This window comes from Gastrolobium bilobum, unplaced genomic scaffold, assembly GCF_033153095.1.
Source record: "Gastrolobium bilobum isolate Gb01-03AN ecotype WA unplaced genomic scaffold, APGP_CSIRO_Gbil_v1 utg13041, whole genome shotgun sequence".
NCBI lineage: Eukaryota > Viridiplantae > Streptophyta > Magnoliopsida > Fabales > Fabaceae > Gastrolobium > Gastrolobium bilobum.
This window is the reverse complement of record NW_026897636.1, coordinates 166,531-238,619: the sequence shown is the minus strand read 5'-3', so window position 1 is coordinate 238,619 and position 72,089 is coordinate 166,531. Positions and strand designations below refer to the sequence as shown.

General features: G+C 34.6%; 4 protein-coding genes across 4 annotated transcripts; 2 read left to right on the top strand and 2 right to left on the bottom strand.

Annotated features, from left to right (window-relative positions):
• Positions 1-13,411: 13,411 nt before the first annotated feature.
• On the top strand, positions 13,412-15,485 carry LOC133308889 (uncharacterized). The gene is made up of 3 exons (XM_061509623.1): positions 13,412-14,273; positions 14,381-14,573; positions 14,697-15,485. The coding sequence occupies exons 1-3, from the start codon at positions 13,893-13,895 to the stop codon at positions 15,272-15,274; spliced, it is 1,152 nt and encodes a 383-aa protein (XP_061365607.1). The 5' UTR covers positions 13,412-13,892; the 3' UTR covers positions 15,275-15,485.
• Positions 15,486-41,428: 25,943 nt separating this feature from the next.
• On the top strand, positions 41,429-46,060 carry LOC133308890 (armadillo repeat-containing protein LFR). Its single transcript, XM_061509625.1, has 8 exons — positions 41,429-41,637; positions 41,979-42,148; positions 42,302-42,444; positions 42,575-42,831; positions 44,758-44,863; positions 44,947-45,085; positions 45,171-45,298; positions 45,501-46,060. Exons 1-8 carry the CDS (start codon positions 41,460-41,462, stop codon positions 45,754-45,756), a joined length of 1,377 nt encoding a protein of 458 aa, XP_061365609.1. The 5' UTR covers positions 41,429-41,459; the 3' UTR covers positions 45,757-46,060.
• A 2,505-nt stretch (positions 46,061-48,565) lies between these two features.
• LOC133308884 (serine/threonine-protein phosphatase 7 long form homolog) lies at positions 48,566-49,415 on the bottom strand. Its single transcript, XM_061509616.1, has 3 exons — positions 48,883-49,415; positions 48,680-48,765; positions 48,566-48,594 (listed from the first exon to the last, which is right to left on the bottom strand). Exons 1-3 carry the CDS (start codon positions 49,413-49,415, stop codon positions 48,566-48,568), a joined length of 648 nt encoding a protein of 215 aa, XP_061365600.1.
• Positions 49,416-68,742: 19,327 nt separating this feature from the next.
• Positions 68,743-72,043, bottom strand: LOC133308876 (3-ketoacyl-CoA synthase 11-like). Its single transcript, XM_061509609.1, has 2 exons — positions 71,046-72,043; positions 68,743-69,810 (listed from the first exon to the last, which is right to left on the bottom strand). Exons 1-2 carry the CDS (start codon positions 71,823-71,825, stop codon positions 69,028-69,030), a joined length of 1,563 nt encoding a protein of 520 aa, XP_061365593.1. The 5' UTR covers positions 71,826-72,043; the 3' UTR covers positions 68,743-69,027.
• Positions 72,044-72,089: the final 46 nt, after the last annotated feature.

Sequence of the window (72,089 nt, the reverse complement as noted above, 5' to 3'; positions counted from 1 at the left end):
TTATACTACACTTTGTGCCAACAAACATAAGTTCAAGTACATAAGCCATGTTATATACATTGCATGAACAACATTTCATTATATTTCAACACTGGTCCTTCCATTACAAATCTTTACATTCCAAAATTCTTACAATATGTAATCGTACATACACCAGCAAATCTCAACAGAACCACACTTTTTATTTGCTTCCAGCCTACATGCAAGATATATAAATATTACAAACATAACAATAATGGATCCAGCAAACACCCTAACACACCTACACACATGCTTAATTTCTTTCTCCACCCTTTCAAACTCTGCATGTATCTTCATTGATAATTCATTAATCTTTATAAGATGCTCATTAATCTTCTTTTCATGGTCATTCACCTCTAGCTGCAGTTCATCATTCAGCTTCATGTCAACATAGTTCAACTTGAATTCTATTTCACCTACATTCAGCTCCAGCTTATTAATTCTCCAATCTTCCAGCTCCAAGGTATCAGATGTAGCATCATTCACCCATGTAAAAAAGTTGCAGCGTGGCTTCTTTTCCTAACACCAAATGAAACCAAACTCTTAATAACATTCAACTTAGACAAATAACGCATACAAAAAAAACCTCACCTTGAAATTGGGACACCCAAAAAATGCTCTATTTGGGCTTCTATCCATTTTGGAGGTGTAAACAACACCGTGCCTCCCACATTTACACATTAGAACAGCCCTCCTTCTTTGACTTCTGGACCCAAATGAACTACAATGGCTTGAGCTCCCCCTTCCAGAAGAAATATTCATCTCCTAAACACTAAGTTTCAAAAAACGAACAAAATCGAGGATAATCCCTAAATCAGTAAACCCTAAATAAGTAATCCTCAAATTGAAACGTTCTATCTTCGATTCAATCCCAACCTAATGTGTTTCTGTAACCCCTACACTATACGACGACATTCTTGTGAAGAAATTGAGGGGGAAGGACAACTTCACATTCAATTAGGTTTCTTCAAACGATTCTGACCAACATAGACTCAGGTCTCCAAACGACCTTGTTTCCACTCCAACGTGGCAGTTGAGCATGGCCATTAGCATTACACATCAGCTCCGTCAGTGACGCCGTCTGTTAGGGACTAACAGAAGGACTAACTTGGGACCTATTTGTCTTTGTTGGGGACTTCCAAGCCAATTTATTTTTGCTAGGGACTAGAACGGGTACCGATTTTTTTGTCAGGGACCAAAATAGGTATTTACTCTTATTTTAAATCTAAATCCAACATTATTCTCATCAAATAATATCTAATTATATTATTTTATAATTTTAGGGTTACAGTAATTCTCAAATTACCATTTTACCCTTCGAGTGTATTTTCACCCGAAATTCAGGATTTTCAGCAATTAATCATGTAATCCATAGTTTAATCATTAATAATACATTTTCGAATATGTGAGGTGTTATATTCACCCCACATTTTAGGAATTTTGTCTGCAAAATTAGAATCATACATGTCCGCTAACTCATGATACAGCCGGAGAATCTCATACTCCCGCTCCCAAGTAACTTCCTCATGTGTACGTCCTTCCCACTACACTTTTACCATGGGAATTATCTTGCTTCTAAGCTTCTTTTCACTACGATCCAGAATATTCATAGGACCAACATGAGTCTTCAAATTCTCTCGTATCTCAATGTCATCCGGAATCACCACGTGTGATTTATCCGGAACATAACGTCGTAACTGTGAAACATTAAAATACGTCATATAGATTAGATAACTGGGGAGGCAAGGCAAGCTGATAGGCAACAAGTCCCACACATTTAATAATTTGATATAGTCCAATGAACCTGGAACTCAGCTTCCTTACTCTCAAAGCATGACCAACACTAGTAACAAGAGACAATCTCACAAACACGTGCTTTCCTTCTTCAAATTCCAACAGTCGATGCTTATTATCATAGTAACTTTTCTAATGACTTTGTTCCAATTTCAATTTATCCCTTATCATTTCTATCTTCTAAGTAATTTCCTGCACAAAATCAGGTCCAAATCTTTCCTTATCACCTACCTCAGTGCAACACGTAAGAGTTTGACACATCCGTCCATACAATGCCTCATAAGGTGCATACCCAAATTGGAGCGAGAACTATTATTATACGAAAATTCCACTAATGACAGGTACCTATCGCAAGCAGTACCCTACTCTAATGTACAAGTTCTCAGTATATCCTCTAGTGTCTGAATAGTCCTCTCAGTCTGACCATCAGTCTGTGGATGGTATGCAATGCTCAGTCTAAGCTGAGTGCCAAAAACCTATAGTAAAGCTCCCCAAAAATGTGAAGTGAACTTCGGGTCCCGGTAGCTCACAATGCTAACAGGAATCCAACGAAATCACACAATCTCATTCACATAGAGCTTCGCCAATCTCTCAATAGAAAAATCAACCTGCACCGGTAGAAAATGTGCAGACTTAGTAAGTCTATCCACAACCACCCAAATCAAATCATAACCAGCCTTAGTCCTAGGAAAACCAACAACAAAATCCATAGAGATGTCCTCCCATTTCCATTTCAAAATTTCAAGAAGTTGTAGTAGACCAGCAGGTTTCTGATACTCAATTTTGACTTTCTGGTATATTAAACACCTAGATACATAATCAGCAACATCTTCCTGCATACCAGGCTTCCAGAAATTTGTCTTTAAGTCCTGATACATTTTTGTAGCACCTGGATGAATAATAAATTGACCCTTGTGGGCCTCAGTCATAACTTTATCTGCTAACACCCTAGGCACAACGATTCCACCTTGATACAACAATATATCCTGATCATTCCAAGATATGCCATTCTGTCCTTTCAAATATTTGACACTTTCATTTTGTATTTGAGTTCCCTTAATCCTTGCAAGTAGCTTATTTTCAATCCTTGTAGTCTCAATATCAGACAATCTACCTGCAAATATATCAGCTATCCTCAAGTCTCTAAACTTTTCAAAAACCTCATTATCCCACATCATCATACTAGACAAACTAACAAATTTTCTACTCAACGCATCTGCCACCATATTAGCTTTACCCGGGTGGTATTTCAATTCAAAATCATAATCTTTCAATAATTCCACCCATCTTCACTGTCTCATGTTCAGTTCTTTATATTCAAACAAATATTTAAAACTCTTGAGGTCACTGAACACAATAAATTTCATCCCATACAAGAAATGCCTCCAAATTTCCAGTGCAAACACAATTGCAGCTAACTCCAAATCATGTGTCAGATAGTTTCCTTCATGAGGCTTTAACACTCTTATTCTGCCTAGATGCATGAGCAACAACACTCTTATTCTGCATCAGTACCCAACTCAATCCTTTCTTTGAAGCATCTCAATACAATTCAAATTCACCTTCAGGATATGAAAGAGTCAGCACAAGAGGTGTAGTCAATCTTTCTTTTAGAGTAAGGAAACATATTTCGCATTCCTGAGTCCACACCAAAAGAGTATCCTTTCGTGTCAAACGGGTCAATGGCAACACCATTATGAAAAACCCTCAATAAATTTACGGTAATAACTGGCTAAACCTAAAAAGCTTCTAATTTCAGTCACAATATTAGGTCGTTCCCAGTCACTCACCGTTTCTATTTTAATTGGGTCGACGGCAACTCCATCAGCAAAAATCACATGACCAAAAAATGGCACCTCAGATAACCACAATTAACACTTAGACGGTTTGGCATATAACTCTTTCTCTCCTAACACTTGCAATATAGTCTTCAGATGATCTGTATGCTCTTCTTTACTCTTAGAATAGATCAAGATGTCGTAAATAAACACAATAATAAACTAATCCAGATAGGGTTTAAATATACGATTCATGTAATCTATAAACACTGCCGGAGTATTATTGAGTCCAAATGGAATTACCTGGTACTCAAAATGTCTGTGTCTAGATTGAAACGCCGTTTTAGGAACATCCTAAGACTTTATTCGAATCTGATGATAACAGACCGAAGGTCAATCTTAAAGAAAACCAAAGCACCTCTAAGTTGATCCAAGAGATCATCAATTCGTGGCAAAGGATACCTGTTCTTGAGATTAACCTTATTAAGTTGTTGGTAGTCCATGCCCAGTCGCATGCTACCATCCTTCTTCTTTACAAAAATTACAGGTGCTCACCACGAAGACACACTAGGTCTATTGAAATTCTTCACAGAAAATTCTTCAATGCGTTTCTTTAGCTCAACCAATTCCAATGGTGACATCTGGTATGAGCCAAAGAGATAAGCCCCACACTACGTAACAGATCAATGGAGAATTCAATCTCCCTCTCAGGTGAAAATTCTAGTATGTCATCAGGAAACACCTCCACAAACTCCCTCACCACCGGAATATTTAGAATATCTTCCCTTTTTTCACCAACAAGACCACCCACAAATACATATATTAGAGCCCCAACCTTTAAATCCTTAATAGTCTGACACACAAATAAGTAAGGAGAAGGACTAACAATGGGCTCCTTAGGAGACAATATCAATTTCTTTCCGCAACAATCAATCATTGCACAGTTTTTAAATAACCAGTCCATACCCAAATCAAATTAACAATGGCTAGGGGTAAAACAATAAGATCCACAGTATAACCCCTGTCGTCATACTTAAACTCTACTTCGTTACAGATGAATAAAGAATCACGCACTTCCCCAGTAGCATATAGGGGAAATTATCTTCGTCACGGTTAAGTTAAACCCTTTAGCAACATAGTCCGCGACAAAAGAATGTGTCGTTCTAGAATCAAACAATACAGACAAATCATGATTAGCAATAAAAATTATACCTTTAACCAAATTCAGAGCTTTATCAGATTGTTAAATGTTCGTAGTATAAACCCGTCCAATAGTAGGAACAGATGGCAAGGCCTGCAGATTCACAGCCTGCCCAACATTGAAGTACACTCTCTAGCAAAGTGGCAAGTCTTTCCATACCTAAAACAAGCATTTTGAGCCATCCAACAATTACCCTTATGAAACTTTCCACACTTATCACACTTATGAGCATAGTATCTGTTAGTAGATCCGCCTCCAGGGGCTCCACTCCTCTTAAATTGACCAAAAGGTTGCCTCACTTGCAAACCTTTACCCTTATTATTATTTTTCCATTTAGAACCAGAAGGATTGTTTCTCCAATTAGAACCAAATGGACCAACATTCTTCTTGACCTCGTTATACAAGCGTGTTCCAATACTCCAAAAAGGTTACCTAATTGATCAAAAAGGTGGCATCCAAAGGAGAAACATACCTTGATGCTTTTACAACCCACAATATACATTAATTCATATTATGTCTCTTTACTCAATTTACCATTTCTCTCATTGTGTTTTCATACCCAATGTCCCAATTATCATCCATTATAATTATACATCATCAATATCTAAAGTAGGCCTAAAGCTTTTCCATCACATACATCAATATTTACATATACAATGTTCTCCAATGATATCTGGTTATATTATGATTATTAAGATATATTATTGGATAAGCGTTATTCTGTGCAATTGCTATATGTATATGCATGTGGGGCTACCACACCGGGCGGTAATCCCTGAGTATGGTAGAGGCCATACAAGATGGTAATTTCATGTGTGGGGGTATAAGGAGATCTACTTATACTCTGTGAAGGTTGTAGACGTGCGTAATGCCTACTTTGTTCTCTGGCCAGTAGGATATTTGCATATACACATGACATGAATATATGTTGCATTGCACAGTTATCTTTATATATTGCCCATATTATTTTTATACTTATATTATACCAGTAAGTGAACTTGGGGTGGAGAAATCCTTGAAGACCCATAGTTTGCTGAGATTTGTCAAAATCTCACCCCATCTGAGGCACATTTTTCAGGTACAAATATTCATGAGAAGAATGCTTCTAAAGGCAAGAGGCCGGAGTAGACATTTTATTTTGACATGCATGGATTATATGTGTGTGTGTGTGTGTGTGTGTGTGTGTGCCAGTAGTACTTGGATGTGATTATTGTGCTTCAAATTATGTATGTTTTATTTGATGTGAGTATAGGGGTTGTCTATGACACTATTTAATAATCTTGTTATATTTTGGAGGATATGTATTTGTAAACACCATGGTATATGGATGTTGTCATGCTTACTTGATGTAAGTACATGACTAGTATTTGATTATGTTTATGAGACAGGACATGTATTCATTTTCATAATGTGATTATGTTGTTATTGCAATACATATGGTTAATAAAGAAAAAAAGGAAAAAGTTAAGTCGCATAATGAATTAAGGACTTTTAGTAATATGCGTAATTAGCTTCCATATTTAATTAAGTTGCGCTTAATACCATTATATGTTTAATACATCGGGTACACACGGGGTGTTACACATCATACTTTTATCCTCCTGAATTTATATCAAGATGGAGAGGAGTCGCTCAAAATGATGATGGCAGTGATATGAGTTGTCAAATTTTAATATTTAATTATCCAGACCAAGTCGAGGGAAGACAAAGTAAGTCAATTATGGAAGGAAAGGATAAGCAAGTAGTGGAGTGGTATATTTAAACAACTGTCCAGAGGCTGCTCCGTACATAAAGTGAGATTTCATTTGATTTTAGTACGAATTTGCAGGTTGCAATTGTGCATGGTTTAGGGGCTGTCATCATACTTTTTTTGTTACAGTTACTTGTACAAGGAGGTATGATCAAGAAATCTTTCATAGTCAAATTTCAAATTGACCAATTAATTTTCTCTCAGTTTTGTCAATGGTTACACGAGTCCTTTGTGCACAACCCATTAACTGCACATGATGTTCCATGGAGTTTATCTTCGGGAGGTGCAAGATCTGTCACCCAGTTCAAAAAATATGTCATCATCAGGTATAGGTTTGCAACTGCAAAAACGAATTAAAATACGTCATGTTGCAATTATTGTGTATGTGTTCGAGGTAGCCAGGTCAAAGTTGCTGAGGGTGACTACTACAGGAAGTTAGTTGACATAATTCAACTGGATTACAAGTGGGAAAAGAATGTGACTATGTTTAAATGTGATTGGTTTGATAACACCCCACGTGGGGCAAGAGTGGATAAATATAGCAATATTGAGGTCCATCAGTCAAGGAGATATCATTGGGTTATGATCCATTTATATTTGCTCAATAAGGTGGATAACATGTTTATGATACATCATACCCTACTTCCTAACAAGAGTGGATAGCAATATCAAAACCAAAGCCGAAATATTATCCTAGAGTCCAAAGAGTCAAAATCAAATGAAATATTTGAACCATTCCAAGGTGATATGAAAGATCTACTGCCCATAAATGTTGTAGAGGATAATATGCCAAGCATTCTCTTTGATTCTACAGCGGAGTTAGAGATGATTCCTATCTAAGTGGAGAATGAGGAATTAGATAATGAGGAATAAGAGATTTATTTAAATAGTGAGTCTGAACTAGATGAGTATGAGACTGAAGACAAAGGTGTGCCAGAAGTAGAAGAACATGATTCATCTGGCTGATTTGAGTTATTCTTTATTTATTGTGATTTGTTGTGCTAAATACATTCCTATTTTCTTTGACATGTAACTTATCTTGAGATTATATTTTGTTCATTTCATTGCACTTAAATTCTATGTGATATTGCATATTAGTGATGTAGGAAGTGGTATTGTATATTTTCTTATATTTATACATATTTTTACATTCTGTTTATAAGTTTTCACATATAGATCCGCCACATAGTGGTAGTGGTAGTAGAGGGCAATGACGTTGTACCATAGGAGGTAGGACATCATATACCCCAACTGGTAGAAGACGTAGGCCATCCCCTGAGTTACCTCCATTGCGCTTATCATTCTCACCCAACATCATAAACTCTGTTATGGGTGCGGCGGAGTAGGTTAAACCTTACACTCATTCAATTAGATATATACTAACATTTTGTCTATAAATCTCGGTACTAACTTTTTCAATGGATAACTTGTTTTCCTTCTGCAAGATGCATCCTCTGTGAACCGTGGGGGAAATGTTGCTCCGGCTGAGGAGACACGGAGGGGATCAGTTGATCCCATGACAGAGAGGATCTAGATCCGTCCATTGGGCACCACCGAGTAAGTTTTTTTTGTTACAATGAGGTACTAATTTCTTTCTTTTTTACCCTCTTGTTTGTATGCTAATATTTTGATTTAATGTTGTTATCTGGTTCGAGCCATGGAACCCATCAAAGGATTTCATTCACGAACCATTTTCTGCAATTGTAACCAACTATGGGGTTCTTGGAAGGAGATTCCAATAGACACCAGGAATGGTTGGTGTGCATAATTCTTGGTAAGTTATGCCCATTGTTTTTTGTTACTAATTCATTATTATCAAGATGCATACTAATTAATCACTTGTGTGATAATGTGCACTAATCGCTTACATTTTAGCAATTTGCAAGACCACTTTAGGTGGCTACCTAAGCTTCGCACCAGTTTGGCTGCCTAACATTTTCACTCCCTATCCCACTTAAATTGAGTACACAAAATTTACTTTATAATGATATATTTGCATATTAAATAAATAGAATGCAAGAGTTGATGAGACAAATGAATGAGAAACATCAGGAGAGGTAATCTCAATAGGAGGCTGAACTAAAGGATACAAAGAATTTAGTGACTGATATGAAGAAATTGCTAGACAAGGTCATGAAGAAGGAGAAGAAGAAGAATGCAGAGCCTTCAGTACTTGCAGATAACTCCTTCTCTTCCTCTTCCCCTACTGATGACTAGGCGTCACTTTTTTATACATTATTTTTTATTATTATTATTATTTTTGATACATTGATGTATTGTTACGAAATTTTTATTTCATTTTATTGATACACATTGGTATTTTTGTTATTCAGACCGGGATATTAAATATGATGTTTATCTTACTTCTTGTTTTTTATTCTCTTGTTCTTATTATTATACTATTTATAAGAAGGAAAATAAACGAAGTTTTTTTTTTTGATTCGTTAATTTGCGACGAAATTTATTGATAATTTCGTTGCAAATTTGACAGTCAATTTGTAACGGACCTATTTATATTTCCGTCACAAATAATCAAATATATTGTGACGAAATTTGTAAAAAAAAAGAAACTGTTGCAATATTTTGCGATCGATTGATCATCATCATTCCATCGCAAATTTGCGACAAAACATTCATGACGAATTCACAATTTGAGACCAAATACAATGCAAACTCTATGTTTGCATGCCTTCGTTTTGCATCGGAAGTGGACGAGTTTGCTTTGAAAAATAACCATCGCAATTTGAGACGTAAATTGGCTTGCACCAATGCCGTCGTAAATTTCGTTTGAGATGAGGACGTCATCGACAACTGCCTACCCATTGCAAATTTCGTTGCAAAATGTATTTGCAATGAATCTAGGTAGTTTGCAACTGAATCTGTCTATCGTAAATACCCTATTGTTTAGTAGTGATACTAATTATCTCTAAAACATAAATATTGTTGGAGCGTGATATAATTTTATGAATTCCAATGAAGTCTCTCGTTAGAATAATATATTATTATTTTTTGATACATCGAAGTATCATTAGAAATATTTTTTTGTTTTGATACATTGAAGTAAAAAGACAGAAAGCTAAGAAAAAGAAAACGGAGAAAAATTAAAGCTCCTAGCGAGTTTGCGCACGTCTAGCAATAATTACACCGCTACTATCATCATGAAGATGACACCATAGTCTTGGAGGGATCAGAGAAGTGAGCCTCATCAGGTAACTCCATAGTTTGCCGACCAATATGCACACTTGTTACCCTCCTAATGAACATGCGTAAACCAAATATTCCATTGACGACTAACAAATGTTCGTATTCGAGTCACTAGGTGTGATTCACGAGCTTCATTACCTTCCTTAGAAAATAATGCAATAATTGTTTGACAATCAACTTCAACCAAAATATTTCTCCATCTTCTTCCCAAGCTAACTCCAGCTCTTTTAACACACCCAACAATTTCGCTTGTAAAGCTGCACAATGTTCAATTCTTATAGCAAACCCCCTAGCCAAACTCCTCTACGGTCACGAAGAAGTCCTCTATAAGCTGCTGCAGTAGATTGACCCTTTGAGGCACCATCTGTATTTAACTTAACATACGGATTCAAAGGAGGCTGTCAGCTTACATCTCTGGAGAAATAGAGTCGCAGCCTTGGCTTTGTGTCTGTAAAGGCAAGTTGTTTCTCCTTCAAGTAGTTAAGGATTGGCCGAGCAAGGTAGTGATCCCTATTGGGAGAGCTATCCTGGGTCACTTTGTTTCTCCAACGCCAAATATACCAACAACAAACAATATATCATGAGCTCCAAACAAACCCTCCCACATTCATGACATTGCAACTCCAATTATCAATCACCAAATCATGCCAATTGGCATAAAAAACTGAGCTAGTCTATCATATGGCAAGATATCATACCAGATATCATAAATAACGAGCAATCTCGAAAAATATGCAACAAAGAATCCCTCTCATTCTGACAGATCGGGCAAAGAGGGTTTGCCATTAACTAAAAGCTAATCCAATTTTTTGTAGGAAAATTTTTGAGAAGTAATCTTCAGAAAAACATTTGAATCCGTTGAGGCCATTTCTATTTCCATAGCTTGTTTCAAACATCCTTAGAGAAATTGTTATGCTGAAAGGATTATTTTGCTAGATAAAGATAGCAATGATTGACTTGTACTATTGTTGTACCACCCAGTAACCAGAAGCTTCTATTCATGCCATCAAGCATATAGGGAGGAAGTATACTTATGATCTTTTCAACTAGCTCCGAATCAAAATGTTGTAGCAGCATGTTGTAGTTCCACTTACCATTCTGACCAATCACTTGATTGAGGCGACAGTCTCTCAAATCTTCGGGTGCTTTGAACATGATCCAAGAGGCAGATAGAAGAGTCAACCCACTTGTCCTTCTAAAAGGATATTGTCTCCCCGTCTCCAATTTCCCAAACTATGCTATCTTGCATATTGAGCATGATATTGCACATTGCCTTCCATAAAGGAGAGCATCCAGCTTTAGGAATTGAAACTTGATCAACCTGCACCTTGTATTTGCCACGCAGCACACAGGACCAAATAGAATTAATTTCATTTTGAAAACGCCAAGCACATTTAATTAGAAAAGCATCATTCATCAAAGTTGCTTTCCTCAGGCCAAGACCATCCATCTCTTTCGGGCTAGTCAGGATATCCTAGTTCATCGTGTGGTATGACCTATTATGATGAGTATCCCGCCAGATAAAGTTTTGTTAGATAATGTCCAGCTCATAGCATACTCCTTGTGGCAATCACGCGTATTGGATATGGAAATAGCGGATGGAAGACATAACGGACTTCATTAGAGTTACTCTCCCCGCCTGAGATAGACATATTTGTTGTTAGCCACCCAGTCTACTACGGACCTTTTCCACAATATATTGACAATAATGTTTCGTGGCCCTGCCATACACCATCCAAGCACCTAAATATCGCCCTATATTATGAACCCTTTTAAATCCACTTTTAACTTTCAACAAAGATTCCAACTCCTCAGGGGTATTAGGTGAAAAATAAATACTCATCTTCGCAATGCTCAACCTCAAGCCCAAAGTCTCCTCAAACAACAAGAGGCATTTTAGAACAATATCCATCTGATCCTCCCTCGCCTCAGTAAATAACAATAGATCATCAACAAACATTAAATGAGATATTGGGGGGGGAGGTGTCATCTTTCCCTACCTTGATAGACTTCCAAAGACCTTCTAAAATAGTTGTGCATATGATATGAGATAGCTTGTCCATGACCAAAGTGAACAAATACGGGGATAAAGGATCTCCTTGCCTTAGAAAACGGGCAGGTTTAAATGGATTCATCTTTCCTCTGTTCCAAAGAATTTTATAGACGAAAAAGATACAGCCTCCATTATTAAACCAATTAGCAGAATCGACAGGCCTACCTCAAATAAGACATTTTTCAGAAAATTCCAATTCAATCTGTCGTAAGCCTTTTTCAAATCAACTTTGATAGCCATAAATTTTCTCCCTTTCATTCTATGCATACTATGTACTAACTCTTTCGCAATAACTATGTTATCATGAATCTGCCAATTAGGAACAAAACTAGCCTGATATGGAAAAATTACATTTTTCATAATGGATTCCTGTCGTTTGACAATGATTTTAGATATTTGCTTGTACATGATAGAACATAGAGATATTGGTTGGAATTGAGATATTATTTTTATTTTTATTTTTTTTGGTAAACTGAGATATTATTATTTAACTATATATATGTGTGCGGAGTGTGATATAATTTTATGATTTCAATATAGTTTCTTGTTAGAATAATATTATTATTTAACTATGTTTGTGTGAGTACATTATTAAAAGTTAAAATTTTCAAATTATAAAAATAAAAATTAATCTTGTAATTATTTTTCTAGTATATAATTAGGATAACTATCGATTAAACATTCATCATTCTTTTTATATGTTATCAATTTCTCATCCATATTTTTATATAATAATAAAGAGTAGGGCTATATTGATAAAAAAAAAATTACAAACTACAATATGTCTGACCAGTAATACTCTACTCAAGAATGTATTACCGATCAGACATATTGTAGTTTGTAAACAAAAAGTTTATAAATAACTTACCAAAAAAAAAAGTTTATAAATATAACTTTCTCCAATAATATATATACTCACAATATATGTTAAACCGATTTTAAATAATTCCAAAATACTATGACGACATTAAGCAGCGAAACAAAACCAGAATGAAAATTTTCTGTTTAGAAGAGGGGGATTTTATTTATTATTAATTAATTTTTTGCTTATTTTTTTTTCAATAAAGAATATATTTTATCAGATGCAGAGTATTAGTAGTTCTAAGTTTTAACCAAACTTTTTTTTTAATGAATATATATTATCCGAGTAACATGATTGATTTTTGGATAGGTTCAAGATATTATATATAAAAAAATTGATTAGTCGTTGGGCATAGATCTACCTACACGTGTCCAAAACTTTAGGCGCACACATCTTTAACAGCATGGACCTCGAACACACGCCATTAAGGTCTCCATCTCCCCTCTCCTACGCATCATTTTCTTTTTTCTCTTTTTGTTTCATTCCAAACTTAAAACTTCAAATAATTGATAAAAATTAAAAAATATTAAGCGATATAATATTCCATCAATCGTAGCTAAAAGCAATCATTTTGGACACGCGTCACCAAGTAAATGCCAAGTTGAAGAGCCTTTGGTGCAAGCCAGGTGAGGATAGGAAAGCTATGATGTCCAAATGTTTGATGCCACGTGGCATGGAGTCCCAGTCAGCAGCTACTTCCCTTTATAAAACTCAAACTCACCCAGCAACCTAATCCAGAACGCTCCCTTGGACAGAAAAACCGAAGAAACAAAAATCACAAAAACCTCTTTTTCTTTTTATTTTTCTCCACCGCCGGAGAAATGAAACCTCCGGCGACCCTAACTTCCCCGTTGATGAAGAATGCTCGTATCTCCGATCACCGCCGACACTTTTTCCACGAAAACCTTCAATTAGAAATCTTCACTCCCTTAGCCTAGAAGAAATTCGTACACATGAACTTTACATATTATTAATTTTGTTTTTTCGTTTTTTCATATTTCTTCGCTTTTCGGTGGAGAACATGCCAAATCTGTGAGTTATTATCTGGTGTAGCGTAGGGAAACGATGAATGTGTGTTGTCAGTGTTTGACTGCGTTGTGATATTGACTTGTGACTGTGTTGAGTGAGTGAAATTCGAAGCTCTGAAAATGGAGCAGAACTGAGAGAGAGAGAGAGAGAGAGAGAGAGAGAGAGAGAGAGAGAAATTTGAATTAGTTGTTGCCAAAGGTATGGCTCCGATGAAGATCCAACCTATTGATATTGATTCAGAGAGAGTGAAGGAAGCGGCGGCGGCGGTGGTGGTTCGAAACGAGTCGGTGTTGAAGTCGCGGTTAAGAAGGTTGTTCGTGTTCGAACGGCAGTTTCCGAGAAACAACAAAGACGGAGGAGGAGGAGGAGGAGGAGGAGGAGGAGGAACGGAGTTCGAGCCAAGCTCTGTTTGCTTGGCGAAAATGGTGCAGAATTTCATGGAGGAGCAGCCACCGGCACCGCCGCAAAAATGCGGTCGCAACCGCTGCAATTGCTTCAACGCCAACAGCTCCGACGAGGACGATTTCGACCTCTTCGGAAATGGAGCTGAATCAATCACCGATTCCACCGACTTGCTCAAGGTAAATGCCGCAAACACAAACAAATGCTAACTTCATCATAAAAATTAATTGATTAACTAATTAATTTATAATTTGTGTTTTTTTTTTTTTTTTTTTTTTTTTTGCAGAGCTTGATTCCTTGCGCGAGTGTTGGAGAGAGGAACCTCTTAGCTGAAGCATCGAAGATTGTTGAGAAGAACGGTAAAGTGTATAAGCGAAAAGAAGATCTGAGAAAGATTGTCGCTGATGGTCTTTCATCTCTCGGCTACGATTCTACTCTCTACAAATCCAAATGGGAGAAAACCTCTTCTTACCCCGCTGGTACACACCAATTTTCACTTTTCGCTCGAGATTTTTAGTTTCGATTTTCGACTGGAACATGGAAAATTGAAAATGGAAATTGACTGAATCGAAAATCTTCGTGTTTGGATTTGGATTGTTTAGGTGAATATGAATTCATCGATGCGATTGTGGAAGGGGAGAGAGTGATAATAGACATCGATTTTCGATCCGAGTTTGATATCGCACGATCCACGGGGACCTACAAGGCGATCCTTCAATCGCTGCCGTTCATCTTCGTCGGGAAATCAGAGCGGTTAGTGCAAATCGTGTCGATCGTGTCGGAGGCGGCGAAGCAGAGCTTGAAGAAGAAAGGGATGCCGGTTCCGCCGTGGAGGAAGGTCGATTACATGCTCGCAAAGTGGCTCTCACCTTCTGCCGCTGCCGCTAGGGAAAAGCCTAAGCAACCCCCGTCCTACTCCGTCAAAGTCTCCGTCCAGCCGGAAACCCTGTCCTCGACGGGGGACGGCGATGCGACTACGGATAGCGATTGTGGTGAGTTGGAGCTGATTTTCGGCGAGAAAATGTCGCTGCCGGAGCCAGAGGTTGATTCCGCCGGAAAGAAGGCGGAGTCGGCGGTGGTGACACCAGCGTGGCAGCCGCCGGCGGTGAAACCGAAGAGTGTTGAGAGAGGGGCCAAGGTCGTGACCGGATTAGCCTCTCTCCTCAAGGATAAACCATAGAACAAAATTTTGTTTTTTATTTTCCTTTTTTAAAAATGTGAATTAAAAATTAAAAATATAAAGAGAAAATTTCGGATATAGTTCTCTCTTTTTTTCTTTCAAGTATTTTTGTTTTCCCTCCTTTGTTTTTTTGTTCGTAAGGGGAACTCTGTAAGAAGCTTTTTTTTTTGTTTTTCTTTTTTTGGGGGACAATGTAAGAAGCAACTATATATTCCCTGTATTAAAATAAAATAAAATATTCAGAATATTGTAATAATAATATGTCGAAACTCTAAAGTTGATAAAAACTGGAAAAAAAAAAAACACCTGAGGTTACATTACATGCATCATGCATGGCTGAGAGATTCTTTTGCTTCGATTTCCCAACTGTCAGTACTCTGATTCTGCCATGATCAGGATTTTCTTTTTTATGATTTTGAATGGTAATTTACCTTTTTTCTTAATTTACTATTATTATTTTCGTGAGGGTTGGTTTGATTGATAATTGAGAAAGTGCATTGATAAGTTACACCTCGCAACTTACATTTTTTTTAGGAGTTGAGGAGTTACAACTTACAACGACATGGTCCCTTGAAAGGAGACAAAGTAGGATGGAACTTTTCTTTCATAATTTTTCTCATCTTTTCATGTACATCACATTAATCACTTGAAACTAATAATTCTCTTTTTATTTTTCTATTTCCATTTTAATATCATACTGTGGAGTACTCAAATATAAAGAAGGATAGCACCTTTTAAGTATGCAAATTTAATAAATTTTATTTTTTATGGAAAAAACTTAATATGATTATACAAAATAAATTTGGATAAAAAAGATTATGTAATACGGTATGGTGAGGACTGAGGAGTGATCAAAACGCAGAATATGAAGCTGAAGAGGAAGGAAGAGAATTGAGGAAGAAACCGCTTGATAAAGAAAGAAGAGAAAAAGGAAAAGCTATTATTGGCATAAAAAATAGATTTCTTTTGTTCTTATTTTATCTTAAAAACTTTTGGAATGCTGCAAAAGTAAAAGATAAAAAGTGAAAAAGTGAAAATCTCTTTTTTTTTTTTGTAAACAAAAGTGAAAATCTCTAATCCTACTTTCACTCACCAAACCCTAAGCCCCAGAAAATGAACCTGACAGAATATGCCTAATTTTATTAGTTTATGGTACTGTATTGTTGATTTTTCGAATATATAATAATGGAACAATTTTTAACCTCGATAGTAAAAATAAACACGTGGCAGTATATCATGGAATTCACAGACTCCAGTAAAAAAATAAATCAGATCAGGAGAACAGTTAATTTGACTGATTAGAAAATTGACTGGGTTGGTCAGGGTTTTCACGTGGTTACTTGGGCTTGGTAAAATGGCACAAAATCACAAATGGTTATAACCAGTGTTTGACCCGGTTTGAACGCACCAAATCGGATTCATGTTAAATTATGTAAAACATATACAATTTGAGAATAAGAAAGGCTTACTACTAGGCTTAATTGTAAAACATTGATTATAATAATGAGATTAATATTTCAGAAAATAATTTTATCTATTATACAAACATAAAAATGTCTAAGACTTTTTTTTTCTCTTTTTTCCATATGGGTTCCACGTACTTTAATATATATAGAAAATAAAATTATCTCTTACAACATAAGAAACATTAATTTTTATAACAATATTTTATATTTTTTCAACCTTTTTTTTGGCTCCAGCTCTATGCCCAATCTGGTGCTGTATAATTTTTTCATGCCAAATATTCTTATATGTGTGCTTAGAGGAGTTGTCCATAGCTTAGACTAGACAATGACTTATTAATATTTTTCTGAGTGATGTGCTCTATATCACTTTTGAAAAATATATCATTTTATGGAAATTTTCTATATATAATAAAGTTATACAAAGAGAAAAATGAATACAAAAATTAGATAATATCTCATAAATGTTAATAAGATTTCAATTTTTATTTTATAACTTCTACATCTATTTTTTTTTCTTTAAGAGAGTTTATTACATAAAAGTTTCTTGGATTATAAATAATTTGCTTCTTAATAGGAATATGGAAACCTAAATAGTTCACAATCATTGTAGTGGGGCCCTTTAATCTATTTTGATGTTATGCAACATTGCAACGTATAGGACAATATTCTTGGAAGTAAACATTTTAAAAAATTACTAATTTTGCAACTCATTTATAAAAGGAGTAGGGTCCATCACCAGAACAAAAAATATAGGTCTCTCTCCTCTTAAATAAATTTAAACATACTTAAGAAAAAGAAGTTATTTGTATTAAACTTTGTAATAATAAATAATGAAAAATAATAATAGCCTCATGAAAGCAACCCCACGCCTAACCTTTAATTATAGTAAAGTTCTGTTTTTTAAGTTTAATGTTGTTTATTGCCCTATTGATAGGGAGATATTGCTTAGGCTGTGCATATTTGGTTTTCACGGATCTTGTCCAATCCACACGAAAACTAACATGTGCTTCATGAGCTCATCCCCATGGTAAACACTAGTGGGGCTATTCATATTGGCCCTTCGATATTGTTCTTTGTTCTTTTGATGAACATGATCTAGATTGTGATATATTTACGTGTGTAATAATTTTCTCATGTAATAAGAGATAAGTTTTTTTATGTTGAGAGATAAATAAAATAGAATTTATCAATTTTTTAAATAAGAAAAAAAAAAAGAGACATATTTTTTATTATGTGTGTAACATAAGAAAATAATATCATATAACATGAGAATGTAAATTTTCTTCTTATATTGTTGAATGTAAATTTATTTATTATATATATAAAAATATGTGATATTTATATTTTTTCTTTCTCTTATTTTTTTATGTGTAATATTTCTATTATGTTGCATAAGAGAAGTATTATCTCATACTCAAACAATAGTTACGAAAAAGGAAAAAGTTGAAGGAGAGAGAAAAAAGTTGAAGGTGAGAAAAAAAAAATCTTATAAGACCCATTTGAAAAATATGAGTGTAGGAGATAATAATTTTTTTATGTAACATAAGAAAAGTAATTTCCTTTTTTTATATAAACTTATATGAGCCATATAAATTTTTGGAATTTACTAATCTCCTTTAATAAAAGATAGCTTGTATCATGCGTAGAAATAAATTATGTGGGTCTCATTATTTTTTAAAATAAAAAAAGAATGGCACAATTTTGTATGCCTCAGTAGCATAAGATAAGTATCTTCTATAAAAAGAGACAATTTAAACCCTAAATTTTTATATTTATAAAAAGTAAATTTATTTTTTATAAAACGAGGTTTAAATCGCTTATTTATTAATAAAATATGAAAAAAAAAAAAAAAACAATCATGATGAAGTGTGCACCTTTATGTGGAGTGTGGCACAAATGTTGAGGAATGTACCAAATCGAGAGAGAGAAAGAGTGGGAGTTTCAGGAAAAGGAAAACAAAGTGTACAGCCTTTATCCAATGGTGATTTGACATGTCTGTTTTGTTTGGAGGAGTCAGTCAGAACTTTAACTGAGGAGTGAGAGTATTTTCATTGTGTATTGCTATTTGATATGATAATGATCCACTCTGACATGGACCCTATGTAATTATGTTTTAGCTGACATGTCTTCCTCTTCTCGTAGGTTTTTTAACCCTTCCAGTTGAAAAAACTTGAAACATACCACAGTTTTAATTCTTTTAACATATTATTTACGTGAAATGTATTTATTATATAACAATAATAAAATTTGTTTTTATGCACAAATAAAAAGATGTGGGATTCATAATTTTTTCTTTTATCTTTTCTCAACTCATTTTTTTTCTTTTTTTTTATGTCTCTGCACAATCGAACAGTATTTTTCATGTAACATTATACATGTATAACTCATTATTTATTCATGTAATGTAAGTAAAATATGCAAGAGAAATATGCATAATTTGTATAAAATCCAAAAAATATTTATCATGTATTATCCCCTACAAGACACATATTAGAGTTGTGCGTGACTTGAACACATATAATTAGTATGTACATCTTCTATTGCGTGGATTGTTTCACAAGTTATGGGTAAGGATAATACACAACTTAAATGTATACGTTCTTATACACGTTTTACTTCTATTAAATGATTAAATAATTTGCCAAGATAATTAAAGTGATCATATGTTTCATTTTTTGCAACGAGGTGATCAAAAAGCCCTTCCAGCCACACATTTTTTTTTTTACTTTCTTTTATTTTTGAAGAATTTAGGGATGTGAAAAAGATTCAAATAAATAGAAGGATATTATAAATCTGAATTGCATTAAAATAATTATTTTTTTAAAATTGGTTTAATTTTTTACCCAAATCACTTTATCTATTTCCTTCGAGTTAAAAATTAAATTAAACCAATTAAAAGTGTAAAAAAAAAACCAAATAAATCAAACCAAAGTGAAAACCAAACAAACTTGCATTGTATTTTTTGAAACTAATTAAAAATTCAAATTATTTTCTCCAAATGAGCTCATGAATCGAATCAATTTTTAAAGTTAAAATAGGTTGCCTAAATCAAAACATTTTCTAGTTCGATTTAATGTGGTATAGAAAATCGAACAAATTATGTACACCCCTACAGAAAACTACCATTAATTAATTAAAGTTATCAACTCCATTGTTAAATGTTAACATAAAATGGAGAATTAATTTTAGCTTTTTAGCTTCCCTTTAATATTAGTTTAATGAAATACGCGTTACTGTGGCAAATGTCAATGAATTTTGGTCATATAATTAATGACTCTTTCAAGGTCAAATCCGCAATGTCTATGTTGACGGGGTTATCTTTAAGTTGCTTGCAATTTGTGGTTTATCCAAAGTATAAAGCAAAATAAAGGAAGAAAGCGGTATTTTAAATTCTTAAAGAAGAATGACCATTTTCATTATGTATAACACAAGCACAGAATGTGTCCTTCATATAGTTCATAATCTAGAGCCTAATTTTGGAGCTACCTTTTATTATCGCAAATCTTAGATATATAATATTGGATCATCGAGGAATCCAAACAAAATTGAAGTATACGTGATTCCATCGCAACTAGGGGTGGTAAACAATTCAGGGGCCTTTCAGGGGTTTTTGATTTAACTTGTGAAGGTCTGAGCTTATATGTCTAAAATTGGTTGTTGGAACCAAACTTAGATTTGTATAAAAGGTCGTTTAATAAAAAGGCCTCAGGATCCAATTCAAAAGTTCGGCTTTAAAACGTCTCAGACTGGCCTAGTATATTAATTTTTATTTTAATTTTTTATACTACTTCTAATAACTCTCTCTCTCTCTCTCCTCAATCCATTTCACCTCATTTTATTAGTTAAACAGACTTTTTGAATGATTTTGTTCTATATTATGCTGTTTGGATATACATTGAATTTATGAATATTTATGGAATTACTAGTGTTGTTGATTGTATATTTTATTTGAATAAATTTTTGTTGTCTTATTTTTTTAAAACGAGCTAAACAAGGCTTTTATTTTATGTAAATAAGCCAGGCCACAGGCTGATAATTATATTCATAACAAGTAACAGGCTTGGTTAGGCTGACACATTTAAACACAGGCTTAGTCTTTTAAGACCAAAGCTCGGCTCGGCTCGGCCCGTTAACACCCCTAATCACAACGATTGTGGCTTTTTTGATGCATTTGAATTTTGGGATTGAAGATCTTTCGGTCAAATCACCAAAGCGTCAAATCCTTATACGAAAGATTTCTCTTTACGCGGAGAGAAACACTGTTTTGCTCATTTGACATATTCGAAACTATGAACTTTTTTTTATTCTTTATTATTGGGCCCATCGGTATCCCGTTATATCATTTTGAGTCAATGTGGGTATTACTTATTTAACTCGTACTTATTTTGAAATCTAATTGAATTCTTTAATAGATCACTTAATTTATCCAATAATTAAATAACATGATATAATTGCTGATTAAATATGTAGCCTACAATAACGTAGAAAATAAAATTCATAAATAAACTAAGGGTTCGTTTTTTCTACAATAAATGCAGATAAGTTACTTGCATTGAGCCCAAAATGATGGCGTTTTGGAATGGAAATTGTAACAGCCTGTTACGTACCGGTATTGTTAACATTGATTATGATATTAAGCGCAGTTACAATCACAGCAATTCATTTATAAAAATGCGAGTAAACTTTTTCTGTTTTATTACGCGAGCATTTAAAACAATAATAAAACGTAATAATTAAAAGCTGTGACCGTAACTGAAAACTCTTTGCGGAATACTTATTTAAACTACTTAAATATCATACAACATTTCTCTCCTGGCACTAAGGGGTTCCCATAAAATCACTTAGCCTAAATCTCACTTTTACGTTTTCTACCTATCTGAACATGGTTCGGTCTTTTAATTACTGCGGATAAACCGCATACCGCGAACCTCCCATATTTTAGTATGTTATTCTAGACTTATTTACCTTTCTAACAAGCTATCACGTGAGTTATAAAGTTCTCGTTTGCTCTGGATATCGCCGTTTGAAGTTAGACAAGAAAATCTGCCAGCCAACCCCAAACAACACCCAAAACAACCTTCGCTCTAAAAATTATTTTGGACAAACCACTCCACCAATTGCTCTCAAATTTTTATACAGAAAACTAGACACCTCAAGCTTAAATTTGACATATCATACACTTAATTTGACCAAGAAAAGAAGCGGGAATAAATTTCCCAAAAACTGTCAGAGACAGCGCCATGTGCAGGGGCATTCTGGACAGTCAGTGTTCACAGGCTCTATGCCTAAGCTCAACCTATGGGCCTCTTGCCCGCCGCTCCAACTCCACTGGCACTACCTGAAATAAAGTCTCCAAAGCGGGATGAGATATACGGATATATCTCAGTAACCTAGAGGTTCTGGAGAATACTCTGTCCAATGGCTCACTTCGATGCATATCAATAACATAATATAACATTCAAAACGGGATAAAGTAAGAGATTTAGTGAAGTAGGGAAGCATAGAGAAATCAAAATACGACAAAGCTGGAATGGTCAATGCCAAAATCACGCAACGTCCGGCCTATTGGCCTCGGCACATAGCCTACGGGTTTCAAACCAAGGAGTGTTCCCAGAACATCAACCAAGGCACCCTCCATCCATATACACCCGAGACTTCCTAGTGTGCTCCTCTACGGATGACACACCACGACCCCAGGTCAACTGAAACTCCCTTATGGAGACCTATCCAGTGGAAGTCCGTAACGCCCGAAGGAAACTGTCCACTGGCCAGAGACTCGGTACATCCTATGTATCACTAAACATACACAATGCATGAACATGTTATACTACATTATTCACATACACCTCCAACCACTACCCTCAACGGGCATGGTGGAGCACACACGGGGATCAAACCCCATTACCAAGGGATTACCTGAATAATCTCCTCCGCTTGATAGCTCTTAACCACAGTCTCAATAAGCTTGGTTCGCCAGAAATGCCTACACATAGGCCATTTCCATTTCAATATCAACCGACCAATGAATATGCAAGTTTATACAGTATACATGCATAGGTTCAAGACCACTTACCAAAATCCCTTTGGTCCGGGACCAAAGGCAACCCACCAAGCTCACGGTTCAGAGTTCAATTTCGCGGAAGGCAACCTACAATGATCACACAAGGATCATCAATACAAGGTGAAATCAACAAGATTTCAAAACACCAAAAATCCTCCCTCCCACTAGGTAGGTTTGGCCAAACAAGGCCATTTTTACAAAATATTTTTCTAAATTTTATTTTAATTTTTCTTTAGCATCACAAGGTTATCACAACACCATTTTAGGTCCCACTTTCCATCCTACACCATCACAACACCATTTTTCCATTTCTTCCACTCTAGGTCCAATTGCAAACTCCACATAATCCAAGTATTTTTCTTTGATTTTCTATGCATCCACTCATCACACAACACCTCTAAATATCATTTAACAACACAATACATCCATTGCATGATTTTACAACATCACACCCCATAATTAGCTCTCTTGGCCGAAATATTCATGGCCCTACACCAAGAGTTATTCAATCCAATTCAACATTCTCACACATCATACAATCCCATTATTAACTCATACAACCATTTCACAACTTAATTACACAATCATTCAACCAATCAAAATCACAAAGTCATAAAACCTTAACAAAAAATTACTAAGTTAAAATCCTAATTTCATCACTAATTTTTATGACATTTATCACTCTAAAACATCATTTTAAGCCACAACTGTCTAATACACAATTTTCATTTGAGCTCTCTAACTACATCAATCACACAATTTAGCTCTAGGTTTTCAAAATTTAGATTCATGAATCAAGCCATAAAGAGTGTTGAAATATACTCACAAGCTTGGCCTAGGACCCCTCCAAGAGATCCCCAAGCAATGACTTGAACAAACAACTCCAAAAACCTCCAATTTCCTCCAATTTTTGTGGCTGGTTTTGGCCCTTTTTCTCTCAAATGAGAGGGTTTCAAGGAAAACTAATCGGTGGGATGTGTTCGGATGATAATTTCCAACAACTTTGCTCACAAACTTTACTTGATTTGAGGTAGTATTGAAGGAGTTATGATGGAAATAAGAAATGGAAGAGAAATGGCAATGGTGGGGGGTTTCTCCTTGGTTTTGAGGAGAGAGAGGGAGGAAAAGGATGATGAATAGTGGACTTGGTCCATGTGTCATGACTTAACTTAAGTGGGGTGGGTCCCATTGCCACCTCACGCAATTCAAATTAATTCAAATCTCTCTCCTATTCTACTAAACGTCCATAATTTCATAACCTATTTAGAAACTCTAGTTTTTAACATTAACCATTGTCCTTTAATTTCCCTTGATCAGATGAATCCGGAGTTTTTTGGTCGTTCGGAGAAATTGCAGTTTTAAGCTGTTATGCGCGTCGTGGGCACGCTTCCCCAAACACATTAATTTCCATCAATTTTTGCCAGAAATCATATTTCTTAGTCCTATGTTCCATTTATAACTTATATCCAAACCTAGAGCTCAAAATTCAATCGACACGTTTTACGGTGCAACTATATCGTGGTATTTTTACCCGATAAAAATACTATTCACTGAATTTTCAGAAACTTGTCTAACCACTCAATTTTTCATTCTGAATCTATTTCTAGGGTTATTTTTATCATCTGAGACCTCATACTCAATTTTTCCTTCCTAGGTTTACGTGTTTGGCTAATTACCGTTTTACCATTCCTTTGTATTTTGACCTAATTTTCAGGATTTTCACTAATCCTTCCCTTTAATCCATATTTAATATATTAATATATGTTTTTGAAATGCAAGGTGGTATAGAAATCAATGTGTTTTTGTAATTTTAATTTATTTCAGGGTTATAATTGTCTTTATAATTATAATTTTTTAATATTTCAACATCAAAACGACGTCGTTTTGAGAGTAAATGCAAATAACTTATCTGCAGTAACTGTAAAAATATTTTTTTGATAAACTAAAAGACATTATCCAAATAAAGATAACATTTAGCGCGTCAAGTAAATACATGTTTATTATATCAAACCACGCACTACGATCTAAGCTTATAAAATTGATAGGTTGTTCTCTCAAAGATAATAAACTTAATTAATGGTTTCTCAAATCTTCGATTGTACAATATATATATATATATATATATATATATATATAGGTAAAATCATTTCTGCAGCCGCTTTACTTACAGTAACAACAGGTGTATGGTTATGATTCCTCACTTTTAATGCTTTCATCCTTTGTATGGTTATGATTCCCTGCATTTAATGCTTTCAAGTATATATATGGCAAGTATTTGATTGCTCCACGTACAGCAGCTGCAGAAATGTAAACCCCATATATATATATATATATATATATATATATATATATATATATACAGGAGATGGATCATTTGACTCTAGAGTAAGATTTAAAAATCTTACTCCTCATCTTAGCTTTCTCAAGTCACTTGACATAACATTATCCTTGGCCATTAAATCATAACCGTACAAAAATGGATCAATGGTGATAAAGGAAGAGAAAAAAAAATCATAACCATTCAAAGGTGAATAAATTAATATAAGAAAATAAATAAATAAAATGATGTAATTTTGGGGTGACCGGAAATAAATATATCTCAAGTGACTTGAATTTTTTTTCTCATATATATATGGGTTTTACTATTCTTCTGTCAAAGATGACAACATTCTTTTCCTGCAGACTGAAATATGATGTGGGGTCCATTTAATTTATTTTTCTCTTTCTTGTTTTGGTTGGTCCCATTGCTGGTTTGTGAGTGCAGTTGGAGAGAAAAAACTTCATATAAAAGGAGACTAATAAACCCATATATATATATATATATATATATATATATATATATATATATATATATAGAGGTAATATGAATAATATGTCTGAGACAATCCACAATTATACTTATTACATATTTAGACTAATATATATATATATATATATATATATATATATATATATATATATATATATATAGTCTAAATATGTAATAAGTATAATTGTGGATTGTCTCAGACATATTATTCATATTACCTCTTTGATTATTGTTAAATCATATTTGATCGACTTCTTTTCTCTTCAATTTCACCTGTTGATCTAAATCTGATCTAACGATAAACGAAGAGGTAATAAGAATAGTAAATCTAAATATGTGGTAAGTATATATATATATATATATATATATATATATATATATATATAGGGGAGAGATTTTTTTATTCTAGAGTAAGATTTATAAGTCTTACTCATTATATCAACCGTTGATTTCTTTAATAAATAAATAATAATCGTTAGATGGACGAAAATCAATGGTTGAGATGGAGAATAAGACTTATAAGTCTTATTATATATATATAAATATATATATATATATATATTATATAATAAGCATAAACTTATTCTTTAATAAAATAATATGTATGTCCATGTGAATATACTTCCACAAAATTACAACATGCATAGTCAAAGCAGGTTCTTTCATCCATGTTCCTCTTAGACCGATCTAAGGGAATTCTGTAAAATTCAATAATAATAATAATAAAGGCATCTTTGATAATATCTTCGAAAATAGCATAAAAAATGACATCTTTGAAATAATAATAATATTATATTAAAAACCCAAAGTTCTATATAAAGGCCCTCTCTAAGTTGGTCACTCCATTTAGAAAAGAGAGAAAGAAAGGAAAAAAAGAAAAAAGAGAAAGAGAAAGAAATGGAAATGTAATATTAAGTAGGAGAGAACCTCATTCTTCTAGTTTTATTTTTCTTCATCTATTTCTATATTTAAAGTTAGTATTTTGGAAGTTATTTCTTTAAAAGCTTTGAAGGTGTCGTTACTTTGGCAAACCATTTTCTTATGGATTTCTTCTACTCTTTTGATTTATCTTCTATCTTTGGTTTTATCTTCTACCCTCTTATTTTGTCTTCCAAACTTTGGTTATGTGGATTTGATGGATATGCTCATATTGTTATAAGAATGATATTGAATGAAGACTTTGGAACTAATTAATCCCTTTGGTATCAGATAAATATTAACAGAATATGTAATCTTTAACTGAATGTTTTGATGTGAACGAACCCACAAAGGTTTGAGTTCAGATGGTAATATTGTACGAGGCACCTTACGTTGCTTTGAGCCCAGTCGATCATAACCTTTCACATGCAGAAACCCACAGAGTTTTAGGCTTTAGTAGTTTCAGTTAAAAGTTACATATTATTTTCATATTATGAACATGCTTTGAGAGAATGATATTTTTCGTTAAAGCGGTTGGACTAGTTATAGTTTAAAAACCTAAAAATTACTGTGATTTATTTCACGTGTGTTTATGTTTATGCTAACCTTTCTAGAAAGAAAACATGCCTAGTCTATGTTTGACGGGTGAAGGGTAGGGAATAACAATCTACTTTTATGAGGATCGTGCGATTCGTACATTATGGTTGGTGAAGAAGGAATGGGTACTATTTTCTACCCTAACATAATAGAAATTTTTGTAAACAGAGCGGGTGAGATGGGACTTAACTAATACACTACGGGTCCTATATAGTTTAGATGCTTATTACCTCTGCTAATGTAATATAATCTAATTTAGATGTATTATTGTACTAGTGAACTTGACTTCTTGTCTGTTGTATAATTAAATTTTAAGGGTGTTTTGTCATATGCCTTCTTTTATAACTGTCACTTTAGAATCTTATATCCCTTTATTCCTTTATAATTCTTCTTATTTCATTTAAGATATAATTTAAGAAGTAACATGATATTCTCTATGCTAGCTAGATATAGAGGGTATTATATTTTACGGTATCAGAGCACAACGATTTAGGTAAACAAAAGACTTAAACGATATGTTGCTTGGTATTTTGTCATAGATCATGCATATTTTGGATTATTTAGTAATGAGCCTGATCAACTCACTACCATGAAACAACATATGTAGATCTATAGCAAATGCAAGGCAAACATCTTCAACTTCTGAACCAAAAGTTAACCCAGTAACGATGCATTTATCCTGGTGGTAGAAGCTTTTAGGGAACAAATTATGACAAATCAACAAATTATTCAGGAGCTAAAGGAGGACTGTGCAACTAGAAACTACACCCATAACTCTGAAAGTGAGAATGAACCTAGATCTGCAAGTGTTCATGGAGTATCTAATCTTGATTACGAATGAGTAACATAATTCCGTAAACATAAACCTTCTACTTTTCGTGGAGATTATAACCCTGAGGCATTTGTTGAATGGTTACAAGAACTTGATAAAATATTCCTGGTAATGGACTATCCTAATATTCACCATGTAAATTTTGCCACATATATGCTAAATGGAGAAGCAGACCATTGGTGGACAAGTACCAAAAGATATTTCTTAAGCCAAGGAATAAAGATTACTTGGATGACATTTAAAGATGCCTTTTTGAAAAAATATTTTCCTCAAAGTATAAGAAACAGGAAGGAGATTGAATTTCTTGAACTAAATAAGGAATAATGACTGTTGGTGAATATGTGGCAAACTTTGAGGAACTATCCAAATATTTCAATTATGTACAGAACCAACGTAAAGAAAAATGGTTGACAACCAAGTTTGAATTTGGATTAAAACCTGAACTTAAAGTATGATAATAGGACATCAAATAAGAAACTTTTTATTACTAATAAACAGGTGCAAAGACATAGAGGTAAGTATGATGGAAGTTGAGGAGGCAAAGGAGAAAACCAGATAGGAAAATCGAAGGAAGAATGGTAACAACAATGAAGGGAGGTTTCCACGAGCATAGAACTCAGGAAATAACTTTGCTAGCAATGAAGGAAGAGGAAATGAAATACAGATAAATTCTTAGATTCAGGTATGTCCAAGTACAAGAAAAATTATTTTGGAGAGTGCCTAGCAGGAATAGGCGTGTGTTTTAAGTGTGGGAAGTTAGGACACCTGATAAGGACTACTCTTAGTGGCCAAGAAGTGGCACAAGCTTCAAACTTGGTTCAAGGTACGAGTCTAATACAAGATTATCTTATAACTGTATTTTATGATTCTAGGGTTACTCATTCTCTCATCTCCCTATCTTCTGCTCAAAAATTAAAGTTAACAATTTCCATTCTACCTTTTTATCTAAAAGTCTTCATTCCTACTGAAGAGAAGTTAAACACATTCCAAGTTTGTAAGAATTGTCCTCTTCAAATCAAAGATAAGTTATTTGAGATAGATTTAGTTTTTTTTTGCCTATAATTGACATATATATGGTTCTATGCATGAATTGGTTATCTACCAATTATGTGGTCATGTCATAATAAAAAAGTTAACTTTTATAAAAAAAAATCAGAGCTTCCCAACGAATCCTTACTTTTGTCAACCTCCCAACTTAGGAAGAGTTTATTAGAAAGGTCACAAGGATATAACCTGATGCACCCGAGCTGACTGACTTGGATTGGGCTCAAATTTGGATGGGAAACTCGAAATGGACTTCTGAGCATGACTTGTCGCTTTGCCATAGGTATAAAAAATTGTGTTTTTTTAGGGCTTTACAATAATTTTAGTTATTTTTCTTTTTGTTTTATCTTTGATTATGTTTGAGTGTGCATTGATTGTGTGTTATCTCCTTTGATTGCGCATGATTCCTTTTGATTATATTTGATTTTATTTTTGTTTTGTTTTATTTTTCTTATTTAAGGCTTGGAGAACCCTATTGTTATTTGGTTAAATAAAATTCAGAAAAGAGAAATAGACTTTTCTTGCAATCCTTGTGTTCAATCTTTCTTTATGTTTAGCCAATGAGGTTCTTCTTCGGTAGTATTCGGTTTTCAGAGCTCTAGTTGTCACATAAATGGCTAAACATAACAATGGAAATGAAGGTCTAGGTTGTGGACGATGAGGTTGAGGCGGCGGCGGCAAAGGGCATGGTAATACCCTTAACGGTGACAACGAACAACCACACATCGACATGTGAGACGCTACAACTGTAGCTGCAATGGCAGAACAATATAGATGAATTCAGGAGCTCGAACAACTGCTTGCCCTAAAATAGGCGGACGAGTCAGATGAAGGAAAGGAGTCTAAAAGATCATCTTATATGGTGAAAAGGAGCGAAAACCTGTTACGGAACCAGCAGCCACAAGGACGAATTCAACATGGCGATCAATCCTTTTTTGCTAATATTGGGGTGAAGATTGAGATCTTAGAATTCGAGGGAGCCACTTATCTAGATGAGTTTAATAATTGGTTACACACCATCGAAAGTGTCTTTGAGATTAAAGACTTGACAGAAGACCAGAAGTAATCAAATTAGTTGCTATTAAACTGAGGAAGCATGGCTCAATTTGGTGAAAACATATTAAGAAGCAACTAATCAGAGAAGGAAAGTCAAAGATCAAAAGTTGGAATAAGATGAAGAGACTGTTACAATAGAAATTCTCACCTATTTGCTACTGGCATAAGGCATTTATTAAGTACCACAATCTTAAGTAACGAGACCTATCAGTTGAACAATATATTGCTGAATTTGACCATCTGCGGATGCGCTGTGATATCGCAGAGGAGGACGAGAAATTGATTGCTCGTTACCTAGGAGGACTACGAATTGAGATTTCATGTCGTATACTTGCAACAGTATTGGTCATATGTGGATGTATGTCTACTGACTATGAAGGTAGAGGAACCATGTAAGAGAAATGAAGATACTTTAAAATTCCAACCTAGATTTTCTGATAGCGAGGAGTTATTGGGCTCAGAAACTGACACTGGTGCGGGGGAAAATCTTTCTAACCCTAAACTAGCAAGCAAAGAAGGATCAACTAGCAGTGAAGCAGAAAAGATAAGTGTTGCGGCACAAAGGTGCTTTAAGTGTCAGGGGATTGAACATTTCGCTACAGATTGTCCAAATCAGCAGATTATGATGCTTATTGAAGCTCCAATCTATGATGAGATCCCTGTCTATTATGAATTCAAAGAAGAGTAAATCTATTAGTATCCCCTCTATAATGGAGTCTCTATCTATGATGAATCCGACGAAGAGCAAGATGATAAGAATCAAATTATGGATGCTCCGGTTCATGACGAGTTCCCTGTCTATGATAAGTATGATAGGGAGAAAAATGATAAGAATCCAGAGGTGGAAGAAATCCTTTATAGTGATTTCAGTGTAAAGTCAATTATTAGAAATTCTAATATCTCTAACAAAGCTGAAGTCCTATCCAAAGATGCCATTGGGAATGATCATTCATTTAAGAAGTCTTTAATTTGCAAGCAAAATTATGAACTTGGGCACAATTGATATAGCAACCTTGTGCTCCATCGAGATAATGATTTAGCTTTTGGTAGAAGTTTAATTAGAGATCGTCATGGACATTTGGACTTGATGTTACCTCGGGCATATTTTCCTATGACGGATCATAGACGTGATCAATGAACCAAACTACATGCAATAGTCCTTTTAGGATAGTCTATAGGTTTTGTCCAATTACTCCCTTAGAACTCGCATCATTTCTAGTTCACAAGCAATTTAATTCAAATGTAGATGAACATACCAATCATATCAAAGAATTGCATTCGAGAGTTCTACCTTTAATTAGGGAATTTGGTGATATTGTACCAGAAGAGTTTCCACCTAGATTACCACCTAAAAAAGTTGATATTAATGAAGACAAAGCAGATTCGAGGGTGAATCTTTTCCTAGCAGGGGAGGATGATGTACCCGGGCTGACCGACTTGGGTTAGGCTTAAATTTGGATAAGAAGCTCAAAATAGGCTTCTGAGCAAGACTCATCGCTTTGCCCTGGGTATCAACATTTTTGTGCTTTTAGGGGTTTACAATAGTAGTAGTAGTAGTAATAATAATAATAATAATAATAAGAATAATAAAGGCATCTTTGAAAAATGGCATCTTTGACCAAAATGACATCTTTGAAATAAATATTATATTAAAAAAAATCCAAAGTTCTATGTAAAGCCCCCCCTAAATTGGTCACGCCATTTAGAAAAGAGAAAAAGAGAGAGAGATAAATGGAAATGTAATATTAAGAGAGAACCTTATTCTTCTAGTTTCACTTTTTTTCATTTATTTCTATATTTAAAGTTGGTATTTCGAAAGTTATTTCTTTAAAAGATGTGCAGGTGTCGTTACTATATCGAACCATTTTCTTATGGATTTCTTCTACCTTTTTTATTTATCTTCTATCTTTGGTTTTATATTCCACTCTCTTATTTTGTCTTCTAAACTTTAGTTTTATGGATTTGATGGATATGCTCATATTTGTTAAAAGAATGATATTGAATCGAGACTATAAAACTAATGAATTCTGTTGGGATCAAATGAATATTAACAGAATATGTAATCTTGAACTGAATGATTCTGATGTGAACCGACCCACAAAGGTTTGGGTTCAGATGGTAATATAGTAAGGGATGCCTTACGTGGCTTAGAGCTCGGCCAATCAGAACTTTTCACATATAGAAACCCACAAAATTTTGGGCTTTAGTAGTTTTAATTAAAAGTTACATATTATTTTCTATGTTTATTATTCCAGTTATTATTTTCATATTATAAACATGCTTTAAGAGAATGATATTTTTCGTTAAAACGGTTGGACCGGTTATAATTTGAAAACCTCTAAATTATTGTGATTTATTTCACGTGTGTTTATGTTTATGCTAACCTTTACAGAAAGAAAATATGCCTAGTCTATGTTTGACGGGTGAAGGGTGGGGAGTAACAACTTACTCCATATATTGTTTGTCCCTACAATAAGTATGTTGCCAACATATAACATCAAAATTAGAAATCTTCGTCCTTATACCTCTTCACAAATACACAATTGTTGGCCTCTGTCTTCACAAACTTGTGATTAATCATGGAAGATTCAAACTTCTTGTACCACTGCCGAGGAGCTTGCTTCAAGCCATATAGACTTTTCTTCAACCGACATACCAAGTCTTTTTGTTCCGGAGCTCGGAACCCTTTAGGTTGCTCCATATAAATTTCTTCTTCTAGGTCACCGTGAAGAAACGCCATCTTTACATCCATTTGCTCTACTTCGAGGTCCATAGAAGCAGCCATGGCTAACATTGTTCGGGCCAAAGTCATTTTCACAACAGGAGAGAATATCTCCTCAAAGTCTACTCTCTTCTTCTGATTGCAGCCTTTCACCACAATTCGGGTCTTGTATCTCGATTTCTGTTCGTTCTCTTCATTCTTAATTTTGTAAATCCACTTGTTCTTCAGAGCTCGTCTTCCTTCAGGCAGCTTAGTTAGCTCATATGTCTGATTCTCGTGCAAAAATTTCATCTCGTCTTGCATTGTCTTTTTTCATTTTCTTATCTGAGCTCGTCATAGCCTCATCATAACTCTGATGTTCACCATCTTCTATAATTTTTTTCGTCCATCATCTATAATTTACAATTTTCAAATAAACTGTTTTATATTTATGATTTAAAAAACACGTTAAGAAGTTAACTTCTAGAAAACAAACTTTCCCATTCATAAAAAATATTATATTCAGAAGTCGATTTGGCTATAATATTACTTCCCAATGCAAAAGAAAAATTAACCATTTTGAGAAAACTAAATAGAGAAATTTTGGGAAATAAAAAAAATGAATATTTCCCAAAAAAAAAAGAAAAAGGTCATGTTATGTGTATATAATGTCTATGAAAGGACTTCCATTCATAGAATCACACGTGTCCAAAAAAACATATCAATCACATATGGGAGCCTAGTTCACAAGTTTCCATATCCCGAAAGAAAAGTAGAAATACGGCGCTCTCAATCAAGTTCAAAAATCAACGTTTAATGACCCCACGCGCACGAAATGTTTAATCAATGTCTAATATATGACATATAAATTTAACTGCTCTTATTTGTTATTATTATACATTTTGATTCTTATGGCCGGTGAATAGTTCATGATTGGTCCACTTTTCTGTTGTTTATGAAAACCCATTTTACTAATTAATGTTACTGGGGAGCCATGACTGAATCATTGAGTCATATGTGACAAAATTGATGGCAAATCGGAGAAAGAGACTGCATCGTTGAATTGAATATCAATTATGAAGTACGATCAAATTAATGTGATTCCATCCCACCCCAAACGTAAATCAATTGTAACCTCTCATATTACCTTTTTTTTTTTCTTTTTCTTTTTTCCCTATCTTTGGATATATAGTTATTCCACCGTTTGTCAAGCTAAATCACCACCCGAAATGGCAAAAAGAAACTGTTTTATGCGGAAAACCACAGTTGAGAAACTGTAAACCAATGAGCTTTATTTGGTAAAATGTTGCATTCTAAATGTACACAATGACTGAGACAAAATAAAGAGCGAGAAAAAAAAAAAGTGAGATGTTGTTTTCATTTTAAATTATTAATTTGATGAAATGGGCCTCTTTGAGTTTTCAGATATTACTTGTTGTTGTTACCCTCTGAGGAAATTTAATGCTTATGTTTATCTTTCTGCCATTGGGTCATCAATTATTCTTATGTGCAGTTAGTGTGGTGAAGCAATACTTATCAACATCATGAAGGAAATAGCACAATATTCATTAACTTGTTGAGTAGAGGACAGCTTGCATTACTGCTTCAGGAAAGTATATCACAGGAATCAGAAACAACCCAGAAAAAAAAAAAAAGCATTTAACGTTAGGATCACTTGGATCATGAGGTTCTGCATAATAATTCTTGCCTTTCATGTTATGCTGCTCCATCTGAAGGAATCCTAGAAACCAGTGGCATGATCCTAATACAGTAAATGACATTTTGAGATAGCCAGTGAGAAAATAAAGGGTCTTAACAAATAAAGTTTTTTACTCCTTTCAATTGTTAACTTTATACATATTTGTACAAGAGCCTTTGTCTGTGGAATATTGCTAGTGCTTCCATTGTGGTTTCTGTTTGCACTGTCTTTAACATTTTTGCCATAATGAATTGACCATTATCAATGTTATCACTTTCATAGTTTAGGTCCATATCCTTTTTTTTTGGTGGGGTACCTTTAGTTCATAGAATCTATTTTCTGTTACTGGGAATATGCCAAAGCAGCAGTTTTGTCACATTGATACAGACCATAATTACTCTCCAGCTCCTATTATGTTATGTTATGTGGTTACCTTTTTGGGTATTGGCAGTGTGCAGTGTTACTGAGATTTTGTAAGATAACAAAGGTTGGAATGTCCCACTTACAGAATTAAACCATATCTAATCCACAATTGGCTAAGCTTCTAATTTGTCACTAGTTGCACATCAACCAATAGTGGGTGTGCTTTATTTTCCTACCAACATCATCCAATTAAATTTTAAGATTTGATTTGTCCAAAGGATAGTAAAATTGAATCCTGATAGTCACGGTTCTTAACGACGAGGTGGAAAGACACAAATTCAAAATAAGATAAGTCATGTCTATGAGAATTTCGGACACGGCCGGTTGATATGTAAAACAAATGACATTATGCAACCCTTGAAATTAAAAAAATAAATAGGAAAAATGACTCTGGTATATGATCTTAAACTGAGTAACTGAGAGAAGGTAGGGTTGAAGCTCTGATTAGCTAATTTTAAGAATTGGTATTGGTTCATTTGTCCTTATCGGATAAAGCTATGTTGTGTGAGTTGGTTGAGCCAATTATTCAACATTAAACTGACATTGAAGAAAGGTTCTAGATTGGTTGAATTTCTTTTAGAATGACCAGTTGAGAGAGATTCAATTTCAAACTTGAAAATAAAAGTCATTATTTTTTATTTATTTGATTGAAAGTGATTTGACAAAGTTAGTTGAATCTACTTCATATAATATGTTCTCGTCGTTGTTGAGCTTGGAGTTTTTTCTCTTTTTTTTTTTTTTTTTTTGTGGTACATATTCATGAGCTCGAAGTTTAATCTAAATTATTTTATTCCTCCATGCGTTTGTGGTTGGACCTCCTTATTTTTATTCACTAAATTAAAAATTAAGCCCCACTAATGTTTCATTTCCCAGCACTAATTAACTGTGTAACAATGGGATTACAACCAAAAAGCTATTGTTAAAATCTTGGGATGTAGAAAGAGAAGCTTATTCAAACATTATAGTTTCATGGGAAAATAATGAAAATTGGAAATAAGGAAAAATTCCCATGTTTCAGTTCCAACCAATTCAAGATGAATTTTGTAGAGAGAATTTGAAATCGAATTAGGGGACGGAAAATATACACTTTTCACTAAATAGGCAAACTCCCAAACTAACCAATTCAAGTATATGGATATGGAGAATAAAGTTAGTGTTTTAACCAACTAAATGCAAGTGATTAGAAGAATACATGTTTTGATGAGAAGAATACATGTTTTGATTAGCATTTTAAAAGTGAGTTATCCAATATATATATATATATATATATATATATATATATATATATATATATATATATATATATTATATAGGGAAAACATTTCTGCAGCCACTTTAGATAAGGTTGTCTACAGCTACTTTTTTTTTACTAAGTATGACTGGTTGTACATTAAAATTGCATTTTCTCTCTCCGCCATCTCAGCCGATAATGTCTGAGGAAAGAGAAAAAAAGAACAGTTTTATTGTTATAACTAAGTACGACCAGTCGTACTTAATGAAAAAGGGATAGCTGTAGACAACCTTATCTAAAGTGGTTGTAGAAATACTTTTTCATATATATATATATATATATATATATATATATATATATATATATATATAGAGAGAGAGAGAGATTTACATTCCTGCAACTGTTGTATGTGCAGCAATCAAATATTTGCCATATATATACGTGAAAGTATTAAATGCGGGGAATCATAACTATACAAAGGATAAAAGCATTAAATGTGAAGAATCATAATCATACACCTGTCGTTGTTGTATGTAAAGCGGCTGCAGAAATGATTTTATCATATAGGTGTTTACATTTCTGCTGCTGTTGTACGTGCAACAATCAAATATTTGCTATATATATATATATACATGAAAGTATTAAATGCAGAGAATCATAACCATACAAAAGATGAAAACATTAAATATGCGGAATCATAACCATACACTTGTCTTTACTGTACGTAAAGCGGCTGCAGATAAGTGGTATATATATACACACACCATAATTATATTTATAATTATGCAACAAAACCTTAAATATCCGAAAGATTGTTCTCCCAACTAGTACTATTTGCAAATTATATTACCTTTAATTTTAACTTTTAAAATTTTAGATCAAAGATTATTACTAGAATATTCCTCCCATCATACTAAAAGTATAAAACAGATCTAGATAAGATAAGAACAGGGAAGATATGAACTCCCCTTATAATATTTGGTTTAATATGAAGCTCATTATTGTGAATTATTAGCATTAAAAGTGTAGGGATATGTATGAAGTAATATATTGGAACCGCTAAAAGCACAAAAAAAAAAAGGGAGGGTCCAAGAAAAGTACCTTTTGCAAAAACAGTAATCAACATTAGATGCAACCGAAAGCACAAGTCATACTAGTATACCAGCTGGCCCATTTAACAGCTCACTGGGGAATATCTTATTCCTAATTTGGCTATTTTTGATTAATAACATAGCAACAATGTATGAATGTCATTGTATTTGGCTATTTCATGATTAAAAAACAAATAAGTGGTCCATATAATTGCAAAAAATACCATCTTCTTTTATTTCCTTCATTTACTCCCGTAGTTAGTAGCTGACTGGCCAATGCTCCTAAGAAAATGATGGAAAGAAACTTAATCAATTTTGCCAATTCCAGTTCATAAAAAAATATGCATTAATAAGGTTAACAACTTAACGAGCAAGCCTTGAAGCAGCGATAAAATTATTTCATATGACCGGAATGTCACGGATTCAAGTATGAGAAATAATCTCTTTATAAAAAATATAAAAATTAGATTGTATATAATCGACTCTCATCTCTAGTCTCGTAAGTCGAGAAGCCTTGTGGACCCACTAGTTAAATTTGGAGAAATAATTAAGCAGAAGCCTACGGAGCCAAAGAGCTAGTATATTGTGCTACTTTGGACTCAGAACTATAGCTTACACCCTCACCTTGCAACCTAGTTGACTTTAATACTGTCTACGTATTTTGTCATTTCTGAGTAACCAAAGGCAGAGTGTCCAAAACCAGCTATCAGTGTCTGCTTTAATCTCAATCATACCAGAGAATATTGCAGAATGCATAGTCCTCAACAAAACCGGTTGATATCAAATTACCAACCCTTGAATCAAAGGTATTAAAGTAAAGAACAACATTAAACAAAGTTTGCCAGAATAAAATACTAAATGAAGCAACTAGAGACTAAATTAATGGGCAGAGCAGTAACTTTATTCTTTCATAATATCAATCATGCTAGAGAACATCACGTAATGCCAAAATTCCCTTAAACCAATAATTTCCTTCAGTATTTTGTAGGTCTCAACTTCTAACCGAAACATCAAATGTTTGCAACTTTAAGGATCCAAACTGATACCAAAAACAAACCCAAAAGTAGGTCCTCTTGATCAAATACCTCAGCAAGACATTACATTATCTAGTTGAGGAGTCCTTGATTGGTTGAACCACCTGTTTGTTCGTCATCCTTGTAACCATAAGCTACAAGTGTCATTTTCCTCCTCCTTGTATCTAAATTCAAACCAAACCACTCACTAGAGCTAACAACATTCTTTATTTTACTCTCTCGTTTTGTTCTAAATAACCTTGTAGAATATTTCATTTTATCATTTAAAAATTACTTTTGGCATTCCTCTTGATATTTAAAGTTTTTCATGACATTATATCCAAAGATTTTTTTTTGGATAAACCACAGGTATCCTTCTCGGGAGGCAATCCTGTTCGGGACGATTCTAGAATTAAGACTTTAAACTTCTCCCAAAGATGATACTAGGAGGATCGAAAACATGATCTCACCCTCACATGCTCAGCTCTCATACGCAAACTGAGCTACTATCATTTGATTGATATCTAAACATTTTAACAAATATTGAGTAACATCTAGAGGACTCTCATATATTATGCTTATATATTTATAAAGAGATTGTGTCTTAAATTTGAAACAGTAACTTTTCGGTCATAAAAAAATAATTTTATCACTGTTCCAATCTCGCCCTTTTAAAAACATACTTGCAACCAATTTGGTCATGAAATTATAAATTGGATGCTGACCAGCATTGTCACAACAAATAACTATAGGGCTACAATTTGTGGAGGGTCAGTGTATGGACCTTGTGCAATTACAACTTAAGTTGGAAAAAATATGATATCCTGTTCAATTATAATCAGAGAGATGAGGCATCCTAAGGTCCACATGCATGATCCTACTTCATTATTAGTCCGGTGGTATTAATGTCCTGAGGGTCCTATTCATTCATGTAATATTAAACTTGTTGGTGAGGGAGGGCGGTGATTATGTTTTCTTTCTCAGGATTAATGTGTTGACCTAAGAAAATCACCAAAAGAGACTCAAATATCCACTAAAGTTGGATATTTGAGTTAGCCCACTATTACAACAGTAGTAATGTATGGGTTGCCAAGATATAGCCCACAGATAATTAACGGCTTCTACAGGCCTCTTTGAGATAGAGTTTTGGGCTTGTAACTTGTATATATGGTTGAAGCTTGTAAATATTATACTGAACCTTTTTTGTCCTTGCCTTTTGCTATTGTTTTTGATAAATAAAAAAATAATTCTGTTTGAACCGAAAACAATTCTGTTCAAAGAATTTTTTTTTGCATTTACAAGTATTTAAACTCAAGATTTTATTTAAGCAGAATCAAGTATGTACTACTTGAACCAACTTTTTTTAATTTTCTTAGCTGTTGTTGAACTTGTGACACCTCTCACAAAAAAAAAAATCTTTAAAATTATGTACGAATAATGTAAAATATATTTAATATATTATAAATAATTTTTTTTAAATTATATAATTACATTGCTTAAGTGTATAATATATTGTTAACGTGTTTTATTTTAAAAAAAAAAATCATTAAACTCAAAATAATGGAAAATGTATCAGTAGTTCAAATAGTGAGTTTTCTTTCTGGTTATTTATTTATTTACTCATTTATTATAACTGAATTGGCTAAAGGAAAATTTAAGGCTCCATTTAGATTGAAATTTAACTTTTTTTTATAAACAAAATGACATATAATCAAGATTTTATACATATTAATTTACTTATTTCGTTTTGTATAGAATGTATGTTACCTTATCTAAATACAGCATTATAATTGAAAAATTAAATGTAAAAAAATATTAAAAGTCAATCGTAGTATAAATATGAAAACAATGATAGTATATATATATAAACAATGATAGTGAGAAAATAAAAATATAATACTAATATGAAAATGAAAAATAGATGGAGTAAACACAACATTGAACTTGAATAATGAAAGTTCCAAGAAAAAATGCAACAATGTACAAATTACAAGAGTTCATAATTAGTAGCTAATTTAACATTGTCATGTATAAAGTTTCAACAGACCTCGTATTTGGCATTATTGGTTCAAATATATGAATACAATTATACAACATCAAAATAAGGAAATAGTCAGGTAAGGCTTACATTAACTGAAATCCAATTAAGCCCTAGAATTTGTATAAAATGTTTATAAACTCCAAATAAAATATGGAAAAAATATTTGACTTTTTAAAATGATATAACTTTGTGTCATTTTAGATGAAACAATGTCATTTTGGTGTATAATTGATGATTTTTTTATATTCTCTCTCTTCCATAAAATTAGGAAGAGAGAGAATATAAAAAATCACCAATTATACACCAAACGATGTCTTTTAATCTAAAATGAAACAAAATTATATTTTTTAAAAGGATAAATATGTTTTCATAAAATATTATGCCTATGTTTTATGCCTATTTTACTACCTTTCTCATTTTTTTGGATACCTTTACTACTTTTCTATAACACCATTAGACCACAATCTTCACCTTCTCTTTCTCCTCTTGATATTGTGATTTAATAGTGTTAGAGAGGAGTAGATACATTAGGAATGAAAAAAAGTAGGTGTTTCCACCAATGTCATTTTGGAGAGGGGCCTTAATCCTCGACTCACCCTGCACTCGAGATTAATATCATAGCCATTAAAGATTAAAGCTTGTGGGGATACCCGATAAAATTACTCGTCTCGAAGATGTAATAAGGGTTGATACAAAAAAATAAATAAAGTAGGTGTTTAGTTGAAAATTTTAACTACAACAATCAACAAAGATTTGATAAACAGAAAAACATATTATTTTCTTTCTTCTCTTCAGATGTTATATTTTCTCTTCGTGTGATCTAATGATGTTGAAGAAAAATAGATAAAACATGTATGAAAAAATATAGATATAATGTCCTTTCCCTTCTTTCTTAAATAAAATAGCAATATATGATGATATTTTAAAATAATTTTTTTAAATGTTTTTTTATCACATCATATACAGAATAAGATCAATTTAGAAGTGTACTAAAAAAAAATAATAAAGTTATACAAAAAAAAAAAAATAATAAATAAATTTAGAAGGGTATAATAATATTTTACAAGATTGAATTTAACGCATATATATCTTAACTTAGTTATGGTCACGGGCCCTAAAAAGAAGCCCAGCTAAGACCCCAAACAAATCGAAATCGCATCGCAAACTCGAAAATCCCCGAGAGAGAGAGAGAGAGAGAGAGAGATGCAGAAGAGGGAACAGGGCAAGTCCGGTGGAGCCAGCGGTGGTGGGGCGGCGCCAGCGGCAAAGAGAGGCCGTCCATTCGGAAGCAGTAACAACAGTGCCGCAGCCGCCGCAGCTGATTCGGCGGCTCCGTCAACACTTCTTGGTCCTTCCCTTCACGTTCATAGCTCCTTCGCCGGTTAGTTCGTACATAACTTGTTCTCCTTCATCATTGTGTCTTTAATGTAATTGTTTAATGTTATCTTTTGGTCTGAATTAAATTTCCTCTTTAACAAAGGCTTTTTGTTAGAAATGAGCCAAAATTTAACACACAAACACAAACAACTTAAACCTACACTGCAAATAAAGGAATAAGAAGACCAATTTTAACCACCCGAGTTATTTGAAGTAATATTAATTATGTGGCTAGTGTATGCTATTTGATTTTGTTGGTCTCTTGTGGCACTTTTTTTTTTTTTTTTAACAATAAATTATTAATTTCAATGTTCTTTTGTCATTTAATTTTTCATTCTTTTGCAGATCAAAACAACAAAAGAATTGTTTTGGCTCTTCAAAGTGGTTTGAAGAGTGAGCTTACGTGGGCATTGAATACTCTTACACTGCTTTCTTTTAAAGAAAAGGATGACATGCGCAAGGATGCAACACCCCTTGCGAAAATTCCCGGTTTGCTTGATGCACTTCTTCAAGTTGTATGTGCTACCACTCTTGTTTCACTCTTACTGCTTTCATTTTTTCTTTGTTGTGTATAAGAAACAAAATTGTTTAAAGAATATATCTTCCTTTATTTATTATCAAAAATTGTTACCCTTTTTAGTAATCTGTGGTGTTATAAATTGAAACAGATAGATGACTGGCGTGACATAGCACTCCCAAAGGAACTAGTTAAGACATCAAGGGTCAGGTCATTAGGTGCAAATTCTGTTGTAACTGGATTTGGGAATGAGTATCAGGCATTGGGCTCTACTGGTCCTCTTCACCGTCCTGGGTAAACCTGTTGTTCTCGAATGTCATCATTGTTTTTGAGTTTCTAATTTTCAATGGATTATATGTTTTCTTTTCGGGGATGGGGTGGTAGAGAAAATGAATCTCATTTTAGGATAATGCTCTTAATGCAGCCTAGGATCTGGCTCTGCTGGTACAGAATCAACACAGCAGAATGGTTTGACGAAAACTCGTTTTTCAGAGTTGTGGTTTGATGAAGATAGTCTGTTTAATTTAGATGATGAAGGGCGAGCGGAGAAACAGCAATGTGCTGTTGCTGCTTCAAATATCATCAGGAACTTCTCTTTCATGCCAGATAACGAAGTTATAATGGCTCAACACCGTCATTGTTTGGAAACAGCTTTCCAATGCATAGAAGATCATATCATAGGTGAGAATTGTTGCTGGTTGAATCTAAACTGTTTGTATCTACTTTTCCACATATGGTTCTAATGATAATAAGTAATAACCCCTACAATGTATAAGCTAAAATCTTTTTTTTGTTTTTTTTTGTTTTAAAGTATATTTTAGTCCCTACAAGTTCCATTTATTTGGATTTTGATCCCAACAATGTTTTGGGTTTTAGTACTTATATTTTTACTTATTTGGTTATTGGTTTTGGTCCTTAATATTGAGTACCTGTCTTTATATTTTTGGTTATTTAGGTTTTAGACCCTATAGTTTTTAACTTTTTATTCATCAAAGTAGTCCCTCTATTCCATGAAGGACTCGTCCCTATAGTTTTATGGACCAAAACCTTAAAAGTATGTTATTATATGGACCTATACCAAAAAAGAAAAAAATATCTAGAAGATATGGTTCTAATGATAATAACACCTACAATGTATAAGCTAAAATCTTTTTTTGTTTTTGTTTTAAAGTATATTTTAGTCTCTACAAGTTCCATTTATTTGGATTTTGATCCCAATAATTTTTTGGGTTATAGTTCTTATATTTTTACTTATTTGGTTATTGGTTTTGGTCCTTAATATTGAGTACCTTTCTTTATATTTTTGGTTATTTAGGTTTTAGACCCTATAGTTTTTAAATTTTTATTCATCAAAAGTAGTCCCTCTATTCCATGAATGACTCGTCCCTATAGTTTTATGGACCAAAACCTTAAAAGTATGTTATTATATGGACCTATACCAAAAAAGAAAAAAAATATTTGGACCAACACATAAATGAGTGACTACTATAGGGACTGAAATTTTCCTTAAACCATGGGACCAAAACATTAATAGTATAAAAGTATAGGGACCTGTACCAAAGAAAAAAAAATTTATTGGGACCAAAACTTAAATGAGTGACAACTACAGGTACCAAAATTTACCTTAAACCATCTTTTTTTGTTGAAATCTAACATTATTTAGAAAATTCTTATACCCTAATCTGGACTTGGTTTGGTAAAATATGTACGTGATTATGATATTGATGGCTAAGTCAACAAATTCATTATATTATTATTTTAGATCTGTCATGATACAGTGTGTTTGCATGGTTTTTGCATTGTCATGGCTGATATAAATAGGATCTTCTTTAATTGCTTAGCTTTTCTTTTGAGACAGCTAAGTAGACCTAATATCTGAGGATCTTTTCTGGGAGATAAGTTTCTTCCCTGCACTAGTTAAATGCAGATGGACCTATTTAGTATGGGGGCTCTAATTTTTTTAATCAACAGCAGAAGTGTTTGGTTATTAAGTGCTTGAAGTTTAAATCCTCGATGAATAAAAATTATTTGGAATATATAATTATTAATTGGATGTGGGCTTGTATATGGTTAACAGTCATATGTCTGAGATTTCCAGAGTGAGTTCTGTTATGCCGGCTTATGGTTTTAAGTTTGAGGAATAATTATCATTTATATTTCGTGTTGCATTTAATGGTTGGAGAAAAACAATACTACCAATATCTCCCCTCTTAATCTTCTGGATCTTTTCTAAACCTGAACAAATCCATTTGACCCTAAAACGGAGCAAAACTCATTGGATTTGTTCGGTGTTTCAGAGTTTAATAGGATCTGTAATTTCCTTTCCTTGCAACATATATCCTAGAGGTAATTTGGTGTCTAACAAAAACCAACTTTGAGTTGGACTTTTTAAAATCAGTTTTATTTCAAATATTCTGTTCAGCGTAATACACAGCCCCATTATACAATATATCTTATTTTTAAAGGTTGCCAAACACTCCCTAGATATTTGATTTAAGTCTGAAGTTTGTATTACACCATCATCCAATCATGTATTGCCATATCATTAAAAGAGTTTGTACAGTGTTTTGTTATAAATTGTCTCTAAAATTTTCATTATGTTGATAGAGGATGAAGAACTTGTCACAAATGCTTTAGAGACAATTGTTAACTTAGCTCCACTACTGGATCTTCGAATATTTAGCTCCTCAAAGCCATCATTTATTAAAATAACGTAAGTGATTGATTTACTTTTAATGTTCTTTCTGCATGCTATTATAATATCCTGTTACTGATTGATGAATTGTTGTATTACAGAGAGAAACGTGCAGTTCAGGCCATCATGGGGATGTTGGAATCTACAGTCAAAGCCTGGCATTGTGCTGCTGCTGAATTACTTGGGCGTTTGATCATTAATCCTGATAATGAACCTTTCTTGCTTCCATTCTTTCCACAGGTCAAAATTTTTAGGCATGTAACCTTTCTTGTTAATTTGATGCATGTTCCAAAAAAAAATATTCATCACTGATTGATTACTGCAGATACACAAGCGTTTAATTGATCTTATCAGTTTACCAGTAATGGATGCACAGGCAGCTGCTATAGGTGCACTGTATAACCTTGCTGAAGTTAACATGGACTGCAGGTTGAAGATTGCCAGCGAGAGATGGTGATTTCCTTGTTCCATTTTTTAAATTTTTTTAAATTATTTGTGGTTTAGGGTTTCATGGGGACTTTTTTTTTTTTTTTTTTTTAAATATTTGTAATTCTGTGAAAAGATAAAATCATAGCAGGGTAATTTTCTTTAAACTTTCACAAAGAAACTTGACAATAAATAATAGCACTAACTGGTCAGAATTCCTCAAACTCAGGGCAATAGATAGATTGCTTAAAGTGATAAAGACGCCACATCCTGTTCCAGAAGTTTGCCGCAAAGCTGCCATGATATTGGAGAGTCTTGTTTCTGAACCGCAAAACAGAACATTGTTGCTAGCCTATGAGAATGCTTTTGCGGAGATAATTTTCACAGATGGCAGATATTCTGATACGTTTGCAAGGATATTGTATGAACTAACATCTAGACCAAGTAACAAAGTGGCATCAGCTCGTGGCATCTGGGGTATGTAACTCCAAACTGTGTCAATTGTTGATCTGTGATATGGCTTCAATTAGTCATCAGTGACATAGCTCTTGCTTCTGCAACTTGGATAGCTTTTGGACGACTGGTTCATTTGAAGATTCAAAATGTACATGTCTTCTGTCTACTATTGTAAAATACCTTGAGTGTACTCTAAGTTGTATGATGACAAATGTTTTTCTTTTACATCTTTTTTTCTGTATAAGATGACTGCAAGATTAGAAACTTCAGTTCTTAGATGTGGGTAGATAGGCAGTGTGGTAGCTGAGGGATGGCAATTTGAAATGACATAACATGGTATGATATGATACAATACGAATTTAACACAAACATGAATGCACTCAATATAAACAGTGCACGAATTTGAAAATGGGTCAAAGCCTTTAATACGAACATAATTTACTTATTTTGCAAGTTGACACGACATGAGTAACATACTAATCACAAAGTGTATTGTTTATTATGCTGATTAACACGATATGAATAATCTGTTAACCTTAAAGTGTGTTATTTATTAAGCGAGTTGGCACAATATAACATGAATAACCTCTTGGAATACAAATGCGGATCAATTTCGTATTTTCGAGTTGACACAATTGGACATATTTTTTTTTCCGCGTCAGTGTTTACTAACACGAACATAACACGAATTTGAAAATGAGTTGACTTGAAAATAAATTTCGGTTGAAAATTGTCACTCTAGGTGGCACCTTATATAGAATGCAGCAACATACAAACCAATATCTTATTGAATCAATTGACATGCATTCTGCAAAATTCTATTGAAAAATCAATTTAAGTATGCCTACCTTATCATTAAACTCATCACCACTGTCTGGGTGAGCATCTATGTTTCCTCGTATTGATTGTTCCATACGATTAGAGCTGAGCATCATACTCAAAGAATATGATCAAAATGTTCGGCAAAAAAATTAAAATAATGTATTTAAATTAAATAATTACGTATTTAATGTTGTTTCGTAAAAAATTACACATCTACTGCACAATATGACGCCAGTTTTGGGCGTCACATGTGACGCCCAAAACTAGCGTCACATGTGTGCTTTATATATTTCCTCACCCCCTCCATTCAATTCACACCTCTTCTCTCACTCTTCATATCTCTCTTCTCTACCAATATTCCTTTATCTTTAATTTAGTATTTGAATTTTAGTTGTAATTCTATTTAAAAATGAGCTCAAATCCTGATTCTGTTCGTGTTGTGTTATATTACAATGGTAGGAAGGTAGAAGATCGATGAGGTGTCATATTCGAAGGTGAAAAAAGGCCGACACGTATCCAACGCAACACAACCATTGGCGAACTGCATCAGAGAATTCGGCAGAAGTTAAGTCTTCAAGACAACCAATGTATCACTGAGATCACGACAAGGGTGTGGCAAGGTGATAAATACATTAGTTTGAAAGTGCTTGACGATGAAGACTTGGAGATGACAATGGAAGAATTTTGCAACCAGTCAAGGACAGATTTTCTAGAGTTGTATGTCGACATCGTTGCAACGGAGAATGCTCCCATACCGGTGAGGTCAGTTTATTTAAATTCTCCCTGTCTTCCAGCTTCTCCTGCCGCTCATGCGTCTCCAGTTGGTATCTTTTCTGAGGGAGATGAAAATGATCCGACTTGGGAAATGCACGACGAAGATGACGATGATGATGATGAAAATATGGAAAAGGAAGAACATCTTCTGACGGAGGATGCTAGTGCTTCAGAAGGAGATGAATCTTGTGAGATGGGTGCGTCTGAAATTCCAATATTCCATCAACCAGTCGTCGCGCAAATGCCGCAGTTGAATGACGTTGCGTCTGCTCCGTTTGGTGTTCCACAAGAAGGAATCGTATGCTTTTTTACCAAGGTGGTGCGAATACATGCTTCGCTTTTCTCCAGGTTCATTTTATCATATACAAACTAATGATCTTTATGCCGAGCAGAGCTTAGTTTCTGGAAAAAAGGTTTTTCATCGCATTTTTTGGACGGTTAGACAGTGTTGTGAGGTGTTCAAATTTGCCAAACCCGTCATCCAAATTGATGGAACACATTTATATGGAAAGTACAAAGGGAAATTGTTGGTGGCCACAGCCGAAGATGGTAATAATGAATGTTTACCAATCGCATTTGCCATCGTAGAAGGCGAAACTTTGGAAGCATGGGATTATTTTCTCGTTAATATTCGTGCTCATGTGACTACGATGTCAAACATATGTTTGATATCCGATCGGCATCGAAGCATAATATCTGCTGTGGAAAATAACCCTACTTGGCAGCCGCCAAATGCGTATCACGTATTCTGTATTCGTCATATTGCAAGCAACTTCAATCAAAAGTTTCGAAATGAAGATTTGAAGCGGATGTTAAAGAATTTAGGTATACTCATTGACTGAATGCTTAATTATTTCTTTCCATTATGACTGTCAATTTATGTTTACTTCGTTTATGTCCAATTTGTGCAGGTTATACTCCAGCAATGGTTGATTTTGAAAGGAATCTTGCGAGTTTCCGTGAAAGTAGTCCTCAAATTGCTGAGTGGATAGATGCGATTCCTAAGGAAAAGTGGTCGCGTGCCTACGATATTGAAGGACGGAGGTACGGTCATATGACAACAAATTTGGCTGAATCTGTCAATAGGGTTTTGAAGGGGGGCCAGAAATATGCCTATAACAACATTGGTTAAGCATACATATAACAGATTGGTTGCATATTTTGTTGACAACTGTGTGGAAGTAGATAATAGGTGTGGGAGCAAGCCACATATACTGCTGCTCTGGAGTCACGTCAAGCCACTCATATTCTATATATGGCTGCCACACCACCTACAAACAAAATGTGAAACAATATATAGAGTTACAAAAAAAAAAATAAACCCATAGACAAATAACAACACCGTAAGTATCTAACACCAAACCTCATCTCTACAGAGTGTGTCCAATGTTGCCCGATAATGGGTGACCTCATGAGGTTTAAACTTTTGTACAACATTAAACCTGTCAATCAAAAACATTATCAACCATACATAATCGTCCAAAGTCAAGAAGTATACAGTTAGTACATACATTATTAACCATACATTATCGAAATCAAATGAAGTAAATAAATCATACCGGCATCCATAATGTGTGCCCGGCTCTGGATGAGGAGGAAGGGGTGGAGCAATGGGTGGGAATCGTATCCATGCCCAAATTTGAAGGAGAATATGGCAACCACCTATGTCGCTTCGACGGGCATCTGTCACTTCACACAAATTCCTGAACAAGTGTGTCAAAACTGCAGATCCCCAGCTGAATCGACCAATGTCCTCAAATCCTCCACCTAGCAACGGGACAAGCCGGCAACCAAAATTGCTACCTCCAGACTTGTCCGCCAGCAACCAAGTCCCCAACATCCGGGCAATGTGGGCTTTTGTGAAGTAGATCTCGGCAGCATGATTCCCTTCATGATCAGTCCACCGGGTATAATGTCGATCAAAGAATGAGATGCGGAGGTCGCCAGAATGATGGAACTCACCGGCCCCTGGAACATGTCCAAAAACAGCAGCACAAGCAGCGTGCCAATCCTCAGAGGTCGATCCGATGACGACAGTACCGTCGGTCGGCAAGCCCAAGATGCCTGCCACATCTTGTAAGGTGATCGTCATCTCACCTTGGGTCATGTGAAAGGTATGTGTCTCTGGTCTCCACCTCTTGACCAGAGCACTAATTAAAAATGTATCTATCTGTGATAAATTTCGCAGTTATCACGTGTTAACGAATTTTATTAAATAATTACATAAATACAAAACGACATAAATAACATACCTGGATATGTTGCATCCTGGCAACATGTATGAAACCCGCCTGTCTGAGGTACTCTTCCACAACCTGTGGAATAGCACCGGTAGGTGGGGCCCCTTGTGGCTTCCCACGCCTAGTCTTAATCTTTCTTACATGCTCAGTATTCCACACTCGCTGTGAAATATGACCTTTTTGCGTCCTCTGACGAAGGACCTCCCACCTGTACGGTCCAGGTATGATCCACATGCTGGGATCGGTGGGCTCTACATCCGAATCAGATCCCGAAGAAGATGATGACTCAGCCATTATCCTCAACTAACTACAAAGTTATGCACTCCCGCATTAATAACATCATACATACGAAATTTACAAAGTCTCTAACACTATTTATAAATCACTAATTAATATGCTAAACCCTAATACATAATTAAAAATCGGTAATAATAATAACTACGTAATAATAATATTACTATATCATTACAACATTCATAGCATGACACAAAATTTCTAAGTGACTATCCTAATGTTCCAAGTCTCTAATATACAATCAATCATAACATGTATTACTAACTAGCACTGTAATTTAAATGTATACATATGAGGTATTATGACCTTACCTACGTTGGCAGAGCTTCGCTACGAACCGCGGTTAGAGAGAGGTTAGAGAGGTAAATGAGTAAGGAGTGAAAAAAGGAAAGTGGGGTATATATAGGTTGCACATGAGACGCCCTCTTTGGGCGTCACATGTGACGCCCAAAGAGGGCGTCTCATTGTGCAACAGATATGTAATTTTTAACAAAACAGCATTAAATGCGTAATTATTTTAATTAATTACATTATTTTAATTTTTTTGCCCAAAATGTTCTGAACAAGTTGGTGAAGTATTTCTTCCGCTTGTATTAAGGAAGGACGAGACAGTTCAGTCAGCAGTCAAGACAGTTACGCGCGAAACGATTCATAAAGTACAACAAAATCAATACCTACATGAATGGAAATAAGCCAGTGGGAGAAGGTAAAATTTTTTGCAGTCTAAGTTATAAGGACCAATTTCAATTTTACGTGCTTCGTCTTCAAAAAAATAAAATAAATTCTTTTTCTATTTGATTGTGTTCTGATTTTTTTTCTTCTTAAAACTATTTTGTAGAATAGTAATGAAAACAAGTGTTTTCTATATTTTATTTTTTGGTTTATTTTTTCTGTAGTCAATATAGATAAGTTATTTATATTGAACCTAAAACGACATTGTTTTGGGACAGAAATAAATGTGTTTTTGTAATTATAATGTATTTCAGGGTTATAATAGTCTTTATCATTATAATTTTTTAATCTTTCAACCCAGAACGACGTCGTTTTGGGAATAAACGTAGATAATTTATCTACATTTACTGTAGAAATTGAAAAGAAAAGATGGCTAAACAATCACAAGAGGGGGGGGGGGGGTTGAATTGTGTGTTACTTGAAATTTAAGAAACAATTCAAAAATCAACTTTTAACATACAACTTCAACCAAAACGAAATTATTGATCATAAACATTTTTCCCAATACAAAACAGAATTAAAACAATTCTTATAACATCAATTCAAAGGCAATATGCAGCGGATCAAATTTAAAAGGGAAAATAGAAGAATTTCATTGTTTATGCCCACCCTTTTTAAGAAATCATGCAAGAACGAATTAGAACATAAAAGTAATGATCATAAACCCTTATACAGATTCAATATAACATATATCAAAAATCAAAATGAAATTCAATTGATAGAAATCAAAAGAGATAGGATAAGGAAGAATTACAACGGGATTTATCCTGGTTCACTCTCTAAACCACTTGAGAGCTACGTTTAGATTGAGCTCGATCGTTTTCACTATCATCAAGCTTCCAATAGGTGTTTGAAGAAACCTTTTTACAACTGAAATTTATCCTGGTTCATTCTCTAAACCACTTGAGAGCTACGTTTAGATTGAGCTCGATCATTTTCACTATCGTCAAGCTTCCAATAGGTGTTTGAAGAAACCTTTTTACAACTGAAATTTTACAAGTCTATTATCATATCTTGATCACACTTAACCTAAGCCTTTAGGGTCACTCCAATTGTCTCTGCAACAATTACAACAATTCTCTCTTGCAAAACAGATGTAGAGTCACCTCTCTACGTTCAAACAAAAGAGAAAGAACAGAAAAAGATTAAGAGATGAGAAAGTAATTGAGATTTTTCTCAAGGATGAGCAAATGCAAGACAATATGGGTTCAATTATGAGATTTTTTTGATTCTAAGTTTTTCAGTGTTAATTCTTGTGTTCAGAAACCTAACTATATGTATTTATAGGTGCCCAATGAGTTATTAGTCGTTTATAGCCGTTGGACATAATTTTTTTTGAATTTGTACGAGTTTAAGTCACTTATACCAGAAAGTATTCAATTACTTTTCGGAGAGTATTCGAATACTTCTTCAAACCCAGAAAATATTTGATTATTGTTCATCAAATATTCGATTACTTTTCTATCCAGAAAAATATTCGATTACTTTGAAAAAAGTATTCTATTACTTTTATGCAGAAATCAATTTTCTTGCTATTTTTTGAATTTTAATGTATCCTAATGATTTTCGGTGACTTCTAAATGATTCTAAGTGACTTCTAACATATGTATGATCATGTTTCACACTTGCAGAAGAACTCTTGATGTGTGTGAACATTGTATGCATGATCAAAGTGAATATGTGTCACCTATATATGTTTATGGTTTAGTTTTGCACTTCCTAAGATAAAACTCAATAAACTCAATCCTATAAGTTCTATGACTTAGGTAAGAACTATATAAGCAGTGTAGAGCTATGTCTTTATTGTCTTCTTTGTTTGAGTCTTCTTATACTCCTTTTAGCTTGAAATCTTTGACTTGAGCTTTGACTTTGCATATTTGAGTCTTCTCTTCAACTTTGTACTTTGTTATAAGCTTCTTGTGCTATTTAGAACTTTTTCCCATGCCTTTCATTGAGAGATTTTATGTTGAGCTATGTTGGTACTTGTTGGTGCTTTGTTATCATCAAAACTTCATAAACAATCTCTCCCTTTTTGATGATGACAAACACTTAATTAAGAAATGAGGTTAGTAGCATGTGAAATCAAAATTAAACTCCCCCTATCAATATGCTCCCCATTACTAGGATAGAAAAAAAATCAACAATTCCCATAAGAAGTTAACATTTTTCTCTCTTTGTAAAATAGTAAGGAAACATAAAAGTAATCAAATTACCAATATATATTTCTTAATATTTCATATTTCTCAATACTTCTCCCCCTTTTGGCAACATCAAAAAGTGAAAATATATGAATATGCAATAAAGCATTAAAAATCAACTTAAACTCATACTTTCTTCATATTTTTAAAAGTATTAAGCCAAAGTCATAAGAGATATGTCAAAATTACTCAAAAGAATGAAATTTCCAGAATATTTAGTATTTACAGAAATCCTATTATGAATAAGAACTTTTAATTGAGTGGCATTAAAGTATAAAGTAGTTATCAAAACTTGTACAAATGATATCAAAGCATTAAACTAAGGTATTTGAGCATTTTAAACATCAAAGAAAACATCAAACCATATAGATCAAGAGATTGGATTGAACAATCCTAATTCCACTTTTAATTTCTCAAATTGATCTCTAGGTAATGGTTTGGTAAATATATTCGCAAGTTGAGCATGTGATTCTACAAATTCCATACTAACATCTCCTTTAAGAACATGGTCTCTAATGAAATGATGTCTAATATCAATATGCTTTATTTTAGAGTGCATAATAGGATTCTTTGTCAAATTTATTGCATTAGTGTTATCACATTTAATTGGAATATGAGTGAGGGATAAACCATAGTTTTCAATTTGTTGTTTCATCAACAAAGCTTGGGCAACACAACTTTCAGCGACTACATATTCCGCTTCGGCGGTTGATAAAGCAACATTCACTTGCTTTTTAATATACCAAGAGACTATAGCATTCCCAATCAAGTGACAAGTACCACTTGTACTCTTCCATCCAACTTGCAACCGACAAAATCGGAATCAGAATAACCAATTAAAGTAGGTGAGAATCCCTTAAGATACCACAAACCAATATGTATAGTTCCTGTTAATATTTCAAAATCTTTTTAACGAGATTTAAATGTGATTCTTTAGGATAAGATTGATATCTAGCACATAAGCAAACACAAAACATAATACCCGGTCTAGTAGTGGTCAAATATAATAAAGAGCCAATCATTCCTCTATATTTTGTTACCTCAACCGGTGTACCTTCTTCATCCTTGCGAATTGAAATTGAAGTGCTCATTGGAGTGTCTATTAGTTTAGCTTGATCCATCCCAAAGCGCTTGAGTAACTCTTTGCAATACTTTCCTTAATTGATGAATATGCCTTCTTTTTCTTGTTTTATTTGCAATCTAAGGAAATAATTGAGTTCTCCCATCATAGACATCTCAAATTTGGTTTTAATCGTTTTAGCAAACTCATCACAAAGAATTTCATTAGTAGAACAAAAAGTAATATCATCAACATAAATTTGCACAAGTAAAGTATGATCATGCTTTCTCTTTATGAACAATGTAGTATCTACTTTACCTTTACAAAAATAACCTACAATGATCATACACATAATGATCAACACACATGCTTCATAAACACAAGCAAATTACAAAACAATAACCCCCAACACAAACATATAGCTCACGACCAACAAGGCAAAAATATCTTCCAAGATGTTTTAATTTCAACAAACCAATGTCATCACTTAAACAACCTTATCAACCAAATCACCAATACATTCACACACCTTCCATCAATCCCCAACATAATTTACATCATTTTCCCTTTAAAATTCCAATATGGTCGAATGTGTGCATCAAGGGAATCAAAGAATTTTTCAACTAATTCATATCCTTAAAACTCTTTTTAAACTTCATAATTTGTGATTCAAACAACCACCAATCAATTACATCATCCATCAAAGACTTCCTTCACAACCCATTAATTTTTAATCCTTGAAATTTTTTCTAAGTGTTGACACTATAATGACCCTAAACGGTAAATCTTAATTAGAGGTTTAATTTAAGGATTTAAATGCCATAATTAGATTCAGTGAGTGATTTCGAGTATTTTGACTGTAATCATGACTAGGTTATGAACAGTGCGTTCTGCCGGAGAATTTGCAGTCTTGTGAATTAACCGGTAGAGCTAAAATGAGTAAAATAATTTTAGAGACATAATTTGAAAATTTTGACTCCATATATGAGTTCAGAACGAAAAATTGTATAGTCTTGCACTTTTCGTGAAAATCTCGTGAATAGTGTTTTCTGCTGGGTATTTTGTACTGCTGTTTAAGCAACCGGTAGAGTCCAGAAACAAATAATTGATGAAATAAGAATAAGAAAGTCCAATATATGCCAAGAAAGTCAATATAGGACCAACAAAATTACAAGTTTATAAGTCTTAAGTTCAGAAGTAAACGAAGTACAGTTAGTGGTTCACAGTGCATTTCGTAAAAAACAGTGCAGAAACCATACTGTGAATCATGAATATAATTCCTTAGGAAATAAAAATGAATGTAAATGAGTTCAGAAAAATAAAAATATGTCTGTAGCTATAAGTTAGTTCCGGGTCTGTTAAGTTAAAATACGCGATAGAAAAACAACTGGTTAAAAAGCCACATGTGCTTAAAAACCCCAAGTCACTTAAACAACCACTATTCACATCAGTTTCTCTCTCTTCTTTCTCCACAAAACCCAAGCTGCACATGGGAAGGAGGGGTTAGGGTTTTGATTTTGTTTCTTTGATTTCTCCATCATTAATCCTTCAAATCCAAAGATCCACCACATGAAATCGATTGAAAACCACTCAACGAATCCATTCCACCGATCAATTTTAGCTTTAGTTGAGTGTGTGAGGAGTCCTTCCTCCCCCCATTCTCGTGACACTATTCATCAAGGAGGAGAAATGACATTTTTGATGGAGCTTTGCTTGGTGAATGCCTTCTAGGCTTTGGGTAGTTGATTGGAGGTAACAAAACTCTAATCCTATGGTTTTATTATTGTGAATAATGTTTTGAAAGTTATGAGCATGTGTGGGTGGGAAGTAAAGTAGTATAAAACTTGAAATTGATGATGGTTTGTTTTGTATAGGAAGTCATAGTGTAAAAGATAAACATCAACGTGTGTTAAATAAAGAAAAATTCCCTTGGTTTGTACTCCCCTAGTTTCGGCCATGATAGGTTGAATAGGGAACATTGGGCAAAATTTTATATTATATATTAAGAGAATCTAAGGTGCTTGAGGGAGTATGAAATTGGTGAAATTAGTGAGGAGGCCTTAGGGGAAAAATCCTATGTATTTTGGACCCTACATTTCGGCCTTGAGGTGTTGAGAAGGACTTGATGTCTAAACTTAAATCGGAACCTTGTGGATACATGCATAGGTGTGTGCAAGTTGTGATGTAAGTGAAGAAAATGTATTGTAAAAGAGAAGGATCCTTGGAAATTCCCCTATAGAATTCGACCTACAGGGTGTTTAGGGGTATATTTTGTTACATTTTACTTTAATAAAATGTGTTGTATTTCAATGTACAAAATTGATGAGTTAAGAAGTTAAATGACTTGAAAAATATAATGTTTGAAAAATACCTTGATTCCCTAAGGGTAGGTCCACGGCTTTTTGAAGTAAAATGGCATGATTTATGTTGAAAAATTCTTAAGGGAATGCTTGATTAAATTAAAGAACATCAACAGTTATAATGAGGTCTAGACTTGTGTATTGGCATAGCATTGGCAAAAATGTAAAGAAACGAAAAGAAGTGATAAAATGCATGCCTTATGTAAAATCTAGGCATGATAGCATTTTATTGATTTTGTATTTGTGGATTCTTGCTCTAGGTGTACCTAGGGACTAAAAAAGATCGAAATCTCTTGAAGATATATAAGTAACTTGTGTCACAAGTAATCAGATTGGAAAAGCTTCAAGAGGTAAGCTCTATGTTTAAGGAGTCTTTTCCTGCTCGAGTGCTCCACCATAGTTAGTGGACTGTGGTTGGAATGTATGACTGTTATTGTGATACTTTGTATAGATGCATTCATATAGAGTTATTTGATAACATGATATGACTTGCTCTGATATGATTTCTGTATTGATATATGGTATACTGATGTCCTCTTGGGGTTTCCCTGAGATTGACGATGTACACCTCTGACATGCTTTGGTTCCGCTTGGGGTCCTCCCTTGGGAACACATGCTTTGGTTCCGTTTGGAGTCCTCCCTTGGGAACACGTGCGTTGATTTCCGCTTGGGGTCCTCCCTTGGAAATGACGGTGCACGCCTCTGATATGATATGAATATATGCTTTGTTCTGTTATGATATCTGTTATATGTACATTGTATACTCTGTATCTGACTTTCATGCAGGAGTGAGCAAGGGGTATGGAGAATTCTCTATAAACCTGGAGCTTATTGAGATTTGTAATCTCACCCCTCGTTGGGGCCATATTTTCAGGTGCCCAGATCCCCGGTGAGACCTCTCTAGTCAGGGACGCGACCCGTGGCTGAGGATTTTGGACGGATTGGATTTTGAGTAGCTGTAGGCTACTTCTATTTTGGAGTATAGTGCTTTCATTTAGTATTTCAGTATTTTGTGGATCATGATGTTAGATCCTTTATTTTGTATATGGCCTGTATATGTCTTGTACATGTTCTTCAGTTTGATGCATGTACATTTTTGTATTCAGGCCTGTTGATATAACTATGTAGTATTCAGTTATGTTTATGTATTGGATTGCATGCTGTTAGATTAGCGGCACTGAGCCAAGTTCTGCATGCGCCCATGGATAAGTATTTGTGTAGATTTGCATGACTGGTACCTCTGGATATATATTGTCTAAACTATCTATCAGGAACTCTTGAGAGTGGGATTGGGAAATTCCCAGTTGTCCGATTTACAGAGGTTACTCTGTCCGATTTTCGTTTACGTCGAATGAGAATTTAAAAAGAAAAAGAAAAAGTTAGATCGTATTTTCGTAAGTTAAGTCTTTCGCTGTTTCTGTTTATATCATATGCATGTTAATTGAACCGGCTCGAGACGGGGATGTTACAGACACCAAAATCAATTAAATTTTTATTGGATTTCTACCGATTATTTATCCATACGAACAATAAATTCCAAAGGAACATAGCCATAAAATCTCTCTAACCATACCCACAAACATACACATCATATTATGTATAAAATTTCGATCCATAAGAAATACAGTGAAATTGAGAAATATTACCACTAATGAGTTCCTAGGCTTGAAGAGAGTAATATACAAGCTTCCAAGCAACAAAAATCACCAACAATGGCTATTCTCACATCACAAAACTACCACCTTCAAACTCAAAGATCTCCTCACTCACTTATTTTTCAAGGATTTCTTTAGGGTTTTTGATCATCAAGTGATTTCGGGTATTTTTCATGTTGTAACTTTCTTGATTCGGTGTCAAAATAAAAAGTTACAAATCTAACCTATCCTTCAATGGAGGTTCAACCAAGACATGTATAGGAAGGAAGAAGATGAGTTTAATGGCTAATTTCAGGATTAAATAAGCCTAGCCACTTTATTTGACTTTTTGAAAAAGTTATAAAATATCTAAAATTCAATTTACTTAACTATTCTTCTTGAAATCTTAATTAATTTCAAGACTTAGATATATTTATAAATTCCAAGATCCACAACTGTAGTTTAATAATGTCACAGTACATTATTTAAAAGATTTGAATTTTTTTTTACATAATTCCATTTTTGCCCCTATACTCACACTAACTGTATTTTTTCAAAAACCATCAAAATTCCTCAAATAATTCATCTAATAATTTTTCTTGATTCTAAATACCCTTTTCAACATATATCTAAACCTAGAACAATAATTTCATTTCTGAGTTTTTCAGTAAAATTATGCTGCGGTATTGCATCAGAAAAAAATCACCATTCATCAATTTTTCAGAAATGTGCCTAGCCATTTTCAAATTTCATTTTGAATCCAAACCCAACATTATTTTTACCAAATAATGTCTAATTATACCATTTCGTAATTTTAAGATTACAGTAATTTTCAAATTATCATTTTGCCCTTCGAGTGTTTTTTCACCCGAAATTTAGGATTTTCACCAATTAATCCTCTAATCCACAATTCAATCATTAATAATACATTTCAAATATGTGAGGTGTTATAATATTATAATTGAAAAAATGCTGCACCTAACCACGACACTGGGAAGGAATCAATATCTTCTGCTGGCGTTGTGAAAGTTATGAAGGAGAACTCCCCGAGGCTGCAGAGGATTGTGAGGAACATGTTCTACGAAAGGAGGACCACATTCAGCAAAATTGTAATGAGCATGGCATCATGAATTTCTCTTTTTCTACAGCGTTTAAAGAACGTGCCTGGAGAAAGTGGAGGCAAACACTGATTATCAAATTATCAGGAAACATATTTCCTTTTATTTTATGCGTAGAAAGATTGAAGGCATGTGGGCTAGAAGTGGTCGGGTTGCGGTTACAAACGTAGAGAATGGATTCTATCTTGTACATTTTGAATGTGGCGGATTTAAATCTTTCCCAGAATGGAGGACCGTGGCTGATTCAAAATCATTATCTCTTTGTTATGGATTGGTTCCCTGAATTTGATCCAAAAGAAGCGATGGTTAGTAGGAAACACATTTGGGTTAGATTGCATGGATTTCCAACAAAGTTCATTAAAACTTTTCTGTTAGAGAGGTTGGTAATTTCATAGGAAAATTTATTCGTGTGGATGTTGATGCTATAAAAGTTGCTCGTGGTCGATTTATACATATTTGCGTCAAAGTTGATCTTTCTAAAACTTTGGAGATGAAGTATTGCATTGAGTGGAAAACAAAAGACATTATTTATGAGGGACTCAATTTAATTTACAATGAGTGGCGTATGGTCACAGGGTCGTTTCATGCTCTAGAAAAATTAATAACATCATCAAAGATTCTGGACAGGAGCCTCAAGTCAGAGAAGAATGTCGGGTAATGGGAAGGAAAACAAATTCCAAACCACCAAATCAGGCCATAAGTCTGAATGGTTGTGTTACGGTAACTACTCAGGATGCATCAAATTATGCGATTATGGTGCACAACGCTTTCAATATTTTAAACAATATGATCAGGTTATTGATATTCAAGTTGAGGATCAGGCTGAAATTCAGATGAAGGAGTAGAGTGATGAGGATCCGATTGAGGATTTTGGAGTGGAGGTTAAAACTGAGGATTATGTCGAGGAATTAGAGTTGGATCAAACTGGCGAGGTTCAGGTCAAGGATACTGTGATGTCACAGATTATTTCAAACGTTGATTCATTCCCTGTTGGTCCAATGCAGTCCGATAGGGATATGCTCAAGAAGTCTGTTGTTGTTTTTGGAAGTGACCCATCCACTCATGATTATATCCGTATTATTGAAACCAAGGAAGAATTTGCAAATCACAAAGGACAAAAAATTAAAGGCAAAATTGGTAAAAGGGGGGAAGGTTGGGCCTTTGATCGAGTGATAAGGTGTTGCAGACGAATAGAAAGTCTGTCATACCATCTTTGTCTCAATGACTACTTTCTTAGTTTGGAACTGTAGATATGCTTCGAAGAGGAATTAGTTAAACACCTTCGATTTATGATCAAGAAATATGCTCTTTGTTTAGTGGTTCTGGTGGAGACTCGAACATCAAATGTTACTGGTCATAAACATATGAAAGGGGTTATTTGGAAATTTTCTGGTATTTCAGTTACTGTATTGAGCAACACCATCAATTCATTCATGTGCAAATCAATGGAAGTGATTTCCCTTCCTTCTTATTTACTGCGACTTATGCTAGTCCCTCACGTGCTTCCCGCAACCAACTATGGCCTTTGCTTTCCAATATCAGTGCTAATGCGAATGGCATACGATTTCTCTTCTTCTATTGATCCCAATTCAGTAACATCATCCATTCACTGTTACTTGCTTCGAAAGATTCAAAACAAGCCAATCATCCCCAATACTCTAGACAACACTGGCCTTGGAACCAACATATCTTCCCTTAACAATTCGAACAATCTTCCCAGTCTCCTTTGTTCCTTCTTCCCCTTCTTCCTTATCTTTCTTCTTGACAACAAACCCCAAACCTTTCCTCCATGGCACCCTCTTGCCTTACACAACTTTTACATCCTGCTTATTGTAACACCCCATAGTACTCCGGTTGTTACCATCATGATATTATAGCGTACTCAACGGAAGATTTTATTGAATAATTAATAAAACGTCTTGTAAAAATACGAATAAACTTTTTCCAAAACATTTTCTGAAAAGATTTCCAAAAGCATTCACATGAGATGTTGCGAAAGTGTAAATCTAAAACATACAACTACTAATTAATCTCATTAGCCAGTATTAGTGGCCATTGACTAACCGGATATGACAACAAGTGTCATTCCTGCCAGGGTCTCACGGACATCATAACGGCTGTTTAATTGATAATTGGAAGAAAAGAATCTCACTCTATAATACAACCCTGATAGACACAGTTTATAAACAGACAGCTCATAAGTCCCACACGGACTGTGATCCCCTCAATGGGTCATTACATACATATTGGCTCCGTACCCAAATTAATAAATCCATACATCATGTCTATGTGTCCTCATCACATGCATCTAACATAACTCATAATAAATACATCCATAATCCAGAAGCTCAAGTAATAATGAATCCTTAGCATTATTACATAGATCAATATAGTCTCAAAATAATCCAACGAGACAGGCCAAAATACTACGCATGCCATATAACAAAATAACAGTGTAACATAAACAGCAGCATCAATCCACTAATCTGTAGCTGGGCCCTTGCCCCTAGAAGTCTCACTGCTACCATGGGTACCTGAAATGATGTCCCCAAAAAGGGGTGAGATAACAACATCTTAGTAAGCTCAAGGTTCTTAGAGGATCCTCTAATCCCCTGAGCCCACTTCCTACATGACAAGTCATATAAAGCATATATCACAAACATACAGCATAAATATAGCATCATAACTCATCTTCTGGTTAACTATTCAAGGGCTCTCCCGAAGAATAGCTCGCTGACATGTCCCACATGCATAGTGTGACTCCCAGGGTCAAGCTATAGGAAGTCAACACAAACTGTAGCATGAAATGACTCCCAGGGTCAAGCCATAGGCAGTCTACATACCAAGGTCACTGGCCAGATCCCCATAGCATACAACATCAGTGCATCATCATAACATCAAGAATCATATAATATCTATATGAAAGTGAATGAATGCACATATACAACATATCACATACTTTCATACAATTCAACCATAATGCCCACCATCATAGTGGGGTCACAAGAGAAAGGAGCAACCAATACCATGAGTTTACCTCAAAGAGCTTAGCACAAGCCCACACTCCAATATAATACGTATGCTCCAAAACAATCATCAAGTGCAAGGTTCTCTAGGCACACCTCGTGTAGGAACCATTCACATCATTAATTACATATTAATTAATCAAGTGATATCACAGACTTAATCATTTAATGATTCCACTTTACATACTCATATGCCAATAATATGCCCATTATAAGTCTAGACCATTTATTCCATATTTACATGTTTTTAGTGCATTATGAAGTGTTCACTTGTTACACAATCAACCATATAGGTTAAGCACCTTACATAAATTTAGAATCGCACTCTAAGACCACTAAGGTAACTTAGATTATTTTCAATACTTCCAAATCATCCTATTTTTTCATGGCCAAAATTACATCCTCAAGTAAACCCTAGATTAGATTTTCAATTTACAAGTGCATTCAAGCTTTAAACACACCTTAAACCCTAAATCATTCTTCAACACAATTTTGTACTAAAAATCCTAATTATTTCATACATGGCTGAAACCTATAGGGTGTAATTCCTTAGGATTTTCTTTCATTAGATTACATGCTCATGTGTTCATAGATTAGTCTTAAGCCTAGTGATAACTCTCTGGTGGAGAGTTATTTTTACTCTTATATGTGATGTTTTGGTGCCATAAATATGCGCAATTCTCTTGATTTTATATGATTACTGCATGAATTTTATATTTTCATGATTTGAATGAGAAATATGTTAAGTGTGGATATTTGAAGATGATTTGAGTGTTAGCTGTGTAATTCTGAAAAGTTTTTTTTTTTTTTTCACTTTACATGTCAACGATAATGGAGCTCAAAGGAAAAGAGAAAGAGAACTTCATTCTCATTAACAGAAAAGGAAAAGATTACAAAAACTAACTGCCAATGGCTACAGCAGCTAAATATATATACACAAGCATTAGGAGCTAATCAAATGAAATAGAGCTTAACAATAAGTATAACAGAATAACTAATATCAGTATCTTTCTGTTATTCTGTTGTGATTAGTCGGTTGAATAAATTCTTCATCTGAAGTGGCTCTAGTTGATTGTGCTTGTAGTTGAGAAGTGATTGGGCCTAACTTGCTGATTGGGCCAGAAGAGGAATCAGGCTGTATTACCCCCCACAAGTGGGACTAAGTAAATTTACTAGGCCCAACTTGGAAAGGGTAACGATGAAAGCAGCAGGTGGAAGTGGCTTTGTAAACGTATCAGCCAGTTGATCTGAAGAGCGAACAGGAAGCAAACGCAGCAAGCCAGAGAGGATCTTCTCTCGAGTGACATGACAGTCAATCTCGATGTGCTTGGAGCGTTCGTGGAAGGCAGGATTATGAGCCAAGTAGATGGCTGATTTGTTGTCACAGAAAACAGATTCTGGCTTTGGCCAAGGGAGAAGAAGATCTGTAAACAGATGTTGAAGCCACTGGAGGTCGCAAGTGAGGGTTACAATAGCTCTGTACTCCGCTTCGGAGGAGGAACGGGAAACTGTTGATTGTTTCTTGGATCTCCATGCAACAAGGGAGGAGCCTATGAAGATACAAAGTCCAGTGATGGAGTGTCGTGTGTCTGGGCAAGAAATCCAATCAGAGTCTGTGAAGGCTCGAACTTGGACATCAAGATTGGTAGGGAAGAATAACCCAGAAGCAGGGGCACCCTTTATGTATCGCAAAACCCGAATGGCAGCTTGGTGATGAACATCAAGGGGACAGGAAATGAATTGACTTAATTGCTGAACAGCAAAGCATAAATCTGGTCGTGTAGTTGTTAAGTACAAGAGACGACCAACCAGGCGACGATAAGCATAAGGATCAGCATGAGGAGTACCCTGATCACGACTGAGATGAGAAGCTGCATCCATAGGAGTTTTACAGGGCTTGGCAGCAAGCATGCCCATGTCCTCAAGAATTTCCAAGGCATACTTGCGTTGATTGAGATGAATACCTTTGGATGACCGAGAGACCTCAAGGCCCAAAAAATAACGAACTGGACCAAGATCTTTGATGCGGAATTGGTCATGCAAGTAAGCTTTGACACGAGCAATCTCTTGAGAAGAGTTACCAGAAAGAACAATGTCATCAACGTACACCAAGAGCACAGTAAAAGATGAACCATGCTGATGAGTGAACATGGAGTGATCTGCATGGCGTTGGGTATATCCAAGAGATGAAAGGGCAGAAGAAAGCTTGCCATACCATTGTCTACTGGCCTGTTTGAGGCCATACAAGGACTTATTCAATCGACAAGCTTGGCCAGGTTTGGTAGTAGAGAAGCCTTGAGGAATGGTCATGTAAACCTCCTCAAATAAGTCACCATGCAAGAAGGCATTGTCCACGTCTAACTGTTCAAGTAACCATCCTTTAGCAGCTGCCAAGGCTAGGATGACACGAAGAGATGTGAGCTTCGCAACAGGACTGAAGGTGTCGAAATAGTCTACACCCTCCAGTTGTGTGAAACCCATAGCCACAAGACGTGCTTTATGCCGTTCAATCTCACCATTAGCACGATACTTAATCTTATATACCCATTTGCAACCAATAGGCACCTTGTCAGAAGGAAGATCAACAATAGACCAAGTATTATTCTTCTCCAGTGCCAAAAGTTCATTATTCATGGCTGTTCTCCATTCATGAGATTTAACAGCTTGAGAGAAAGTGCTGGGCTCAGTGTGTGTAGTGACATTGAGACAGAAATTTTTGTATGAGGAAGAACAAAGTGCATAAGAGATAACATTGGATAAAGGGTATAAAGGAGAAGGGAAAGATGTACCTGAACACGATTGAGAAGTATGGACAGTAGATAGACTGTGATGATAGTCATTGAGGTAGGTAGGAGCATTTCGAGGACGTGTTGAACGTCTGAGGTTGTGAGTAACATCAGTAATGGGAGTTTGTTCAAGAGAGGGATGAGAATCACTAGGACCATTGGGTAATAAATGGTGTTGCTGATCAGAGACAGGGAATATTGATGTTGTGGGGAGAGAAAGATCTAAAGGGAAGCTATGGTCATAGGATTGAGGAGTGGCAAGAGGTGTTTGGGATAAAATGGTGGATTGAAAAGGAAAGATTGATTCATGAAAAATGACATTACGAGACAGAAAGCTCTCCCTAGAAGATATGTCATATAGTAGGTACCCTTTAACCCCTTCACGGTAACCCAGAAAAATGGCCTTTCTAGCTCTTGGACAAAATTTGGTACGGTGGGAATTAAGTGTTGAAGCATAGGCTAGGCAACCAAAGACACGGAGATGTGAGAAGGTAGGTGGAGTGTTATGTAGGAGTTCATAGGGTGTTTTATAACCAAGAGTGGGTGTACAAATCCGGTTAATAATATGGACAGCATGAGTAATAGAGAAGCACCATAAAGTGATGGGAATGTGGGATTGAAAGAAAAGGGCACGAGCTACATTTAAAATATGCTGGTGTTTTCTTTCTACCCTGGCATTCTGTTGAGGTGTTTCTACACAACTACATTGATGCCTAATCCCTTTTAATGCATAGAATTCTTTCATTAAAAACTCAGGTCCATTATCTGTACGAATTGTTTTGACAGAAGTATCAAAATGGTTTTGAACATAAGTGGTGAAGTTTTGGATATGGGTCCTAGTTTCAGATTTATTTTTCATCAAAATGGTCCAAGTAAAACGAGAGTAGTCATCAACAATCGTGAGGAAATATCGATGACCATGCATAGAAGAGGAATATGGTCCCCATATGTCAGCATGCAAGAGTTGAAATATAATAGTGGTTTTGGTCTCACTCAATGAAAAGGAAAGTTTTCTTTGCTTTGCATAATGGCAGGTATCACATGGTTCAATGTGTGCAGAAGGAATAAAGGGAAAATGAATTGACATACATTTGGAAACCTTTTGAGAGATGTGTCCTAATCTTCTGTGCCATAAGAGTGACTCATCACTATGCACACTATTATTAACAGACTTTGAACTATTACAAACAGGGCTACAGTTTAAAGGTACTTTTGCTACTAGGGTATCAGCTTTTGCAGATGAAGTTGTATGGTCCAAGTTGCTTCTGACTACATACAGTCCATCATACTGTTCAGCAAAACCAATCGTCCTCAGGTAGCTGGATGTTTTCTGTTGAATCAAACAGTGAAACTTTTCAAATACAATGGAATAGCAATTGGTTTTTAAAAGTTTTGAGACTGAAAGAAGGTTAATGTGAAATTGTGGAACATATAATACATCAGTGAGGGTGAGTGTAGGGAAAATACGTACAGAACCAGAAGTTGAAGTAATAATATTCGAACCATCAGGTAAAGTGATTGAGGTAGGTTCAATTTTACGGAAAAAAGAAAAATGAGAGCTATTGGAAGAGATATGGTCGGTTGCACCTGTATCGATGATCCAATTGGTACCAGAAATACCTGGCTGTGTGATCTGAGTATTGGCTGTGGTGGAATTGGAAACAAGGACAGCATTGGCTGAATGTGATTGAGTATTTCCACTATTGGCATTGTTTGACTTCTGCAAGAGATTCAATATCTGCTGATATTGATCTTGAGTCAAACTAAAATTCTGAAGTGGCTGATCTTGAGGATTGGAGTCATGTTGTGCAGAAGCATTATTGGCCATGCCTCTCTTAAAACTAGGTGTGTAGCCAGGTGGAAATCCATGAAGTTGGTAACAGGTTTCAATTGTGTGATTAGTCCTATTGCAATGAGTGCACAGTTTGTTGTTTGGTCCTCTGTTGAAAGATCCACGTCCTCCTCTTCCTCTGAAAGTGCGTCCTCCACGCACATCATCATAGGTACTCCTTCGGTCATCACGAATATTATCATAGGTATGATAGGTATTCCTTCGATTATTCATCACAGCCAGAGCCTGTGCATTGCTGGAAATATTCTGGTTGTCTTCTGAATGGAACTGGCGTTCTTGTTGTGTAACTAAAGAAAAAGCTTTAACGACATTAGGAAGTGGCTCTATCATCATGATTTGTGACCTTACCTGAGCAAATTGCTCATTAAGGCCTTTGAGAAACCTAATCGTGTGATCTTGTTCACGATAGATCCTGACTTGAGCTGTTGCACCGCAATCACAGGGAATGACAACTGAAGGTAATGGCTTAAGCATGTTCAACTCGTCCCACAGTATCTTAAGCTGAGTGAAAAACTCTGACACAGATCTATCTCCTTGCTGTAGCCTGCATATTTCTTCTTGCAAATCAGCAATTCTAAACATGTCTGATTGTGCAAACCTGTTGCGAAGATCCTTCCACGCATCAGATGCACTTTCGATCCATAGGATGGATTGAGCAATTGTCTGCGAAATGGATCTATGTATCCATTCCAGAACAATTGTGTTGCAACGTTCCCAGGCTTGGAACTCTGGATCATCATCTACTGGAATCACCATATCTTCAGCTATGAAATTAAGCTTGTTCTTGGCACGCAAAGCCATGGAGAAAGAGCGCGCCCATCCATGATAATTGCGTTCGTTCAAAACTGGAGTAACAAGAATCTGTTAGGGATTCTCGTTTGGATGGAGGAAGAGAGGATGTGATGGATTGGTAAGAAACGGAGGTAACTGTTCTTGATTAGCCATTGAAAGAGATCGAATCAACTAAGGAAAAAGGAGATTCCAAAGAAAATCAAGAAATCGAAGCGGATACCAGAGCTATGATAGCTCTGATACCATAATGGAGCTCAGAGGAAAAGAGAAAGAGAACTTCATTCTCATTAACAGAAAAGGAAAAGATTGCAAAAACTAACTGCCAATGGCTACAGCAGCTAAATATATATACACAAGCATTAGGAGCTAATCAAACGAAATAGAGCTTAACAATAAGTATAACAGAATAACTAATATCAGTATCTTTCTGTTATTCTGTTGTGATTAGTCGGTTGAATAAATTCTTCATCTGAAGTGGCTCTAGTTGATTGTGCTTGTAGTTGAGAAGTGATTGGGCCTAACTTGCTGATTGGGCCAGAAGAGGAATCAGGCTGTATTAAACGATGTGACTGAGGAGAGAAAAAAAAAAAAACTTTTTAGATTTATACAAAATATGACTGGTCATACTTTGTGTAAATCATCTAAAATGACACAACTTATATCGGTTTAAATGATAGTCTTTTTTCCCTTTGCATAATCAAGTTTCCTTTTGCTAAACGATTGTACCCAAACATGCTCCTTGGGCTCGGCACAATATAAATTAGGTGCCATCTTTTACTACGCAAAATTTAAAAAAGTTGCAAACGAAGTGAGAACACTTTAATATGAACCAATGTGAATTTTATGAAATTAAAGGGGAAGCAGAGACAAGCACTGCTGGTTTTTGTGCTCACTTTTTATTGAGATGTTCTATATATTATCCTTATTAACGCTTTTTAAAGTGTTAAGAATCTATACTAGGTTCCCTTCATTATGCCAATTGTTTGAGATTGATCAATTAAAATAGAAGCTATATATTGTTAATTTTCCTCGGCTTATTTAATTAATAAATTGCACTAGCTATAGCCAATCAATCACTTTAATATCCAACAGTATCACCTTTTTCTTTTTCTTTTTTAATAAATCATCAACATGTGCTGATTAATTTATATTCAAGACAGGTAGGATTACAAAAGAGGGGGGGGATTAATTTGCACAGCTATATACTCGAAATTCAAATTTAATACCACTAATTTAGACAATTTTCCGCCAATTGATCCACGTCATTGATAGTAATAGTATCACTGTTTTAATCAAACCTTCTAATAGATCTAAGCTCCATCCACACTTAACTTAAAAATCAATTTATGTACCTTTAAATAGTCAAATGGTGCATTTTACAGAAAATAATGAAATAAACATTCAACAGGGGCAATAATTGTATGCACACTCTTTTAACTTCAACACACTGTTACAAAGAACTATAAGAAACTGGCAGAGCTAATGTAGTAGTAATCATCTTTTCTCTTCTATTTTATCACATCTCCTAAGATCAACTATAAGACCTTAAACAAGTTTCTTCCATTTATACCTCTTCCCCAATACAAAAAAAAAAAAAAAGGGTTCACTTGATTTAAGAACCAATAGTTGCCACTTTAGGCACATGAACAGGAAACTCATGAATCTCATCCATCCAAGGATTCTTCTCCTTTGCTGGATTTATGGTCCTCAAAGCACGCCACACAGCACTATTACACTTAAAACCAGAACCAAATGCAATTTGCCAAGTCCTATCACCCTTCTTGATCCTCCCCTTAGCTTCAGTGTATGCCAATTCATACCACAATGAACTACTAGAAGTGTTCCCAAACCTATAAAGTGTCATCCTTGAAGGTTCCATATGCCAATCAGTGAGTTCAAGATTTTTCTCCAATTCATCCAACACAGCTCTTCCTCCAGCATGAATGCAAAAGTGCTCAAAAGCTAACTTAAAATCTGGGATGTAAGGCTTTATCTTCATCTTGAACACTTTCCTAGCAACCAATGTAGCAAAAAACAGGAGTTGCTCTGACATAGGAAGGACTATTGGTCCAAGTGTTGTGATGTTTGCCTTGAGGGCTTCTCCAGCAACAGCCATTAAGTCTTTTGAAAGTGCTACGCCAATTGTTTTTGTTTCATCTTCTTCTTGGAACACACAACCATATGATTTGTCATCTGCACCTTTATGTGTACGCACAGTGTGGACTAGTTGGTATTTGGCTTTGCGGCGATCACTAGACCTGTTTGAGAGAAGGATTGCAGCTCCACCCATTCTGAAGAGACAATTTGAGACTAGCATTGAACGATTGTTGCCAAAATACCAGTTTAAAGTGATGTTCTCCATGCTCACTACCAAGGCATAAGAGTTGGGATGTACCTACATATTTTCAATACTTTAGCTTTGCTCTTAAATTTTCTTGTCTAGCTATCTCAAGATAACCATAAAGAATACAAGAAGTTTATCATCTCATTTGTTATTTAACATAATTAGATGATGCAAAAATATTTTGACTGATTATAAACAAATCAACATTGATAAGAGATGAGAGATATAAAAAATGTTGGGTAGAGAGTCATAAAAAGACAATCAATGATTTGTAAGTCAATGATTAAGATGCACTTACAGACACAGTCATTTTAGATAACATATTCGAGGGACAATTCCTTAAAGAACTTAAAAGAATCACATGTCATCATGGAAAGGCTTTGGATCCGGTTATTATTATGGATTATCAAAGATTATGATTATATATAAATGGGTTTGTTGGCATATATATATACATCTTTGGGATACTTGGTCGGTTGGAACTTGGGAGTGTATTAATGAGGTTGGCTAACCTAACAAAACTGCCACCAACTTGAACTATGAATACGGATTTGTTGTCTACTCTAGCTCAATGGGTATATATGTAATAATTTCTCAGTACAGAAGCTGCTATAAAAATGGACTACATGCCCAGTTCATGGCATGCAACATGTCCTCGCGAGGAAGCAATGTAATAAATCACATACTAACATGGAAATCATATACTGAATTGCAAATTAATATATATGAGAAAAATATTTCTCAAGCTCCGTCTACTCAAATTAATATATATATGCTTTAGTATTTCTATAGTTAATGCAGATAAATTATCTATATTCACTTTCAAAACAAGGTCATTTTAGGTTGAAAGATTAAAAAATTATAATAATAAAGACTATTATAGTCTTATAATAAATTATAATTATAAAAGCGCCTTGATTTTTGTCCCAAAACAACATCGCTATGGGTTCAAAACAGATAACTTATCTACATTCATTGTAAAAAAACAATATATATATATATATATATATATATATATATATATATATATATATATATATATATATATATGATTTCCATATTAGTATATACTGAATTTGCAAATCTGCAAATATATATATAAATCACAGACTAACATGGAAATCGTATACTGAATTTGCAAATATATATATATATATATATATTATTGATCTTGGGATTATATTATAAAGAAACCTATTAAGAAGGATGAATTAGTGAATGATTTTAATTTATAAAAAATTTGAAAAATATATATATTAATGAAAAGAGAAGTGCAAATATTTAACCTGGAGGAGTTGCTTGGCAAGGTCTATAGAGATAAGGCCAGCACTGCAACCCATGCCACCAAGATTATAGCTTAGGATATTCCCTCTTAACTTGTAGTGATTAACAATCATGGCAGAGAGAGATGGTGTTGGATTGAACAAGCTGCAATTCACAACCAAAATACCAATATCCTTAGCCTTGACACCAGTTTTTTCAAGAAGCTGGTCAATGGCTCCAAACATAACTTCCTCAGCTTCTTTCCTTGCTTCAGCCATACATGGATTTGGTGGTTTACTCAACACTGCTGGTGGCAAGTAAGTCTTTTGTCCCAAACCAGACCTTTCAAGTATTTTTCTCTGAAAGGACAGATTCTCCTCTGTGAATGTCCCTGTCAAACCAGATCTTTCCATGAAAATTTCCCTTGTACATGTGTTATCTTGGTGTGGCTTGTAACATGCATAATCCACCAAGTATATACCTCTTGGACGGCTCATGAAGTAAAGGGTGGCAAGGAATACTATGAGACTTAAACATAGAGTCAGTGATACAACATTGAACTTGAGATTTTCCCATAATTGGATAACATCTTGGATTGAAAGTGTTGATGCATGAGCTGAAGCTACACCAATAAGGGGTATGAGGACAAGGTACTTAGCACTTGAGATTAAGCAGTGGTACCCAAGTTTCACATACTTGAGTTTCACTGAGAGCAGAAAGTTTGGAAGTTTCCTTCTTTCTTGTGGGGTTTCAACAGAAATGGTTTTGGAATCAGGGTTTTGATGATTCCTCTGATCTGCCATAGAGGGTGTTTGATAGTGGGCTTATTGAGTTTGTTTTGTATGAAGCAATAGAAGACAATACCCAAAAGAAAAGAAAAGAAATATTAAATAAAAAAAGAGAGTGGATTTGGTTTTTGGTTATGAAAGGGAAAACTTTATGGTAATGAACTCAAGTTTAGAAGAGAGCTAAATGTGTGTTTGCCTTGAAATATGAATAAGAAACAAATGGTAGAAGAAGAATATTGGGTGGCAACACAATGGAAGATGGCATGGTTATAAAGGGTG

What these genes read in the sequence shown, in the direction of transcription:
- LOC133308884 (XM_061509616.1), bottom strand. Translation starts at nt 49,415, where the DNA reads ATGACGATCACCTTACAAGATGTGGCAGGCATCTTGGGCTTGCCGACC. An exon ending in GGCACACATTATGGATGCCG is followed by an intron (nt 48,766 to 48,882) that starts GTATGATTTATT and finishes TTTGATTGACAG; the next exon opens with GTTTAATGTTGTACAAAAGT. An exon ending in CTGTAGAGATGAGGTTTGGT is followed by an intron (nt 48,595 to 48,679) that starts GTTAGATACTTA and finishes TTTTGTTTGTAG; the next exon opens with GTGGTGTGGCAGCCATATAT.
- LOC133308889 (XM_061509623.1), top strand. Translation starts at nt 13,893, where the DNA reads ATGGCTCCGATGAAGATCCAACCTATTGATATTGATTCAGAGAGAGTG. An exon ending in ATTCCACCGACTTGCTCAAG is followed by an intron (nt 14,274 to 14,380) that starts GTAAATGCCGCA and finishes TTTTTTTTGCAG; the next exon opens with AGCTTGATTCCTTGCGCGAG. An exon ending in AACCTCTTCTTACCCCGCTG is followed by an intron (nt 14,574 to 14,696) that starts GTACACACCAAT and finishes TGGATTGTTTAG; the next exon opens with GTGAATATGAATTCATCGAT.
- LOC133308876 (XM_061509609.1), bottom strand. Translation starts at nt 71,825, where the DNA reads ATGGCAGATCAGAGGAATCATCAAAACCCTGATTCCAAAACCATTTCT. An exon ending in TTGCCAAGCAACTCCTCCAG is followed by an intron (nt 69,811 to 71,045) that starts GTTAAATATTTG and finishes GAAAATATGTAG; the next exon opens with GTACATCCCAACTCTTATGC.
- LOC133308890 (XM_061509625.1), top strand. Translation starts at nt 41,460, where the DNA reads ATGCAGAAGAGGGAACAGGGCAAGTCCGGTGGAGCCAGCGGTGGTGGG. An exon ending in TTGATGCACTTCTTCAAGTT is followed by an intron (nt 42,149 to 42,301) that starts GTATGTGCTACC and finishes AAATTGAAACAG; the next exon opens with ATAGATGACTGGCGTGACAT. An exon ending in GGTCCTCTTCACCGTCCTGG is followed by an intron (nt 42,445 to 42,574) that starts GTAAACCTGTTG and finishes CTCTTAATGCAG; the next exon opens with CCTAGGATCTGGCTCTGCTG.